General features: G+C 37.3%; 1 protein-coding gene across 1 annotated transcript; it reads right to left on the bottom strand.

Moving 5' to 3' along the window:
• Positions 1-10,001: 10,001 nt before the first annotated feature.
• LOC125240605 (ATP-binding cassette sub-family C member 4-like) lies at positions 10,002-53,136 on the bottom strand. Its single transcript, XM_048148565.1, has 25 exons — positions 52,717-53,136; positions 49,464-49,595; positions 48,726-48,930; positions 47,717-47,942; positions 46,793-46,890; positions 45,426-45,623; positions 40,166-40,292; positions 36,656-36,784; positions 35,724-35,908; positions 32,723-32,887; positions 29,225-29,362; positions 26,585-26,752; positions 26,189-26,296; positions 25,608-25,852; positions 25,413-25,459; positions 25,043-25,252; positions 24,306-24,536; positions 23,150-23,256; positions 16,302-16,425; positions 14,797-14,970; positions 13,644-13,771; positions 12,951-13,073; positions 11,680-11,802; positions 11,436-11,596; positions 10,002-11,085 (listed from the first exon to the last, which is right to left on the bottom strand). Exons 1-25 carry the CDS (start codon positions 52,929-52,931, stop codon positions 10,806-10,808), a joined length of 4,047 nt encoding a protein of 1,348 aa, XP_048004522.1. The 5' UTR covers positions 52,932-53,136; the 3' UTR covers positions 10,002-10,805.
• Between the last annotated feature and the right edge of the window lie 1,907 nt (positions 53,137-55,043).

Genomic DNA, 55,043 nt, shown 5'->3' with positions numbered 1-55,043 from the left:
AATTATAAATTATTTCGTGTGTGATTCCACAGATTCGTGAAATTGTGTGAAACGGAACGCAACTTTACCATAGACATTAGTGACAGTGACATTGACGTTAGACTTGTCCTTGTGTCATATTATCGTAAACAACTTGGTATTTTCGAAGCTTTCAAACCTTTTCATTTTATATTCATCAACAATGAGCTGACAATTCGCGGGTAGCGCGTGACTATGCTGTGTTTAGATTAGAACATATAGAAGCCTCCAATCTTCTTGGTTATGTTGAACAAGACTTGATTGATTTAAGTAATCAGTTTCATAAAGCTCAAATCAAAGTATTAGCAAGTTTAAGCGCTGTACAGAGGCAGTCGGAGTGTGCGTTAACAAGAGAATTTGAGACTAAATTGAAAGCTGTCCAAGCTAGATTGCGCGCTCAGTTACTTAGTGATATCAAACCAGTAGAGGTCGCGACCCCGTTGAACCTGGCTCATTTGCCCAAAATTTCGATAAAAGCCTTCGATGGAGAACTTGAGTCGTGGGTTGCATTTCGTGATTTGTTTGACTCCTTGATTCATCGGCGGAACATACTTAAGGTAGAAAAACTGCATTATTTAGTAACCAGCTGTCAGGGTCATGCTTATGATTTGATAAAAGGATTTCCGTTGTCTGATGACAACTATGATGTTGCTTATCAAACATTAGTAAAGTATTACAATAAAAACCGGCCAAGAGCGTGTCGGGCCACGCTCAGTGTAGGGTTCCGTAGTTTTCCGTATTTTTCTCAAAAACTACTGAACCTATCAAGTTCAAAATAATTTTCCTAGAAAGTTTTTATAAAGATCTACTATTGTGATTTTTTTCATATTTTTTGAACATAGGGTTCAAAAGTTAGAGGGGGCGGGACGCACTTTTTTTTCCTTTAGAAGCGATTATTTCCGAAAATACTAATATTATCAAAAAATGATCTTAGTAAACCCTTCTTCATTTTTAAATACCTATCCAACAATATATCACACGTTGGGGTTGGAATGAAAAAAAATATCCGCCCCCACTTTACATGTAGGGGGGGTACCCTAATAAAACATTTTTTTCAATTTTTTATTTTTGCACTTTGTTGGCGTGATTGATATACATATTGGTACCAAATTTCAGCTTTCTAGTGCTTACGGTTACTGAGATTATCCGCGGACGGACGGACGGACGGACGGACAGACAGACATGGCGAAACTATAAGGGTTCCTAGTTGACTACGGAACCCTAAAAAGCGACAAATTGCTATAGTATATTATGAAAAACTATTAAATTGCGAGTCGATGAAAAATAAGCATGATATTGACAGAGTAAGCCGTCTTTTCTGTGAAAATCTTGACATTTTGTCTAAATTTCAATTGCCTGACAAGAATTTTATGCTGTTTTATCTTTTGTGGTCCAAATTGGATGTTAGTACACGCGAGGCCTTCGAGTTACAGTTGGAATCTAATGTGGATATTCCCAAATTTGAAGACTTACAGTCATTTATAGAAAAAAGAGGTCAAGCCTTGGAAAACTCCAATAGTAAAATAAAAGTACCTGCGGTAAATATTAAATCAAATAAACCCGTTACTCATATAGTTAAAAATAAAACTTCACTGATGGTGCCCTCAGCGCCTATTCTAAACTGCCCAGTGTGTGCTTCCACTGGTCATGAGTTGGAAAAATGTCCCAGTTTTTTAAACTTATCTCCCATTGATAGATTTTCGAAAGTGAAAGAGAAGAGGCTGTGTATTGTATGCCTAAAGCCCTCTCATAGTATGAGACATTGTAGATCAGCTGTTCGCTGCAATAAATGTAGTTTTCGACATAACTCCCTGCTTCATTTCGAAAAGGAAAAGGTGGTTGAGGATGGTCAAGAGTCCAAACCCACTACACAGTTGACTGCATTGTCCGTGCACACTCATGACACACCAGTAGTTTTTGCTACTGCTCTCGCCCGCATTAAAGATGGTATGGGTCGTCTGGTGCCTGTACGGATTCTTTTCGACAACGCTTCGGCTTGTAATTTTATAACTAAGCCGTTTGCAGAGAGACTTGGGCTACCAATAACTAAGTGTCACCGATCTATCAACGGTATCGAGTATATATCAACAGCACCACTGGGGTCCACAGTTTGTGAAATATTTCCCACTAAGGGAAATAACAAATTTTCTTTCGAAGCCTTCGTTCTGTCGACAATTTGTCCGAATATGCCTTATAGTGAATTGGATTCTTCGGCATGGACACATCTGAAGGATCTTGATCTTGCTGATCCTCAGTATTATAACCCAGGGCCTGTTGACATTCTAATGAATGTGGGTCTTTTGGTGTCAGCCCTTCAACCTGGTCTAGTGAAGGGTGAGGAAGGTCAACCCGCAGCGATCAACACTGTCTTTGGTTGGTTAGTCATGGGTGACTGTGGCGTGGATATTGAGTCCTCTCGTTATCGTTCTCGTTCTCGAACAACTCCTGAAAACAAAAAGGATTGTTATCATGTTTCGTCTCTCTCTTTAAGAGAAAATAATAATCAGACTCGGGAAATTAAAAATGTCGTAAGTCCTAGTACTGATTTATTTAAAACCAATTTATCGTGTCGTAGTGGCGATGGCCTCTTGAGTGATCCCAAGATGTGTCTTCTCGTTTCGTCGGTGTCTTTGGACAATAGTATCAAAAGGTTTTGGGAAATAGAAGGTGTCGTTAGCCCAAACTCTGTTACTTTGAGCAAAGATGATTTGTCGTGTGAAAACCTTATGGGTGCGAAATATTGTCGGAATCCTGAAGGAAGAATGGTGGTCCCATTGACTTTCAATAACCTTCAGGATCGCCCCCGGTTTTCCAACTCTCGTGAAATCGCACTTAGGCGACTTCTAAATTTAGAAAAGAAGTTTTATATTAACTCTGAATTTCGGACAGCATATGTCAATTTTATGAATGACTATTTGGAGTGTGGTCACATGGAGGAGGTCAAGGCTCCTTCGTCGGCTGAAGGTCCTTTTTATTACATACCTCATCATGGAATTTTACGCCCCGATTCAGTTTCTACCCCTTTGAGGACGGTTTTTAATGCTAGCGCCAAGGATAGTCAGGGAAAGTCTCTTAATGACATTCTGCTGCCAGGGCCAAAATTACAAAAGAATATTTTCGATTTATTAATTCGGTTTCGTTGGCATGCTGTCGTGTTCACTGGGGACATTAAACAAATGTATCGCCAATTTCTGGTGGATAAGCAAGACTGTGATTATCAACGCATACTTTGGCGTCCGTCTCCCTCTGAACCTGTTAAGGACTTTCGCCTGCTTACGGTAACTTACGGCATCTCCTGTGCACCCTACCAAGCATTGTGGTGTATCTCGAAGCTGGCGCAGGAGTTTAGCGATACTGCTCCCCTGGGTGCCGCCGTTCTCAACAGAGACACGTACGTTGATGACATCGTATCAGGCGCAGATTCGGTAAAAAATGCCATACTTATTCGTGATGAGTTAATAGAAATCTTAACTTCTGCTCGGTTACATTTAAGGAAATGGACTTCCAACGATCAAGGGTTCCTTGCTAATTTGTCAGATTCCGATTTATATTCGGAACATTTTCGTAATTTCGAAGACGTTCACGACGTCTCAAAGATTTTAGGTTTGTTATGGCAACCTAAATCTGACACATTTTCGTTTAAAACCTCCAACGTTGAGTGCCGTTGCACAAAACGGTCGATACTTTCAGAGATCGCTAGGATCTTTGATCCCTTGGGGTTCCTTTCGCCAGTGGTCTTCCTGGCAAAATATTTTATGCAGTTGTTGTGGGCCTCCGGACTCCACTGGGATGCGGATGCTCCAGCACCCATCGCTGAACAGTGGCTCAAGTTAAAATCTCAACTGTCGTGTTTGAGCGCATTGTCAATACCTCGTCGCATGGTTTTGTCCCATGACATTCAGATTCATGGCTTTTGTGATGCTTCGGAGCGAGGGTATTGCGCAATAGTGCTTTTTCGTATGGTTAATGATGACGAAGACATTATCATTCGTCTTTGTTGCGCCAAAAGTAAAATTTCCCCACTCAAACGGTTGTCCATTGCGCGTTTGGAATTGTTGGCTGCTGTGCTTTTAGCTGATCTTGTAACGTCAGTTCGTCATGCATTAAAGGACTTCCATTTTGACGTCAAAACTTATGCTTGGTCTGATTCCACCGTGGCCTTGACATGGATTCGGTCATGTCCGTCGCGATGGAAAACGTTTGTCGCAAATCGAACCGCGGCGATTCAAGAGCAAATTGCTCCTGATTGCTGGCACCATGTATCGAGTGGTGATAATCCAGCGGATCACGGATCTCGGGGGTTGCTTCCCGCTGACTTATTGCAGTGCCAGTCATGGTGGGCGGGGCCTACGTGGTTGTCTTGTCCTGAAAAGGATTGGCCAAAGTCCCTCGTGCAAAGTGACGGAGCGGCATTCGAGGAAGAAAAAGTTTTAACATTGTTTAGCGCAATGAACTCGAGTTTTATCGAGCAAATCCTTTCGAAATATTCGTCATTTCGTCGTATCGTAAATATTTTGGCGTATTGCTTTCGTTTTCTTCATAATTTCATGAACCCTTCGTTGAAAGTCTCGGTTCTGACCCTGTCGACGTGTGAAACCAACTCGGTGATACGATTTCTCGTAAGGCATGTCCAGGAGCATGTCTTTTCGACCGAAATTCGTCTCATCAAAAAGGGTGTAACTAACTCCCTGCACAAACCTCTTCGGAAATTAAATCTGTTTATCGATGAAGAGGATTTGTTGAGGGTGGGCGGAAGGTTGACCCATAATCACACGCTCGACTACGATAAGAAACACCCCATGCTGTTGCCGCGTGAACATCGGCTGACGGCGTTGGTGATAGAAGAATATCATCGTAGGTTTTCCCATCCGGGGTTACAAACCCTGCACAACCTTATTGTTCAGGATTTCTGGATTCTCTCGCCTAAGCGGGCGATCCATTCTGTCGTTTCGTCATGCATCAGATGCTTTCGCGTGCGCCCACAAGTGGCCCCACCTCCGCTCATGGGAGACTTACCGTCATTTCGTATTAGCCAGTTGAAACCATTTTCTTGTGCTGCAGTGGATTATGCAGGGCCTTTCACAATTTCGCTGGGTAGGGCAAGAGGCAGCAAATCCTACAAAGCATATATTTGTGTCTTCGTTTGCACTGCCACCAATGCAGTCCATTTTGAACTCGTTTCTGAGCTCACTTCAGAAGCCTACTTGGCAGCCCTGTGCCGCTTCATCTCGCGTCGCGGCCGCTGCTCAAGAATTATATCGGACCAAGGCCGAAATTTTATTGGCGCCAGCAATATACTCAAAGATTTAATGGCGAATGCTTCCCAGAAGGAGCAAATTGAATTCGTTTTCAACCCGCCGGGTAGTCCACATTTCTCGGGCTTGGCCGAAGCTGGAGTCAAATCAGTTAAAACTCATCTGTCACGGGTAATAGGTTTACAACGTTTGACTTATGAAGAATTTTATTCTGTCCTGACCCAATTAGAGTCTATGCAGAACTCACGGCCTTTATCGCCCGTCAGTTCAGACCCTAACGACCTATCGGTACTAACTCCTGGTCATTTCCTCACACTCGAACCTTTAACGATATTGCCAGAAAGCAATTTCACTGATGTTAAGATTAGTCCACTTCAAAGGTGGAAACTACTTCAAAAAATACACAAATGGCGCAAATGGCACTTGGAATACTTGCATACCTTGCACCAACGCCAAAAATGGTTCAACAAACACCCTGACTTAAAGGTTGGGGCTCTTGTTCTCATTGTTAATGAGCAATGCAGCCCACTTAATTGGCCTTTAGGCCGTATCGTGCAATTGCATCCTGGGAACGACGGGATTGGTCGCGTCGCCACCATTCGCACAGCCTCTGGACAGTATAAACGCCCAGTTGTAAAACTGTGCCCTTTACCTCTTAACGATAACTAACGTCCCCGTGGTGCGTCACTCATGTAGAGTCTGAATAAAACTCAAGTGTGTGACAAAAATTAGCAATAATTTAGATATAATTACTTTCAATATAGCTTATAAACTTAAAAAAAAAAATAACTTACTGTATTTTTGGTGGGCGGTAATGTTCAGAATTTAAAAAAATATATATACATATTTCGTAATGGCAACACTAATAGAACACTGGTTCAAAATTAGCGTCAAGTCACTCTCTCTTGCTCGAAAAAGCTCGTCACTCTTCATACCTTCAACTATTTTTACTTAAAAAATCACGTCAATTCGTCGCTCCGTTTTGCCGTGAAAGACGGACAAACAAACAGACACACACACTTTCTCATTTATAATATTTTTATGGATTATAAAAATCATTGATCCATATCGGGAAATAAATAAAACTAAGTCGTGGACAAAAGCTAATAAAGATCTTCTCTTAAACTTAACCTACATTGAAAATAACATTTTATAACTATCAAAATGCTTTCATGGGCTCATCCTGTTAATACATATTTATTCCGATAAAGAAATAAGCCTTTTTGAAAGGAGACTCCTCAGTTTACAATCATTTGTAAAGGTAGGTAAAATTTGGGCAAAATGTTCGTAGTGATACAATGCTCTTTGGATTTACCTACTGATGTGCCGACGGAAAGTTTCCAAAATTCTGAAAATTTCACATAGGAAAACTTCGGAAACTTTCCATACTTTGTATGGACAATTGTATGGATGGAAACTTTACATTTCATAAATTTAAATTCCCTTTATTTTTCGTGAAAGTTTCGTGAATTTTTCAAGAAATTTAAGATTTTTTTGGAACTTGCACATCACTATATATTTTATTACCTGTTTACTAAAACCTTATTCTAAGTGACCATAAGGAGCAAATTGAATTCGTTTTCAACCCGCCGGGTAGTCCACATTTCTCGGGCTTGGCCGAAGCTGGAGTCAAATCAGTTAAAACTCATCTGTCACGGGTAATAGGTTTACAACGTTTGACTTATGAAGAATTTTATTCTGTCCTGACCCAATTAGAGTCTATGCAGAACTCACGGCCTTTATCGCCCGTCAGTTCAGACCCTAACGACCTATCGGTACTAACTCCTGGTCATTTCCTCACACTCGAACCTTTAACGATATTGCCAGAAAGCAATTTCACTGATGTTAAGATTAGTCCACTTCAAAGGTGGAAACTACTTCAAAAAATACACAAATGGCGCAAATGGCACTTGGAATACTTGCATACCTTGCACCAACGCCAAAAATGGTTCAACAAACACCCTGACTTAAAGGTTGGGGCTCTTGTTCTCATTGTTAATGAGCAATGCAGCCCACTTAATTGGCCTTTAGGCCGTATCGTGCAATTGCATCCTGGGAACGACGGGATTGGTCGCGTCGCCACCATTCGCACAGCCTCTGGACAGTATAAACGCCCAGTTGTAAAACTGTGCCCTTTACCTCTTAACGATAACTAACGTCCCCGTGGTGCGTCACTCATGTAGAGTCTGAATAAAACTCAAGTGTGTGACAAAAATTAGCAATAATTTAGATATAATTACTTTCAATATAGCTTATAAACTTAAAAAAAAAATAACTTACTGTATTTTTGGTGGGCGGTAATGTTCAGAATTTAAAAAAATATATATACATATTTCGTAATGGCAACACTAATAGAACACTGGTTCAAAATTAGCGTCAAGTCACTCTCTCTTGCTCGAAAAAGCTCGTCACTCTTCATCCCTTCAACTATTTTTACTTAAAAAATCACGTCAATTCGTCGCTCCGTTTTGCCGTGAAAGACGGACAAACAAACAGACACACACACTTTCCCATTTATAATATTTTTATGGATTATAAAAATCATTGATCCATATCGGGAAATAAATAAAACTAAGTCGTGGACAAAAGCTAATAAAGATCTTCTCTTAAACTTAACCTACATTGAAAATAACATTTTATAACTATCAAAATGCTTTCATGGGCTCATCCTGTTAATACATATTTATTCCGATAAAGAAATAAGCCTTTTTGAAAGGAGACTCCTCAGTTTACAATCATTTGTAAAGGTAGGTAAAATTTGGGCAAAATGTTCGTAGTGATACAATGCTCTTTGGATTTACCTACTGATGTGCCGACGGAAAGTTTCCAAAATTCTGAAAATTTCACATAGGAAAACTTCGGAAACTTTCCATACTTTGTATGGACAATTGTATGGATGGAAACTTTACATTTCATAAATTTAAATTCCCTTTATTTTTCGTGAAAGTTTCGTGAATTTTTCAAGAAATTTAAGATTTTTTTGGAACTTGCACATCACTATATATTTTATTACCTGTTTACTAAAACCTTATTCTAAGTGACCATACCACTGAAATAGGAAACCTATATAGGTCTATGGACCATACAAGTAAAATGACGTTCATGATTGACGGTGGACGTGTCCTTTGATTAATGTCAACCTAAAATAAACTAAAAAATGACAAGTATTACAATAATAACTTGAACAAAATACACTATTAAATATTTCAATCATGAAAGTGTACAACAATGATAATGACCACTTACAAACGCGCCGTTCAAAATGTTTATTGTTGTGAGAGCTGCACGGATGACCCGTTCCTACTTTGCTTCAACCACTTAAAGCCCTTTATATTCTTGGCGGGGCTGCTGCTGGTGGTTTTCAGCCTCGCTTACAAGTTGCAGTATTGTCGCCGCAGGCGCCAGCAGCAGTGTCGATGCCGTAGACGTTGTTAGTCGATAAATCAGACAGGATCACTGGACCTTATCAACGTTAGGCGCCGCAACATTTTGTCCTACAATTTTGGCGCATGGAGTCAATTCTAGTTATTAGCAGGTTAGAAATTGTTTTCCTCTGTATAATTTACGTGTGATTAATATCTTTTCGTTAAAAAGTTGCGAAAATATTGTGCTTATGTATAAGTTTTATGCATTTTCAATAATAATTTATAATAATTATAATTTATTTATTTAATGAACAAAAACTTGTATAAGTTTTATGCATTTTCAATGAAATGTAAGAAACCATAAAACAATAGCATGGAAACAATAGGTAAATTATAATAGTATTTTATGCAACAGGCGTTTAAAGGGGTCAAAAAAGCGAGTGGCGTGGGTAACAATTTCAGGCGAAGCCGAAAATTGTTATTAAGGCACTGGTCCCACCGCGAGCTAGTAAGCTATGAGCTATCAGCTATAAAAACGAACAAAAGATAGTCGCTCCCGTGCAAATAAAAGAGACACGGCGATGTTTATAGTTACTCGCCCAGCGGTGAGCTATCAAAATCGCCGTGTCTCTTTTATTCGCACTGGAGTGCTTATCTTTTGTTCGTTTTTATAGCCGATAGCTCATAGCTTACTAGCTCGCGGTGGGACCAGTGCCTAAGACGCCACGAGTATATTTTGACTCAGTTAAACACCGTTGCATACAATACTTTTTCTACGACCATGCACTTAGTTTTTAATAGTTTTGTGAAATCGACACTAGTTACGAATTTCCTTTTCGCACGTGTATCGTACGACGTTTTTCAGTACAGATGGCCCTCCGAAGTTTCGACCTGGCATATAATGAACCACTTCTCGCACTAGTGCGTAAAAAAAACACCTGTACTGAAAAATTAGTTTGGGTTATTTTAACATAGGATTGTTTCTTTTAAATTTTGGTTTCGTAAATTGTTCCTTGTCCATCATAGGAGGTACGCAGTTTTTCGGTTCCAGTTATGGAGACTCGCAAAATAACACACTATTTCTTTATATCTTTGGAGTAACAAACATAGTATGTTTTGTACCTTATCTCATGGTTAATGCAGTAAGTAAAACTCAATTAAGTTTACACCGAGTATTATTTTTTTATTAAATATTTTATACATGAACTCATCACTATCCAGTATGCGGCTAACCCAGCTGTTTACTATCCGGCCAAACACCGGCCGGTCGAATAACGGATACCTAGTGTTTTGGTGACTAATACAAGGAGAAAATTTGATAAAGAGAATATAGTAAGAAGGTAGGTAGGTAAATAAAAAATAATTTAGTGTAATGGAAAATTTTATTTATTTGCTGTTAAAGTTATTCGTTATTCGTTAAAGTATTACAAGTAGGTATGTACATTGTAGATTACTTTACATAGATATACTAGGGGTATAAATAACACTTAACTAAGTTTTTTTTTAATGCTACGTCGGTGGCAAACAAGCATACGGCCCGCCTGATGTAATGCGGTCACCGTAACCTATGGACGCCTGCAACTCAAACAGTGTCACATGCGCGTTGCCACCCCATTAGAAACTTGTACACTCCCTTTTGCTGTGTTAAGCACACATAGTTAACTAAGTAATACTAATATGTAAAATGTACTCTTTATTTTATTTTAATTTATTTATCCCTACTTTGTCACAATAAGTAGTGTGGCAGTTTAAACATTGGCTTGTATGCCTATTTCTGGGATATGTACCTACATAGGGTTTCCATATCACACACCGTAGCGGCGTTTGTATGCACAGCAACCTAACTGCAACTGACTTCCCCTTTTGGAATAGGTAAAGGACTATACCTCATAATGGTCTAAAAATCAACAGAATTAAGAATTAGATATTTCAAAGATTTTTATCTACCTACTACTTATATTTCACTCACCAAACCATTTGCAGACCTTAGTTCTGCGGTGGAACTGATTTGTGTCTGTCCACACAGAGCAAAATAAAGTACATAATTACCTATCTACAGTATCTAATGACCTAACTGTCATCTCTCGTGATTTCTGCACCAAGCTCCGTACAAAGTCATGGTCCTTTAATGAGGCGGTTTTTATTTTATTTCTTTGGTTCATTTAATTCATGTGGCGTTTTCTTTCAGATTACTTTGGAAATAGGCGTCCTTGGCTATCTGGAACAGACGAGCCATGTTGGAGTCGCCAGTCTCGCGGACCATGGAGGACAGGCGGCTGTTGGGGTCGGCCAGCAGGTGGTAGGGGTAGTCGAACTCGGCCACCTCGCCGCTGTCCATCACCAGCACGCGGTCCGAGTCCATGATGGTGTTGAGCCGGTGAGCGATCGTCAGCACCGTACATGACGCGAATTTGCTGCGGATCGTTTTCTGTATAAAGTTGTCAGTCCTGAAAATAAATGATAACAAATGTAGATTAATTTCGAATGTGCTTTGTATGTTTACAATTTTATATTTCCTTTAGGTACCCTTGATGTCGTGACCTTCATTCATAACTATTATATACGTAGGCAAATATATTCTGATAAAAATGTATTCCTAAGTTACACAAACAATCATTAAGGACACTAAATACACTTCTATAACATTTGTTCCTTCTTTTTTTTATTACTTCACGCCTTAAACACTAACCTCGGATTGAATGACTTTTAAAGCGGTACTACGCATTATTTATTGATTACAAAATTTTGAGCGACTTTTCAGCTCGTTTAATGCATTTCAAATTAGACATTAACTTACTCGGGGTCTACGTTGGCAGTAGCTTCATCCATAATCAAAATTTTATTAGATCTGAGTACAGCGCGGGCCAGGCACATCAATTGCCTTTGTCCTACAGAAAAATTAGATCCTCCCTCTGTTACTAGGAAATCTAGAGATGGGATTGCAGATTTCATGTCGACCTGGAACCAACAAAAATAGTTTATAGCTAGTAGTAGCAACACACTATCAATAAATTGGTTTAGTTTATACGGCGCTCTCGTACCTGTTCGAGTGCTCTCCAGAGGTCGTCGTCACTGTACACGTTGAACGGGTCTAGATTATAACGAATCGTTGCAGAGAATAGGACCGGCTCTTGAGGTATGATAGAAATTTTGGTTCGTAGGTCCTAAAAGAAGTATTCCATACATTTAAACATTCAATACATTCGTTACTAAACAAAATTTGTAGCAAATATCGTAAATACATGCATTACGATACAAGTGCGTAAAAGCAATTCGAAACGAGTGGCGATAAATTAAAACACGACCGAACGGAGTGTTTTAAATAGATACGAGATACTAATTGCCTCTTCGCACGTGTAGCGTACTAGCGTACGACGTTTTTCGGTACATATGGCCCTTTAAAGTTTCGACCTGACAATAAATGGCCTACTTTGTGAACTAGTGTGGGAAAAAACACCATATGTCCTGAAATTATATTATGTATTTATCATAGGTTGGTATATGTACAGTCAAGTGCAAAAATACGTATCGAAATAATCGTCTCATAAATATGGTACTACGCTCTTATTACACCGGACTAAGATGCTATAGGATATATTTTTGAGTAAGATGTGTACACCCATATTTTTACACTTGACTGTATAACAATAGGCTAGTTTCCTATACTTAAAATAAAATATTCTATGCAGTGCACGAAATAAAGTACCACATAATTAGAAGAAAAATATGGACAGTCGTTATATTTAAACATAATTTGTATTTAATAAGTCAAAGAGAAAGATATAAAGTAAATGAATTGACCGTGACGTCACTCCTCAGCATTTCATAGTAATTCCATATTAGCAAATCGTTTTGACAGTTCTTAAAAAGAAGCTGATTTGACTAGTAGGAAAAACTCATTGAAAATATAACACAAGTTTGAAGTGCTGCATGCAAAAAATATCATAGTTTGGAAAAGGGATACTTGATACTAAAATAATAGTTATTTGTTATACAAGGGGGCAAAGTTGTACTTTAACGTCGAGTGTGGAATTGAAAAACGAGCATGAAAGGATTCTATAGTTGAACCACGAGCGAAGCGAGTTTCGAGCAACTAACATTCATAAGGTGAATTAGGTAGTAATTCATCTTTATTACTAGAAAGTCGTCTAACTTCGAAAATCGCACAAAAACCACCATTATTTCCATCATATCAAGATTCCCCTTTCTGAATTACCAGAGCATTTCTGTCATTCGGAATTACCCTAATGCACCTTATTAGATTTTTTACTATTATATGATTTTAGTCAAAAGGGAAATAAATAGAACTTACTTGTCGAGCTATCAGCGATGTATCTAGTCCGTCAATTGTGACAGTGCCGTCCAAAAATGCAAATTTGAACAATGCAGAAATTAGGGACGATTTTCCGGCACCAGTTCTGCCCACTACACCAACCTGTAGAAATAGATACGTTGATAGTGATACACTATTCTGCTACAAGTAGTAATAAAACACGAATCTAGAGTCGTTACGAGTACATTAACATTAGGAAGGATGCAGCGACTTCCAAAGTTCCTTGTGTGGCTATGTTTCAATATAATATAACGAACAATTCTAAAAGGGTGTTTTTCAAAAAAAAATCCCGGATATCGAATTTCAGCAGATCTGGACGTGTTTGGGCTCACTCTTCTCAGATTTTTTTTCTTTACATCATGATTTTAGTATGAACTTACTGCGAGAGCGTGTCGTATTGGAAACACGAATTTTGTACGGAAAATTTGGGACACATTTTTTTATCGTGGGGATAGAATCAGCCCCGTAGCCGAATGGCATTCTGATACGCCGCTGGCTCTGTCGCGCCAATACGCAAGCGCGATAGAGATAGATATCTACTAGCGCTTCGTTTCGTGAGCGTTTCGTGAGCGATTGTGCCATTCGGCTAGCCACCCTGATCGTGATTCTGATAAGAAGGTTAAATTCGATATTCAGGATTTTTTTTAAACACCCTAAAAGTTTTGTACAAACCTTCCAGCCACTTTCGATCGTAATATTTAAGTTTTTCAGTATCGGGGCTTCTTCGGGAGCGTACCGCATGTTAACATTTTGGAATACGATCCTGCCCTGCGAAGGCCACAGGGTGGGAGTGGATACCTCTGTTAAACAAAACGAGTAAGTTGTTAATTTATTAACATTCAAGATTCCTTAAATTTTAAGTAAATTTAAATCACTGATATATGTATCAGCCATACCAAATCCGTCAAAAAACTCTTTCCTTGCCATAGTCGGGAATTCTGTCCATAATTATATTCAAGATAATAGAATTCTCGCATGTGTCTCGCAAACCCAAACTGGTCTTGGTCTTGAAGATGCACACAAGGTTCGCAGTAGACTTGATCAAATGTGATGATACCTACTGATGATTATTCATGGTAGCGTTGCCGCATTATATGCCCGTTATTTAAACATTGTAAATAAGAACAGAAGTCAATTGCAATGCAAAAATGAACAGTGATCAACTCTGGCCACCGTGAAACTCAAACCCACTTAGATCGCCGGTCCAATGCATTAGCAATTCTCCCAGTGGACCATCTGTCGTATGTTTGTAACAAACATGGATATTGGCTCATAAATTTCTAGGAGGTAGGGCATAGCGAATGATATTCCGCTTTGTGTGGTAGGGCACAGCACAGCGGATATCATCTCGCTCGAATCTAGAGCAGAGCCCAACTGGGGAAGTACCTCCGCCTTACAGAAGACCGCAGCCAAATAGCACTAGACCCTACTCATAGTGTTGTATTCCTGCCGGTGAGTAAGGTAAGGTAAGGTAAGGCTGCCAGAGTTCAACGAGGGTGCGGTGTGCTGGTGACGGAAGGATCTACGAAACTAATTTGTTCCGTCTATTGTCTTTTGAGTCGTCGGAACCCGAACCCTTCTTGGAACTTGGACCTACATTCCTTTTTGCTGTGTACCTACTTAACACAGCGAAAAGCAGCGTACAAGTTTCTAATGGGTTGGCAACGCGCATGTGACCATCCTTGAGTTGCAGGCGTCCATAGGTTACGGTGACCGCTTTCCATCAGGCGGACCGTATGCTTGTTTGCCACCGACGTAGTATAAAAATAATCTCATCATCAAAAAATCAAATCAATCATAATTTAGTAGCAGAATGGTAACTTACGGCCCTCAAACAGGTTGGTCTCGGTGTCGATGCGGCTGTACTCGAGCACGCGCTCCACGCTGGTGAGCTGCGCCAGGAACTCGACCAGCATGCGCGCGCCGTGCTGCAGCATCATCGTCAGCGTCAGGCTCTGCGTCACCGCCAGGCCCACGCTGCCGATCTCTATCGCACCGCCTACAACGTTCGCCATTTTACTTTTACATGAATCTCTCGACTATACGATTCGAAACAGTACCTTTGCTTTGGTATTAAGAGCACAATCTTTCAACCTACAGGTAACATCTTACTCCTACACTTTGTGGTCAAGTGGCCCTTAAGTTGGCCATTTTGGTTACCGATAAGTTTGCGAAAAATATGGTGCGTAAGTGGATATGGAATCTTACTAGCATTTTTTAGAGGTTTAAGACAAGCGTTTTGTACTAGCATACTCTAAAACTTGCCTACGCGGTATGCGTGAACAGTTCATAATAAATGTATAAGTATAAAAGCCTGACTTCACGCTCATAATGGGCGAGCACACTAAGTGGACGCTCGGAGCGGAGCGTTCGGCAGGGCCTGCAGCGGGGCGGGCCAACGTGCGTACACCCTATGCAGCGCCGACGCAGGACAGGACACTTGTATTGTTTGACACGCTCGCCGCACACCCCCTGCACTCAGGCCTTACACTAATGAAAACAACACACGTAACCTAAAAAATAACTTAAATGAAATGAAATATTTATTTTCATGAACGTCAAATAAAGCTACGCCGGCTCTAACCCTACGCCTCAGCCTCGTGAAGATTTCAGTCCCCCCTCAGTTGGAGGGGGGTATCCACTATGAGACCGGCAAGAAACTCGGCGGGCCACTTTTTTCAAAACATTACATCTTATTATATAATTAACATGCATTAAAAAACAAGATACAATTTAATAAGCAAAAGTATTAATCAAAAAAATATTAACAGTCTAGGTACTGTATGGAAATTAATTTCAATAAATTATACAAAGTACAAAGCTACTATGATTAATAAGAGATGTTAGAGATGTATAGAGTCTCTAAGTGTCAAAAACATCTAAAAAAAAAGAAAAATTAAGATGATAAAGAAAAAAACAAACTGATACAAATAAAAGATAACTAAAATATTTTTAGAGTTGTAAAAGACTCTTGACAAGACATTACAAAAGAAAATATATATATATATATATGTATAGCCCCAATATTAGCTGAAACAGACCGGTCTTCACACGCAGCACCCGTTCACGAGTATGGCGCATATCTCAGCCATCGCCTCCCTCAACCTTCATTCGGGAAGGTGGCGACCCGATCAACGACGCCACTGTAAGCAAAGACTTTTAAGCGAGCATGACATGTTCAAGCTGTCCGGGCTGTATTAAATATTCAAATATGAAGTCAATACCGTCAATAAGGCTCTTAAAAGTAAAATACGCTAGTCTAGAACCGCCGATAGGGTCTCATCTCCGATAGTTAAATGAAACAGGGCATTGTAAGTAATCAATACTTACCAAAGTCGATGTATAAGAAGACGAATATTACGGTAGCCAGGTAGATACAACATAGGGTATCCAAATAAAAGCCGAAAGTTGAACCTCCTCCTAAGAATCCATTCCAAGCAGCCGTATGTAAGTTCTGAAATTGTTAATTGATATTGTCACACCTATTAGAGAATCAATGTTGAAACCAAGGACGATACGATTTTGGCCACTTCCAGGCTGCAAAACCGCGCCATCTAGTTATAAGCCTAAAAGGCCCATATACATTTCAGGGGTATGCTTTTTTGTATGGGATTTGTCTGTCCCGTATTATATCGTCCTTGGTTGGAACAAAACATTTTTCACCACACCAACTGGTAAAGGCTTTCTTTGCTATTCGAAAACAGATAGCAAAATTGCATTTTATCCACAAGGGGGCAAATAATTGTAATTTCATACAAATTTTAACTCGATGTCTTAATCTGACTGGTAGATTTTACCTATAAATGATGATTTTGAATCATAAATATTGAATAAATTGATGGATTTGATTTATTTTGATGTTTTGTAGGCAGTATTTTGTTCATGTTGGTGTAGTGAAAAATTTTGTGTTTCACTCGATGGCAAAGTTTGTTTAACCTTTGTGCCTTACTAACTCGCTACGCTCGCGGTTCAATATTGGAATCTTTCGCTTGCTCGGGTATCAACATTGGCACGTGCGGTTAAACAACAATTTTGCCCCCTTGTAAAACAAATAACTATTGATACATCATATTTATAAAAGTTTGTCACAAAGATTTTATTGCCCATAACAAAACTGACCAGGGTCCACAGACACGTGGCCAATCGCTAATGCTCGTTGCAGTTTCATTTATTTAGCGCGGAGCGTGAGTTTAAGTATTAGCCTCCTTTAAGCTCTGAGCTCTATCTAGAGGTAGAATAAGTAGTTATTGATAAAGATATGTTTTGATTGTTATTTTGTCATTGTTTGTATTTGTCTCATTTGTTTCTTTTTTCTGTTATTTGTTTTTCTTGTAATTCAAGTTTGTTGAACTGTATAAATTTGTTTTAACTGTGCGTATACAGCGTGTGGATTCCATACGGGCGAAAAATGTATCCAGTTATAGTATCTAATCATACGAATCATATAGGATAATCATTTTATTAAAAAGTGTTATTAATTAAGAGTAATTATTTTTTTAAATCTGACCAAGCAGCAATGTACGCCGTCCATATTAACTTGACATGACATAAACGTCATGTCGTAACGACGTTCAGGTAGGTACGCTAATTGATGTGGACGTAATACATTGCGTGCTGAATTATTATGTATGAAAAAAAAATATCTCATCTATTCAATAAAAAAACCATGTAGTTAGGCTCCTTAGGTCCAATACTAATCGTTATTCAAATATTCGCCCGTATGGAATACACACGCTGTATACATATACATGTATACAGTATGTAAACCAACGAAAACCATTTACTGAAGCCTGTTAATATTTAAGTTACACAGAGCAACTTTTACTATGGGACCAACACCAACACCCAAAACGCGAAATAAAAATTTACTCTCCCATAGGAAATAGGTTACTATAAAATAAAACTACCTATGAAACTGTCAGAAGATATTTTCGTGATTTCGGGGTTGATCCCATAGTAAAAGTTTCTCAGTATCACCTGGACATTTACGGGTTACAGTAATGGTTTTCGTTAGTTTACATACTGTATATTTACCGTGTAAGTGTCTTGGTGTTTACTGTTAACTTATATGAGTGAAATAAACGAAAATTGAATTGAATTTAAGTGCCTTGGTCCGTATTTATTTCTTCGATAATAAAAATTGATAACAAGTTTTAGAAAATTAATCTTTCGTTTGAGCGATACAATCAGTGTTTCAGCGATCGATCATGTTACAGGAAACATCCGGCCATAGACCTGTTTGTGCCTGTGACATAGGCACACACGGTCAGCGTAAACAGCATAATTGAACAACGAACGGAGGAAATGCCTCAAAGCAAAATTTACATGCAATGTAGAGAGCTTTGTCTTCAAAGGATCGAAACAATTCACATGGGTAATTGCGTTTGTCATTTATACTTGGGATGTTGGATAGATTTTAATTTATACCATCTTAATTTACTAAGCGGCACTCTGAAGAGGTTTGAAGCAGACAGTGTGAAAATACCCAAGGGTCGGTCGGTACCTATTTATTTACCTGCCCGCAGGTATAGACGTTAAACTTTCGTGAGACATATTCAAATATTAAATGAATCTGCGTTCGTACTCACGTTATTATATCGCTACTGCTGCGACATGTTTCGGGCCTATTTTGGAGGCCTCTCTTCAGGCATGTAGGAGTTCACGCGACGGCTAAACTCCGAGCAGTAGCGATGTGATAACGTGAGTACAACCGTAGATTCATTAAATAGGTATATAAATAGGTACGCAAGATTTTTTTTTAAAGTTATTGTTTTAAATGGTGTCTGGGCTTAAGATAGGATAATTTAACTTTGTAATTTTACATGTAGCTAGGTTACAGATTGCTATGGTCTTACATTTAAATCGTACTTAGATAAATTAGAAGCATTACAACTCAGATTTTTAAAATTACTCGTAAATAAAAAAACAAGACAGAATTGTAAAGGTGACTATTCTAAACTCTTTAAAATTTGCAAAATACTACCTGTTAGCTTAAAACATAAATTCCTCCTAGCACTTAACAACCATGGCAATGGAGAACATATCTCAATACTATTAGATCATAAGCATAATACAAGGACAGTAACAGCGAGGAAATTTGAAGTCCCTCGGGTTAGTAACTATTTTGGTGACAGAACTTTAAAGAAAAGAATTCCGTACTTTTTAAATAGTCTGCCCGAGAATATTAGGCATGAGCCAAATAAGAAAAAATTTAAAAACGCATTAAAACTGTACCTCTTGCAAACACTTAAATGACAGTTACAAACGTGTAAATGTCATTTAAGTGTTTAAATATGTAATTAATATTGTTTAAATTATAAGTACATACATAAGTAGTTTAATCTACATATCTGCTAAATAGAGACTCATACCTGCAGACAAACTGTAGATGCAGTTTTGCAGGGATATGTTTTAATTATAAGTCCTATACCGTAAAACGGTCCTACTTTGCTCCTTGGGTGGTAACTTTGCTCCAAGAAAAAAAAAAGTTAAGTTCCGTTCCAGACGAAAGTGGTTGTTAGCTGGGTAAATTTTTATGTTTTTGTCGGGTAATACAAGATTTCACCTGGCAACACCGGTATGATTGACTGTCAAAAGTTTAAACGTCATGTCAGTAGCTGTCAAAACTTCAACACGCGTGTATGCAACCGATTTTGTTTATTCAAAAAATCTGTTCTAATCTCCAACATCTCTGGATGAAATTTGGTGAGTGTTTTATTGTTTCATCTAACATTTCATTACCTATCTGGAAACATCATATTTAAGTGATTGCTTTGATAGTTTCCAAATTAGTAATTTTTTTCACGAACGGGTTTACTATGCACATGGTTTTGGGGATATTTTGCTCTAGGAGCAATGTATCCCTTTTAAAGAATGTTTTCAGTTAATAATTTTTCTGGTATTGTTTTTTTTAGATAATCATACCCAGAAAGTACGTTAGAAGGATTGACGCACGGCGTTAAGCCTACACTGAAGATGCGTTGGAAGAATGTCTGCGGGCTATAGAGTCGAATGTTTTTTTTTTTGAGAAGTTCAACAGCGTTTACAATAAAAAAGTACAATTAGATATATACTTATAAGTATAGCCAATAACAGAACTCCCTAGAATTTATACAAAAATATCATCAGAGGGTAGACGTGTGACTTGAGCTGTCCATATTTACATTGTACATTATGATATAACTTTACCCAAAGAAAAGCAGCTGCAGAATTTAATATTCCAAGAAGAACACTCATCAACAGAATTAAGGCTAGAAAAGACCGCAAAAAGGTTGGTGGACCCGGATTTCCACCCATATTTAATGATGAAGAAGAATTACATTTCTGCGACTGCGTTGAAAGAATGGGCCAGTACGGATTTCCACTGTCGGAGTTGGATTTACGCATGATTGTTAAAGCGTACCTTGACAAAATTGGCCGAAATATCAAAAGATTTAAAAGTAATATGCCAGGGACAGAATGGGTTTCCTCATTCCTGCGTCGTCATACAAGCTTGTCCAAGAGATTTGCAGCCAATATTAAACGAGCAAGAGCTGCTGTCGATGTCGATGCTTTAACCCAATTTGTTGACAGATCTCTTTACATTTAATGGTTGCAATTAAAAGCAATAAGATGAGAAACTTTATGTGTAACAATAAGAATTATTCAAGTTTAAGACTGATTCTAATGGAGCTACAAGGTATATTTTGATTGATCTCAATAAAAAAAACTGTGATTCTGAGCGAAATTTGTGCTTTTCTGCTACCCCAACTATCATCCAATGGAGCATTGATGAATAAAGCACGTTATTTAATGCTCCACGCCAGAAATAGCTCCGAATCCAAAGTAATCTTGCCTTGGAGCAAAGTATCCTGCTTCATACAGATTACTTTGCTCCAAAAACAAAGTTTTAAAATATCGAATGTATCAACTAAACTGGAACAAATTTCAACCTAAAGGGTATATAAAGAGTACATATTTCCCAGAAAACCATTGAAAGTACAATAACTCCATATTTATAAAAGATGCGATGCGATTCGTAAAAGTGGAGCCAATTTTGGAGCAAAGTAGGACCATTTTACGGTACTGTAACTAATAATAACAATAAATAAAATAAATAAAATAAATATTTATACAAGTTGATAATGAATAGGTAATTGAATATGTTGCGTTGATTGTAATTTTAGTGTATCAGTCCTACTAGTTTCCATTAGTGCCGTGCATTTCGCTTCGCGCCAAAATAACGAACTGACCAATACTCGTGGTATTATTTAAAAAATATACTCAACCCCGACTGACCATAAAATGTTACGATGTGCAGTTAAGGGGAGGGATGTTAATAAAAGATGCCCGGAAACAACTGTAATACTTGGAAAGGAGCCTGTACTTAATGAATTTATGAAAGGCTGAAACGTAAATACGACATGAATGCAATTGTAACACGCTGGCTGAACGTGCAGAGAATATTTAATCTTTGAATTTGACCCTCTAAATTGGACACAATCCCGAAACAATTTTATATAGAGTAGAATAGGAACCCCTTCTTAAACTAATTCAAACTCTGTTTGTATTGATATTTAAATGTGAAAATTCTAATATCTATATCGAATAAATCGATGTTGTACCTATTCTATGGTTTAATCTTGTTTCTATATTAGCACGATCGAATAAACAATATAACTTTACTGCACTGTAAATAAAGAACTATTCTTATATGGCAAATACACAATTACACATACGCTACTCAAGCTTTATGTGATTATAAAGACAATTAATTATATTCCACAATAACCGATAACATCCGGTCAAGCGTGAGTTGGTTTAGAGAAAAAACAATCCGATTTGTGTGATGATTCTGATTTCTTAGGGCACGACTGCATCTTGCACTTCGGCAATTTATTAATTATTCTGAGTAAAGCAGACAAAACAAAAGACTGGCGCCTATGACGCTTGTGCTAGCCCTGCTAAAAGCGATACATAGCTGGCTCTGTGTATAGGTAAACGATGTGAGTGTATGAGTGGCACTAAATGACGTAGTTATAATTATTGAAAAAAAAACGAAGGCTCTCAGCCGAAACCGTTCGCATGGCAGCATATCGTCGAATCACAAAAAGGAATAGGAAGGATTCATACATACCGTTGAATACAGAAATTATTCCTTGCAACTCGATACTTGTTACGATTGTAAACTGTCAACAGTGAGTATGGTTGCTTAGCTTGATTGTGATTGGACCAAAAAATCAAAGATATATTTTACTACCTCCGGGAGGAATCCTGAAACATGGTCGAAATATCTAACTGGTAGGTAGTTACAAAATGAAGAAATAGGTCCCAGTCGTTAGTCATTACAAATATAATTGGACATTGCATTGTGATCATAAGAGGAGTAAAAACCTCTCAAAATTGTTTATTTCGTATTGTTATTAAGTAACAATATTTTAAACTAAGATGTTTCTACATGTCATAAAAATATGTATTTGAACTTTGGTATATTTTAAAGGTATGTGTCAAAAAATAGATCGTTAAAATAAAATTCATACAAAATTTTCGAATTGTTGATATTCCTAGGACTTGACTTTTCAGTGAACAAAATAAGTATTGAACGATTACAGCTATTTTCTATCCAATTTTGTAATTTTCTTTAACTCCGTGCAATGATGGCGGACTGCACAAGAATATTCGATTTCAAACGACTAGCATTGAGGCATAGTCGGCAACATGATATCCCGGACACAGATGCATGAGATGCAGCTCTGCAGGGCTAGCACAAGAAAATTCCGTTTTTGCCATTTCATCTACTGAACGCCAAAATGATTATGTATCATCTATTTTGTTACATATTGCAACTTTAAGTGCCTAGTTTTGATAAGTAGGCGGTGTTTGAAATACACATATAAGTTTTAACATATACTAAGTATTAAGTACAGTCAGCATCTAAACGCATCCCATCGATTAAGATACCAAGTCAATAAATATCAAGATCACCGAACTCAATAAATACAAAAATGTAAATAATGTACTACTAGTATAATAGCATTATACTAGTAGTACATTATTTACATTAACCACTTTTGTGGCGTCGAATACACTTTGCTTATTTAACACTTAGGTACTTACTTGTCCTAAATTAATTTTTATGTTGATTTTACTTCAATACAAACAAAAGTAGGTTGATCACATTTAAATAACTGAACCGTTACCTGATGCCGATCAAAGTCTTCAATTAGCTTCTTTTGGGCTCCACAAGATCGTATAGTTGCAATGCCATTAAGAGAAGAGGTCACCAAGCCGAAAACGGGACTCTTGGCTGCAAATAAATGAGAATAATCAATATCTAATATGTATCATATACCTACTATTTAGTTCATAGGGATGGAAATTTTATTGGCAGTATTTATTCGAGAGCTTGATAAATTCGAACATCAATAAACCTAAACCTGTCATAATTAAATAGGTAGACACATGTTTTAGATTAAATATGATGCTGTAAAAAGTGTCATACTTACTAAATAATTATTCTTTAACGCGACGTTAAATTGAATCCTTGATAATGATAATTATATAGGAGCATATTTGTCAATTTCCTTTGTTCTGTTTTAAAATGTGTGCAGTCTAAACCCTATTACAATTATATTTTATGAACTGTCGACCCATGCCCCGGTTTCGCACAGGAACGCGAACGAAACATATAGATTACATTACATGTGACTTTATAACAATGTCCTCATGTCCTCGCCATGGAGCAATATCAAAGTATTGATTTATATATTTCACAATGGAAACAACTACAACCAATGACTGCGGCATTTCGAGAATAACACAGTAACAGTACATTTAACGCTGACTGCAGTGACATTATTGCAATATTTGGATACATTGTGAATATGTATTATTATAAAGGTTGAGTAGCTGTTGCGTGGGACGGTGAACCATTAATTTTCAGATTGAACTGGTTGACAATATAAAAATAGTGAACATGTACTTTTTAGTATTTTCTGAATTGGAAACTATTAATGAATGCAGATAGATTATTAATTAGTCCATCGCTCGTATTTCAAAGATGGCTATTCGTTGTTTTCCACAGACTTTCGACCGTCGAAATCGAGCATTCGGAATTCAAAAATCGCCCCCAAACTACACCGAATTAATGACAATTTTATTTTAATATTTTGACAAATCGGCACGTCATCGTGAATGACACGAGATAAAAATTAAATAATCGTTAAAAAATGGTTAATTTTTATGTTTGGATTTGGATTACTTGAGCTCAATACGACATAAGGATAAGCGTATCGTTAACATTTCTAAGGCTCACGATATCATCAGTGATACCAATGGCTTAAAATCATAACTTACTTGTGCCTTCAAGACGTTTAATGCTCTGAGCAGCGTTTAAGTAGATTTTAACAAGGATCGCGAATATGGCAATGAGCACCGCAGACGGTATGAGAGTCCAGTACAGGGCGATGGCGTTGAGAGTCAAGATGGCGGCCAGAGTGCTGTAGATTTGGAACACGTCCAGGAGCGTACGTGGCAGGATCTCATCCACAGCGCCGATATCTTTGGTGAAGCGATTTAATATCCGTCCTGCAAAAATATAAAATATAACTCTTGGTAGCCTTCCTCCCCCGTTACAAAGCTGCATTAAAAAATAAGGCTATTTGTTTCTTAACTAACGATGATACATTACTGTCACATATTAGGTACTATAGATATTATGTAAGGTAGGCGGTAATGGCATGCAAGCGCAAATAATAATCAGCTGAGGTGGTTTCATTGTGTGATCCCTAGTATTTTACATGGCGCAGTCGATAGGATAGACATAAGGGCGGGTTTTTAAGTTAAGCCAAATTAAGGCTTTTTCATGAATTCTGACATTCATGATTGGTTGTAATGTAACATTATTAATACTACCAGTTTGGACTCATTCTATATGCTAATATTCGATCAATTATAGATCGACCGCTTGACTAAGTCCACCCCTGACCCGTCCTTCAGTTCCCGTGGTCGTTTTTCCTTGCCGCTCTCACACCCAGCAGGCGAGGACTTGATTTATAACAATGTTGAAATTACATATGTATAAAACGAATTACCTGAAGAGCTAGTGTCAAAGAAGCGCATGATGCCCCGCAACATGACTGAAAACATTTTGTTGTGCAGTTTCCGGGAAGAGGCGATGCAGAGCTGCACAAAAGGCAGCACGCGCACGTTCACGAACACGATGAGCACGGCCACGATGCTGCCGTGCACGATCAGGTACTGCCGCGTCGTGAACCGACCCACCTGCTCGTCGAGCCCGCCATCTGTCAAACATTTCCTAAACTTAATGCTCCAAATACTTTTTAATGCGGTAAATTTCTGATATAAAAAAAATATATAGTACCTTATATGTTTTTTTACTAATTTAGATATATCTTTACATTTTGAAAGGTGTTAAAAATGAATGTAACAGATTTAATTTACCGGTATCACTTCCTCCTGCCGCTTCATGTCTTGCCATTTCATTTGTCCTGTAAAAATGAAATTATTTAGATTGTATTAGAGTCTCATTTGCACCTAGCATTCGGCACGGATGGTGCCGCTTCGCGAAATTCAGACTTCAGAGTAAAATAATTTGAATCAAAAACCATCGTCAGTCAGTGCCGTAGGTACACTCACCAATTGCTGACCCAGTAGTCAGCGGCGCCGGCGGCAGCGGTGGCGGCCAGGATGACGCCCACGGCGAACAGCACGTAGCAGACGCTGTTGCCGGACAGGAAGTAGGCCGCGATCACCTCGAGCCGCAGCGCGCCCGACTGCCGCTCCTCCGCCGCTATCACTTGCGCCTTAAACTCCGGCTGCTCCTCCGCTTCGCTCACCCGAGACACACGTCTCTTTACCGCGTTAGCTTTATCGTCACTCTTCTAAAAAAATATGTACGATACAACAAATACAACTCGTACAGTCAGCATCAAAAGCAGCGGATCAAATGACGATTCAGAGAGATAACTACCATTTTGTAACCGCTAAATAAAAAGGGATTTGACTATAAATACAAAAAATTATTAAATTTGGACATTTCTAACCACAAGCTTTACAGATTTATCTTTATTTAGAAAAGTTATTCAGGATGTCATATCTGACTTGGTGACTTATTTCATCCGCTACTATTGATACTCAGTGTACAGTGCGACATAAAATAACTTCTGTTAAATTCAAAAAGCGTAAGAAAATGTATAAATTGTAAAAAATAATCTTACTGCGCTGAGACTGGCTGAGTCTTTATCTTTGTCTTCTGATATAAATCTTGATAACTCTCTGCCACTCTTCATTAATTCTTGGTATGTCCCCATATTTTCGATTTTCCCCTGAAATAATATTTTACTTATACTGACACAATTTAACATTCAATTTGAACTGTGCTTACATATTACTTTCACCTCGATTTTACTAGATATTTGTCTTATCAGCCGCTCATTGTCACAAATACACGTCATCTTATAGCTGAAAGTAATTTGACTTCATGGGATTAAACTGAAAAAAACTAATAACATGAGGCTAGCACTAGGGAGTACTGAAGAAGAAAGCCTGATGAAACGATTAGTAGTAAGTAGTCATAGTACCTACAGTCATATTAGTATTGTATTGTGTCCCACCTCATTCAGTATGATGATGTAGTCGGCCGCCTTGAGGAAGTGTATCTGGTGCGTGACGAGCACGCGCGTCTTGCCGCGCAGGTAGCCGTTGATGCAGCCCTCGAACAGCTGCCGGCCCACGTTCGCGTCCACCGCTGACAGCGGGTCATCCAGCAGGTAGATGTCCGCCTGTCATACAAACAGAACTAGATGTAATTTAACAGAACACTATTATAACAGTGGAACTTTTTTGATCATTTAGTAGTTCTAAGTTTTCTTAAGTTCAGAATGCCGGTCGGGCATTATGACAAATTTCTTTAAATTATAATTTTGCGAGCTGTAGAGGAGAATATACGGACATACGATAGCATTTGTCCCAAGTTAAACCAACTCACTGACGCTTTGGTCGACAAGTAAATTTAAATATGGCCTCCGCTTTGCATCGCTTTGGCGGACAATTATAATTATATGGGACATTTCTTACTTTACTACCCTGCTAATATGCTTATTTATCTACGATTGTACTCGTAAGTACCTAAACCAAAGATGCGGGTGTGAAGTACCTACTTACACCCGCATCTGTTTGTATACAGCTAAAAAAAACAATGAAGACCATTAGTAAATAAGGTATAAATAGTTCGTACGTTTTACATAAATTCCAATCTCTTATACCTCATCGGACTTTCGTAAGAAGTTTTGACTAGTTTGGTCGAAGGCGTACATTACAATTCCTATTATAAACTGTAACACATTAATCTGGGACGATGTAGCCACTTGACTCCTTATAGCATAATTTAGCTGAACGTTAGTGCAACACTAAATCCACTTTGAAGTGCGCGATAAAAAACCTAAGGCGATTTGTGTAATTCAATTTCAGGTGAAGCTAGCCTAAGGTTTACTTATAGCACGCGTTCGTAAACATTTTAGGACACATAGTTTTCAATAGTACGATAGCATCATCGAAGTATGTGTAAGTACCTATACCCCATCTCGATAGAAAATGCAAATAAGGTAAATAAACCATTTTTGTGTAACATAGGTATTTCGATTTGATATATATAAAGAATAATTTCTTTGTTTATACTTAAATTAAAAAAAAAAACACAAATTACACGAAGGAAAATTAAATTGAAAGCTTCTTTTGACTCTTTTAATAAGTATCAAATATGACTTCAAGCCATCTTGTGGTAGTAAATTGATACCACTCTTCGTATTATTGGTTTCACCCCTAATAATCACTTTCAATATCAATGTTACTAAGAGTTAACTTCGTAAAAGGTATTATGATTTATTTTTGAGAAAAATAAGAATTTATATCAGCTAATATTAGTAACTTTTCGATAATCTGGAATGATGGTTGACTGTCTTTTTTTTGCGTTACCATCCTTTTTCTTACATTATTTATACATACTTATAAAACTAAGTCTTAACTTGTCTGCGTTGTTGGTTTGATTGGAGTTTCCAACAAAAATCCAGCGATTATGATAATTATCCCGGTGGAATGACAAACAGGCTCAGGACGGAGATGTAATATAATATGTATAAGGGAATTATCTACATACTTCATTTGTAAATATTAGTATGATTTGAAATGTTTCTAGAGATTGGTCCATAATGTTACTACTTATACGGAAAAATAAAAGTTTTAAGTATTTACCTAAACAAGTCTATCAAGATTGTCAAGGAGAAATTATATGTTTAATTGACAACTATGAATTCATAATGTGATATAACAAAAATAAAAAAATCTACCTCGAGATTAAGAAAGTCGACCCCGTAACGGCCAAGATCCGCAAGATGCAAGCAGAAAAAATAAAGTCTCTAACTTGGAAAGTTCTTCAAATGTATATGTATAATTAAATTAAGTATAATTATAGGTCATTGTTAGTTTCATAAGAAGTCAAAACGGTTAAAATTGTCAACCACGTTGTGATGTCACAATCAAATGAGTTACTTATCTTTTTGTAAAGATTATTTTAGCGGATAAGTATCCAAGAATTTCACTTTCATGTCCTGAACTTTCAGTGCGTTTTATTGAAAATGTCAGTAACTACAAATAGCGAGAGAGGAGTTTAGTGCGGGTCAGTAGTTGCCAGGTTCTTGTTTTGTTTGACGCTTCGCGGAATTTTCTTTAGTAAGTCACAATCCGACTAAAGTAAAATTCGACGAAACAAGATCTGGCAAATCGGGAACTAATTCAATACCTCCAATTACCTCCTGGTAGACAGCGCGGGCCAGATTGATGCGCTTGCGCGTACTCTGTCTGCCAGCGCAGCGTCTGATTGGTTCCTAAACAGGGGCTACTTGAAGTATGACAATGATTTTAGTGTGGGTCAGTAGTCTTACTTAACTAGACCGCGCGGGCCAGGTTGATGCGAGCCCACTGCCTACTAGCGTCTGGTCGTTGAACGGGAACTGCTTGAAGTATGACGATGACTGTCAGAAGTAGAGTTCAGTGTGGATCAGTAGTCCGCGCGGATGCAAACCTCGCGGATCAACCGCGCGGATCTTATTTTAATAACATAGTACTACAATGTTCACACTAGACCGCGCCGATGTGGTGTGAACGTTCTGATATCTATGCTATTAAAATAAGGACCGCGCAGTTGATCCGCGCGATTTGCATTCGTCGATTTCCGCTGTGTCTGAACTAGCCCGTACCTCCCGGTAGACCGCGCGGGCCAGGTTGATGCGCGCGCGCTGCCCGCCCGACAGCGACACACCCCGCTCGCCCACCAGCGTCTGGTCGCTGAACGGGAACTGCTTAAAATCCTTCTCGAGGGCGCATACTTTGCATACCTGCAATAAGCTATATTATTAATGGAGGTATTCCTCAACCTTTGAAGATTAAGTACGAGGGTCATGCTAAAAGAAGTTAGATACTCCATGGTCATTTGATTGATACTGGCCAGTTATACACCAATGTAAAGGTAGGTTATCTGCTTATAAATTTAAAAATGGAACACTTGGAAATTCTTAGGATACCTTTTTTAATTATTTTTTTCTAAATAATTTTGGCGGGAATTTTCCGCAACAATGGAGCTTGCTCGACGTGATTTTCGTGTTATGATATATTATGACTTTAAAAAAGGTTTAACACCTCAAGAGTGTTTTGAACTTTTAGTCTCGACTTTTGGAGAGTCTGCGTGTTCACGTGCAACTGTTTTCAATTGGTTTGCTGAATTTAAAAGAGGACGGGAGAGCTTTGAAGATGAGGCGAAGACCGGACGGCCGCCAACCGCAGTCACTGAAGAAAATGTAAAGACTGTGGAAAAAAATATTCGTGCGAACCGACGAATTACATATGTAGAGCTCGAGTGTGAACTGGGCATTGGATCAGCAGCATTGCAAACTATAATTCATAGTAAACTGTCTCTTCATAAGCGTTGTTCAAGATGAGTGCCGCACAAGCTCACCGATTTACAGAAAGACCGTCGCGTGGATTGGTGCAAATTTATGATAGATAAATTCGACGCAGGCGAGAACAAAAACGTATATGATATACTTACAGGTGACGAAACATGGCTATATAATTACGATCCCGAAACAAAGCGACAGTCCACAGTATGGTGTTTTGAAGATGAGCCGACGCCAACAAAATGTCGCCGAATCCGAAGCACACAAAAACAAATGGTTGCCTCATTTTTCTGCAAGACGGGACATATTGCTACAATAGTGCTAGAAGATCAAAAGACAGTTAATTCAGAATGGTATGTGACAGTTTGTGCCCCAAGAGTACTGTCAGCTTGGTGTGACAAGCGGCCGAAGTCAGGAACCCGGCACCTGCTCTGGCACCACGACAACGCTGCCCCGCACACTTCCGCTAGAACACTTGACTATTTCAGCTCAAAAAACGTGACTATTCTGCCCCACCCCCCATATTCCCCTGACCTAGCCCCCTGTGATTTTTATCTTTTTCCTAAAATTAAAGAAAAATTAAAAGGAAGGCGATTTGAGAACAAAGAAGATGCGTTGGCTGCGTATAATTACGAAATTTCTGAGGTGTCTAAAGAAGAGTGGTCATCGGTATTTTCTAAGTGGTTTAGACGGATGAAAACGTGTATACGTGTTCACGGTGAATACTTCGAAAAAATAGATAGCTGTAATAAAGAATAAAGTACTTATGTAAATTTTGAGTATCTAGTTTCTTTTGGCATGACCCTCGTAAATATGCTCATAAGCTCATCTATAAACTTTATAAGCAACTGTCGCGGTCGTAGCGTTACATTGTAGGCGATAACAGAAAGGCCATGCCAGGATAAGCTAAGTGAATATGCCCCCAGCGAGTTTTGGCTTGTATTTTTTTTTATTTATTTGTCTTTGTATTAGTATCGAGTATGGCAAATTTCAGTCCCAAAACTTTATAGTTTAGTAATAAAAAAAAAAATTAAACTTTCTTTGATTTTTTTTTGGGCAGGCGAATTTGACGTGTGTCACGTATACAGAACGTCCCAAGACTATGGGACATAAACTGAAAGTACCATAAATATCGTAGATAGGGTATTTTGCTAAAAGAAGACTTTTTATTTTATTTTTAAAACTAAGTAAAACTGCATTCCTAGATTTTTAAATAATTACACGGTGAAATCGGGGATTAAACCCGCTACACGAGAAAAAAAAACATCCTGTACCTAATCTTGTCATACCGATCGATAGGCTTCATCAAAAGGATTATTTTTCTCTAAATAACATGATGTCGGACATTAAAGGAAGACCGTGAATCTTAACTTTTTACATGGCATACCTACTCCTTGCCTTAAATTTTGTCCATACAATTTTTCAAAAAAAATTAAAAATCTTTGAATGCAGTTTTGCCAAGTTTTAAAAATAAAATAAAGTCTTCTTTTAACAATATATCCTATCTGTGATATTTTAGGTACTTTCCCTTCATGTCCCATGGTCTTGGGACACCCTGTATTGTGCATGTAGTAAGGACAATTATATGATATTAATTTTGTGTTATATTGCCATCTCATCTCATCTCTTTTTTAAAGATTTATAACGCAAGCCACCAAATAAATATAAATACTTAATTTTATCTGTGGTATAACAAGGTGTTTTTTTTTAATTGAATACGACGCACGTCAAAATCGGCTGCCCAGAAAAAAATATCGAAGAAAGTTCAAGTTTCGTATTTTTTTAAATTACTAAACTATAAAGTTTTGGGAGCTGAAATTTGGCATACTCGGTACTAATACAAAGACAAATCAATAAAAAAAATACAAGCCAAAACTCGTGGGGGGCAGATTCACTTAGCTTATCCTGGCATGGCCTTTAACACCATGACTGAACCTAGACCAAGACTACAATCGCTGTCGCTCCGTGGCATATTATACGCAATTGGCTCCGTCGGCGTCGCACTGATACGGAAGAGTGATAGAGGACACCACGGACCGTCAACGATTGTACTCTTGGCTAGAGGCCCTAACATGCTTCGTAACGTTAAAAAGACGTCGTGTCGTCAACAAGGACTAACTTAACCGACTGCAATAAATTAACCGATCTTATCACCATTGTTACAGATGTGATGTTTTCAAATATTTACAGTCTTAATTATATCGTTGATAATATAACTCGTTTCACTCTCGCGGTAGGTATACTGAATGATTACATTGGCAGGGTCTGAGCTAATAACCTTAATATAACAAGATTAAGATAATCATCACTATCATGTAGTTGTGTGTAGATAAATTCCATGTAGGTATAATTTTATTAAATATTTTATTATGTGTCTTAAAGAACTGGAACACCGGAGTAAAAGTAAAGTAATTATTGACAGTATTAAGCAAGCGCTCTTTATTAACCCTTTAAACGCTTAGTCCGAACTATAAGACAAAATCCAGCTCATTTCGTTCGCCAAAGTCTGATAAATAAGACAAATCTTCGTATAAATTCGTACTAGCGTCAGCGCCACGACCACAGTCGATGAAAAATAGTCGGGACCTATGTAGTTTGTAGAAAGATACAAACAAGTGTAAAAATATGTCTCATAGCTTATGTGTTTGGTCTTTGTCTTAATTGTATGTGTTATTACCAGAGTTCGTCAAGTATGAGCAATTTGCCATATTATAATTATGTCGTCAAATGATACATGCATTTGTTGTTATTAGCATTATTAGGTAATGTTTTTTTATCTATTATGTAGGATTATGTACTTACGGTCCTATATTTGCTTGCAATATACGGCAATCCGAACAATATGTTGTCCCGCACGGTGGCGGGGAAGAGCCACGCCTCTTGGCACGCGTAGGACAGCGAGCCGTATGTTGACACGCTGCCAGACGACGCGCTCAGCTCCTTCAGGAGTAGTTGCAGGAACGACGACTGGAACATAACAACATATTACAACCTGACTAATAATAATACAAATTAAACATTGGAAACATCGTGACGTCGTCCCGTTTTCTTACACATGTTGATTTGAAAGGGACAAGTTCTCAAGTCTCATGAATCATCCTGTATAATATAACGTACGACCATATCGACGTAGGACCACATTCGTACATCAGTGGTAAATACCTACGAGTAAACGTTTGAATTTTGATTTGACTATCTACCTAAAAAACATATTACCAAACGAAACAAATGTTAATACAAATAAATAAGTCACTTTTTTTCACCAAGGATTAGATTACTACTAAAAATGTATGTCAAAGATATCGTTATCAACCATAAAGCGGAATACATAACTAAGATAGAACTTGTCGTAACAATAAACCAAGAACGTTAATTATATAATGTTATGTTTATTACATTGCACTTGATTAGAGAGAGACTTTGACTCGTCGTTTCACGCTCGAGGCCATAACCAGAAAGGATAGTCATTAACACGGCCATCCGGATGAACACATTAATGTCCAAAAAACCTCTCGCGCCGGCCATTCCGTTAAATGACCGGGCGCTACGCCGCCGGTGAAACTAAAAATGACTAAATGAAACATGGACTAATAATCTTGAATTTTCATGTTCATATTGAAATATGTATTATTTAGAAAAACAAAACTTGATCGCGTATAATTAAGTTTTCACCACACCAACTGGTAAAGGCTTACTTTGCTATTCGAAAACAGATAGCAAAATTGCATTTTATCCACAAGAGTGCAAAGTAATTTCATACAAATTTTAACTTGATTTCTTAAGCTGGCTGGTAGAATTTACTTATAAATGATGATTTTGAATCATAAATATTGAAAAGATTGATGGATTTGATTTAGTTTGATATTTTATAGTCAGTATTTTGTTCGTGTTGGTGTGGTGAAAATTTTGTGTTTCACTCGGTGGCAAAGTTTGTTTAACCTTCGTGCCTTGAAACCCTCGCAACGCTCAAGATTCCACTTTTTGAACCTCTCGCTACGCTCGCGGTTCTTTCGCTTGCTCGGGTATCAATATTGGCACGTGCGGTTAAACAACAACTTTGCCCCCTTGTAAAACAAATAACTATTTGAGACCATGTGTGTCCAAGAAGATGTCGATGTCATGCTTGCTACACCTCTTATCCGAGACCACGGGATCACGCCGCCCGGCGTTAGTTTCAGAACGTTTTATAATTAATATACATATACGTAATTACGTACCTAAACGTAGTAAACACTTATTTACTTTAGAACATATGTTTTAAAATGCTATTTGCATAACCTAATAAAACTTATTCAAAAAGCAGGTATCTCTAATAGAGGCGGAGTCACTTAATCAATATGGAGGCTGCGGCCGGGAGTCCGCATGATAAGACCACGCGCCACCTGAGCGGCCCCGTGCCGAGAGCGAGCCAAACAAACACTCGCCTTAATTGAATACTAACTCTGCTATTCAAAATTATTATCTAAACATATCTAACAAGACCTTTCAAAAACAGCTTGATCATCGAAATGGATTAATAATTATTTTACAGAGAATGGTGGTTAGGCAACGACTTTGCAGAAACTGTTATGACGCTCAAAGACACTAGGTATTCATTTAGTATAAGATACTTAATTTAATTAAGTACCTACTCCTGTTGGTAAGTGAAAACAAAATTTTCACTTTACACTTAAATTAATACTAAATAGTTTCACACTTAAATTACTACGCTTGACTTACTATTGAAGGAAATATAATACAAAATCTCTTTATTTACTCACATATAATGTATTTATATACCGTAATTTCTCTTCAATATCATCATCATTATCTTGTCCTCTTCCCATTATTTGGGGACGGCGCAGCAGATTTTCCTCCTCCATTCCTCTTCAATATATTATGTATTCAGAAATGATAAGATTGATAAGCCAAAGACTGAAATTAACAGAGCTGTATCTGTGATGGGTGATAGCATTATACTTTGTCATTACAATGTAATTTATCATAGGTAGGTATTGAATTTATAACATCTGTGAGAAACAATGGAATATGATAATTATGATAGAAATAAATATAAACAAAGAAATTAAATGTCACTTGCAAATATTATGAAAAACCTTGATCGAACGATATGGCAGTCGGCCCATGACTCGAGATTGTTCACGATCCATAGTGTTTTTCTTTTAATTCAGGGATTAAAAAGACTGTTGTGTAACATGAACTTGAAAAACATTCCGTTTGATGCGATTTGACGTTTAGTCAATCTTTTTAATTAGGTACTTTGTAAGTTAAAAAAAAAACATTATTTTGAAACTTATGATATGGATTTAGATAGATATAGTAGAGATCAACGCTATAAAAAAATTTGCCGCCTAATTCCCCATAAGTTGATACCAGAGACGATTTTTAAATTTTTGTTTTTTTTTTTCATAGTAATTTTTCATACAAATTTTGGCGGTCGAAAAAACGCATTTTGCATAAATATATTTTACTATATTTTTAGTATGTCAAAAAGACACACACAAAGAACTAAAAAAACCAAACTTCGGTTCTGTGGGAATTATTATGACCCCCCCCCCCCCCCATACAAATTCTCATTCCACTCCTCTACTAATAAAGCAGAGATCACTTAAACTACTGTACTGCACTGCACTTGACAGCCAAGTTCAAAACTATGTATCGAATAAATCGTCTCATACATATGGTACTACGCTCTTATTACACCGGACTAAGATACTATGGGACCTATTTTTGGGTAAGATGTGTAAACCCATATTTTTAAACTTGACCGTACATAATATACATACTATTTAAATTACATTACCTTTCCGCACCCAACGGACCCGATGACGGCGCACAGCTTGCCCTTCCGAATGCGTAACGTTATGTTCTTGAGGGCCTGGAAGTTGGGATCGTCGGTCCAGCTGGCGCTGACGTCGCGCACGTCCACGGCGACGTCGTCCAGAAGGGACACGCTTCGGTTGAACTTCTTGTCGTAAGGAATGAAGCCTAAAAACAAATCATTTGAAGGGGCAACCCAAATGGGTCAATCTGTGGCAAGAGTAACAGTAAACATGAGTCACAATTTTATGACATGTTCTATTTATTCACGATGCAAGTTCAAGTGATAATCTATGACTAAAAAAGTTTCACTTTTCCGATTTACATGTGCATAGATCTTTTCATTTTCAGCTGTAGTTCAAACAAACAAGTTTGTTGCTAATCGATTTCTATGGGGTATTTGTACTTTATGTTGAAGCTCCCACTGGCGATCAGTTCACCGGCAACGGACTTCGACGCTATCTTTTTCCTTCTGACTGACCGTTGGCGTCCGGTCGATTGGTCGTTAGACTCGTTAGTGGGCCCCTTTAGTGATGGTGATGAGTGGAATCGACGACATGGATCCTCAAAACAGATCTTGGTATGTCTTACAGTTCAGACTTTCCCATACAGCCGTCGTATCATGCTTCCAATTTTATCACTTATCTGCGTGGATAAAGCATCCGTCACGTTCTGGCAAGTATGTCAGTGTGAGAGTGACGGGTGTCTTATCCACGCAGATAAGTGATAAAATTGAAAGCATGATACGCCGGCTAACCTATCTATGTAAATGGACCAACCTGTATAAAGTAGGTATTCTAATAGCATTTCTTTGAATACATTTTATGTTATTTTTTGAGAACTCCTAGAAAGTTACACTAACTAAAAAAAACCTGAAATCCAAACAAACCTACTGTAAGAATAGTGATAGTTTACCATTGGAGGGAGTAAGGAAGTCCTCGGCGGTGAATTTGTAGGACAGCGCGCTGACAGGGCGCTCGCTCTTGCGGCGCGGGAAGTGGAGCTGCGCGCCCGGCTGGCTCGCCACCAAGTCGGCCCGGTCCTCTGCAAATATATGTTGCTACTGCATTTGGCAACTGAACCGTCTTGTATCTTAACTGAACGAAACTTTGTAATAAAGCTAGCTTTTAGTGCGACGCATAACTTTTTATACGGCAATTCTAATTAAGGAACTATTATTTTCAGCATTAAAACTTAGTGCGTTTTCACATTATCCGATCCGATATCGGATGTCGGACCGATATCCCATACATTACAGGCGCCATCTTGGATTTTTTCTATTGAAATTCTTCCGACATCCGATATCGGATCGGATAATGTGAAAACGGCCTTAGGGACCAACGTTTTATGCAAAAGTCGTGTTGTTCCTTGGCATTAAAGAAGTAAGGAAGGGTGGTAGTATGCATTTAATAGTACAAGTACAGACAATGTTGAATTTTTTAAATGCCTATTCATTTATAGGGTTGCCTAGTTACATAATACTCAGATGTTATACTTCTCTTGGTATTTATATATTTTTGTTTAAGTTCCAACATCTTTAGTAGATCTGTGTAAAAATGTCCTATGGTATTTATTGTATCCAAGATATTTATTTAAGTAAACATTATTAGTCATTCTCGAACGAGACCCTTGATTAGGCCGCGAACTCGCGGCCGAAGATAGAATCGCGGAGTGAGCCGCCCCTGCATTTTAAGCGACAATCTTGAATTTTAAACTATTCATTTATCAGTTACATAGTGCGTTCTGGTTCTTTCTCGAACGAGAGAAGTGAACATTCTTATTTAACTTGGCAATAAAGCTTCTCTGCTTTGTACCAATGTCTTCGTATCTGGAAGCTTTCGAAAAGCTCAAAAAATTACTTTTTATTTATTTTGTTGTCTGGTAGCTCTAGAGTGTCACGAAGGGTAAACATCAACTTTTAGTTAAACAAGTATTACCTACTTAGTTATAGTTAAAAAGCATCGATCTGTATTCTGTTGGCTTGTATTACTTTCTACTAAATAGACAGTGCTTGTAGCAGATGTCAACCTCAAGAATTCTGCAATACGTGTCTAATTCCCCGCGGGAATTCATGCGAATCACAAATGTAACCCAATTCGATTGCGTTGCCGCTGCATGTACCCATACATGAACTACATAGTGAACTATTTTTAACCGACTTCAAAAAAAGGAGGAGGTTCTCAATTCGACTGAATGTTTTTTTTTTTTTTGTATGTATGTTACTCGATATCTCCGAGAATCGTGGACCGATTTTCAACTTTTTTTTTTTGATCGAACGGGTATAACCCCGAGATGGTCCCATTGGCACCAAGTCGGGGTCTGATGATGGGATCTTGGAGAAATCGAGGGAACTCTTCAAATGTTATAGGCACATGTAATGTTTTTAATGTATTTTTCAAAGGTACACCAGTATTTACGCCTGATGGTAATAATTTTATGTGGCTGAGCTGATGATGGAAGGTCAACTCCTCAATGGTTAGGAGTTAAAGGATAATTCTTTCACTACTGTACATATATTCGGATTGATACATATAATATCAATAGGAACCACTAAAAACCGGCCAAGAGCGTGTCGGGCCACGCTCAGTGTAGGGTTCCGTAGTTTTTCGTATTTTTCTCAAAAACTACTGAACCTATCAAGTTCAAAACAATTTTCCTAGAAAGTCTTTATAAAGTTCTACTTTTGTGATTTTTTCCATATTTTTTAAACATAATATATGGTTCAAAAGTTAGAGGGGGGGGACGCACTTTTTTTCCTTTAGGAGCGATTATTTCCGAAGATATTAATATTATCAAAAAACGATCTTAGTAAACCCTTATTTATTTTTAAATATCTATCCAACAATATATCACACGTTGGGGTTGAAATGAAAAAAAAAAACAGCCCCCACTTTACATGTAGGGGGGGTACCCTAATAAAACATTTTTTTCCATTTTTTATTTTTGCACTTTGTTGGCGTGATTGATATACATATTGGTACCAAATTTCAGCTTTCTAGTGCTTACGGTTACTGAGATTATCCGCGGACGGACGGACGGACGGACAGACAGACATGGCGAAACTATAAGGGTTCCTAGTTGGCTACGGAACCCTAAAAATCAACAAATAAATAAACTTTTTAACAAAAAATAAAACCGCCTTCAAAAATAAGCGCGTTACAAAACACGGAGAAACTAAAAAGCAAAAAATAATAAACCTTTGAATTCAGATTTCTTATCGTATTGCAATAATCTAAACATCCAAATTATAAACAAATCAATTATTTTTGGAGTCGGTACCAGACCTGTTCGTCGCCTTGCTATTGCCTGTTTGCCCCACCCAACCATACACAGGCTGGTACCGACTCCAAAAATAATTGATTTGTTTATAATTTGGATGTTTAGATTATTGCAATACGATAAGAAATCTGAATTCAAAGGTTTATTATTTTTTGCTTTTTAGTTTCTCCGTGTTTTGTAACGCGCTTATTTTTGAAGGCGGTTTTATTTTTTGTTAATTTAATCTATTTTCAATTTTAGGGTACTGAAAGACACAATTTATATTGTTAGTTATATTGCATCTATTGTGTGTAACAAAGTAAAGTTAAGATACATTACATTGAAACTAGTTAGTTAAGTTAACCTATTAAGGTAGGTACCATTTCACAGCCCGCCTGAGATCTATTATGTCAAATATTTAGGTAAATCAAATAAGTACAGCGCCCAGAGAGTTCTGAAAATTAGTTAACGCAATGCGTGCAGCTGTGCGTGCCAAAGGTGCCAACCTTATTGATTTTAAATGGCTATCGCTGACCCACATATGAGTATTATCACAAGTCAAAAAGCGTTTGCTTCAGGTTTTAAGTACCTAGGTATCTGAGAAACCCATATATCATTATCATTAAGCATAGTGTGAAAACCCTTAATCAGTAAAAATTATTTTTCAATTTAATTGTTCTTATTCGTATGGACTCACTGGAATCCTATTCTTTCCCACTAGAAACTAATTTTCTTAGGATTCGTTTTTAAATTTGGTCGACAGTGTTAGTAACTTCGTAAATAACTTATATTCAAATTAATATATTCTTATAATTATAATTCTGTCGTGTTTTGCTACTTTACAATGAATACTAACCTATTTTTATTTAATTAAATAGGAAATATTTCCTTTATTGTCATTTTATTCTTAGAATGTATAATTTTCTCAGTAGATAAATAATAAAACAGAAACGCTACCGGGAAGAATTGAATTAGAAAAGACCATGATATATACGAGTATTATAAAGCAAACTGTACGTTCTCATAATTCATAATGCACTAGTTTCTATCAGTCAAACCAAGTTTACTTGGTGTGTGGATGTCTAGATCATAGCAGAATATTCATGAACTTACTAAAGTTTTGGATTTTACTCGTTTGTATTTTGAAGATTTCGAAAGGAAACATACCAAAAGCGAGGAACTCCTCGACCCGTCGGAGCGTCACGCGCATCTCGGCCGTGAAGGACAGCACCAGCGGCAAGATCAGAGTCACTTTCACGCTCGCAGTGCTTATAAATTGCTGCAGCGGATATATCTGACAACAGCCAAAATTTAGGTTATGATTTATTCATTTACTTAAAAAATACCTATTATGTACATATTGAAACTAAGACTAAGCATACAAATTAATAGCTAAGCTAGCTTAAGTTGGCCCTTTAAATAAGCATTGTACAAAGGTAGCACGGGCGGCATTTCCTCGCTGAATTTATTTTTAACAAGCAGAAACGTCTACTAACGATTCTAAACATTTTTATATTAAAGGAAAAAATGGAAAAATTTACGCTTCCAGCGGGACTTGAACCCGCATCATTTGCAATCCGTGCAAGGCTCTTAACCAATTGAGCTACGGAAGCCACGCCGGACATCGCAAATATTTGAGATGCGGCGCCACGCCGGACATCGCAAATATTTGCGATGTCCGGCGTGGCTTCCGTAGCTCAATTGGTTAAGAGCCTTGCACGGATTGCAAATGATGCGGGTTCAAGTCCCGCCGGAAGCGTAAAAATTTTTCCATTTTTTCCTTTAATATAAAAATGTTTAGAATCGTTAGCAGACGTTTCTGCTTGTTAAAAATAAATTTAGTATGGGTTAGCACATTGTTACTGGTGAATGCTCAATATAACTTGAGACTCGAGTGCCGTTACAAGATGTAATAGTCTGTCGGTAGATGGCGCTAGACGTCACCCCAAGACGTGTGTACATAAGGAAAGGCATGGAAATATTTGCGATGTCCGGCGTGGCTTCCGTAGCTCAATTGGTTAAGAGCCTTGCACGGATTGCAAATGATGCGGGTTCAAGTCCCGCCGGAAGCGTAAATTTTTCCATTTTTTCCTTTAATATAAAAAAAAAATTCCTCGCTGTATCGCAATTCTGATATGTTGTGCGAGGAAGTCACCAGCTCTTCTGCCACCAGTTACCTACGTCAACTAAATAGACAGATGTGGTTCCCGTCTTAGCATTATACTTGATTTACCTACGCTGTGTTTAATAATTATAAGTATGTAAACTATTAACTGCATAGCAATCGTAATAACTGGATCCAGTCCACAATCCACATCGCGCAAATAAACAGTAAAAACCGGCCAAGTGCGAGTCGGACTCGCCCACCGAGGGTTCCGTACCTACAAAACTTTTACGTTACTCACATAATTTCTAAAGACTGGGCTAGGCTAGAAGTATAGGTTCTCTAATGAGCATAATTGTGTTTAGCGCCACCTCTCGACGAATTCGCGAACTAATTAGCACAGCTTGCGTGAGGTCTTTTATAATGTTAACCAAGTTGTTTCTTGCCTGTAATTTTAAATATGTCTCAGGCTCTTGATTGTTTATAATTTTTGTGTTGTTGCAATTGAATATCACGTAACGAGGCATTTTTTATGTTTTGATTGACTTCAACTTACAAAAATTGACGCCCGAAAGCTGCAAGCTGCGATTAAAGACGGACAACTCAGTGGATTTCACTGAGTTCATTTGACACGCTAAGTAGATACGTTTGCTTGATCTATGGTATATATGACATCTGTGATGTTAACCAAATTCAACATTTTTATTTTATTTTAAAGTAGGTGTTTTATGTAAAATTTCGTAGCTATAAATTTCAAAACCCTTATTCATAAACGTACACTAAAGTATCCAGCCGATAAAGTTCGTTTGTCCCTTTCTATCACACCAATACGTCGGAAAGGGACAAACGAAATTTATCGGCTTGATAACTTTAGTGTACGTTTATGAATAACGGGGTAAGTAGGTATGGTAAACATCAGAAAGGGTGAGTAAAACAATCTGAAGGGTTCTAAGTTTTACTTAAAGGTTTTTTTAATCTAATCCAAATTTGGTTATGGTAGCTGAAAAAGTATACAGAATAGTATAACGCAAGTTTCTAGCGGGAAATTACTAAATAAATATTATTTAGTAAATACATTATCTATTGTTGTATTTAGGATTTACCGAACCAACGTCGGTGTAAGTCCAAAGAGAACAATATTTATTAACATTTCGCTATTACCAATTGGCAGCTGGGATTTTTCAAGAGATTTTGGCGAACTTCGGTCTTTTACAGTAACATAATAAACTTACCCAAAAAATTAATAGTTGATAACTGATGCAACTAGCTACAGTAAAATTATTTTTTATCATGATTAACGGATTATCGATTAACTTTAACTTCCGTTAAATTTGTTGAAATGTATCGCTTTAACGATTAACGAAGTTAACTTTCATAGTAACGGATTAGCGATTATCGAAGTTAACTATTTGATTAACGGTGCCCAGCTATGAGTATAATTAATATACTTAATTGTAAAAATGTAATGTATACGGATTAATGAATTTAATATAGATAAGTAATTATTGATATATGGCAAAACGAAGGAAATTGTTTACACCTCCGCAAATAAGTATCTAATGATAATTTTTAATTTACCATGTTACTTCACGTACTAAATAAGTACCTAGTTATTTTAAAAACCCTAAAAATGTCTATTGAGTTTCTGCCACAGACCACCATGTCACAGTATAATAAAGAGTACTATCGTACAGTATGGCCACTCCCGCTCCCCGCTGAAACCGCCGCCCACCCCCTCTCGGTTACCTCACAGTTACCGCCTGTCAAAAACGCGAACAGTCAACCTGTCATATCTCACTCATACAAGGATAGTACGCGTTCACCTACACGAGATTAGAATGTGTGCTAGTAACGAGCCTCTTTCATATATTTGATCGCCAGTGTCCGAGATGTGACCATGTGGTTTCTGCATATATTGCAGAGACATTGCAGAGAGCGCACGCGGACACCGGCGCGGCGCCAGTGGACGCGTCTGTGTGCGTGAGCTAGGTATGCATACAACTACAACTGCTGTAGGCACCGCCCCCCTCAGTAGATCGATGCGATAACATCGATTTAAACTTCCCTAGCCTCGTGGCGCCCACCATACAAAATTTTTGCTAGGGAATTTTGATTCTTATTGTACTTGAGATTGAATTCAATTTCAGTTATTCGAAAAATTTTAGAAACAAAAGAAATTATATTTTATTTGTTTACATGAGAGTTAAAATTCCATTGAAACCATTATGTACTTTAGAAAGTACATTCGGCGCCACGAGGCTAGAGTAGATACACTGTCACCTACAGTCCGATCGCTTAGTTGCAAATGTGTGCGTCTAGTTGACAAACGAAAACTTCGCAATGTAGTAAAAACTACTTTCATTTTTTTACAAAAACAACGTTATTTCTTAGTAATTAAAGTTCAATTTCAAATGCAAGCAATTGGCGTGCACACTTACGCCGTGTCTTGCGTGGGCGACGGTCGCGCGACCGTCGCCGTCACGTCTCATCGCATCGTCTACTTCCATATCGATAAGGTTTGATTTCGTATGCGTCGCATCGCCGTCGCGCGACCGTCGCCCACGCAAGCCATCGGCTTATCAGTCGCGGTCGTCAGACGCGTCCCATAATTTGTTTCAAGCTTTATACACAAGTTTTCCTTTCAATAGCAATAGCTAACGTAACGCTTGGCTTGAGTAATAAAAACTGTATAGTTAAATTAATAAAATATGTATAAGTAGGATATTGAAATCTTCTTTCTTCGTTGAGCCATCACAGCTAACTTTAACTTACAAACGGTCTTAAGCACCTGCACTTCTGAAGGCGCTTAAGTCATTTATGCTAATAAAAAAAACCACAACGTTCTATGAACATTGGTCAAGTGCGAGTCGGTTTTCGACTTTTCCATACAAAGAACTCATGAGCGCCTGAACGACTATAATGGCAAAGTTAACGTTTCGCACTTTCAAGACTTTACGTATATATCTCGGAAACGATAAGAGATAGAGCAAAATGGACTTCAGATTTGGGCTTTCGGTGGCACAAATTCTATGTTTTCGTCAACAGACACCTTTTTTTGGACCGATTTGAATAAAATTTTGCTCAGTCAATTTATAAACGGTCTTAAGCGCCTCCTTTTTAGTAGGAACTTAAGTCATTTTGTACAAATGAAAAAAAAATTGAACAAGTTCTAAAAAGAAAAAGACAGAAATGAATTTCTTTATACCTGTCCAACTCGCTTACACAATTTTAAGACGTTTAGTAACTACTTGCAGCGGCAGTGAGTGAAATTCGTAATCTGAGTTTTTTTCTTAAGTCCGACTTACGCTTGACTGTAGATTTCTAATAGGTTTTCCTGTAATCTACAGGGAGAGGGCTATCTCGTGTATTTTTTTGAAAATTTTACGCTAAGTAGTTTCGGAGATAAGGGGGGGGGAATGGTAATTTTTTGCTTATTTTCTTAAATTACTTCTAAATTACCAAAACAAAAAATATAAAAAAAATATATTTTAGATGCTGATAAAATGCTCTTTCATTTGATATGTAACACAATATAGTTTTAATAACTTTGATTTTTAATTTTCAATTTTACCCCCAAAAGTGACCCCTGTGATTAAATTTCATTTAATTAAATTACATGTCCGTCTTTGGGCCACAGGTTTACATACGTGTGCCAAATTTCAAGTAAATCGGTGCAGTAGTTTCGGAGAAATCGGCTGTGACAGAGGGACAGACAGACACGCGAGTGATCCTATAAGGGTTCCGTTTTTCCTCTTTGAGGTACGGAACCCTAAAAATGTCATTAAGAATCGATCATGGTTATGATAAACAGTTATTTTATCTGCACAGCGGGGTTAAATACTAGACCCATTAACAAAAGGCGTTATATAGAGTAGAAATATTGCAAAGTCATAATGAATATCAAATAAATAAAGCAAATATCTGATAGGTAATACCTTCAATATAAAACCCTATATTAAACGTGGCGTGATAGATGATAGTACGTATTAGTATGATTCAAATATTATTCGACATACACCTTGGGAATGGGACGTGACAGTCCCATGTTTCAATTTCTGTGGAAGCAGACCCATAATAGCTTGCATATAGACATTGAAATCGGTCCGCTCCTTCCGTCGTCGGCGTCGCAAATTTAATACTATGTAGCAATGCACCGAATAAATACACACATAATAATAGTAATATGCACATAATGTTCTGCAACTGTACATTACTATTCGCCATCCTTAAATTAGGTACTTATACTTAAAAATATAATTTATTAATATAAGTATGTGCCTCGGACCCTATAGTAGGTACATAATATATGTAGTTATAACTTACAACAGATGCTGACATCGTGTTCCCTAGCAGAATGTAGACCAGGATAGCGATGAACAGCGCCGTCCTCTCCGTGAACATCATGAAGCCGAGGAAGACTGTCTTCAAAATGGTTGCGATTCTCACTTGTTTCAACTCTAGGCTTCGCTTATGACTAATTACTTTTTGGAATGGTATCTCCCAAGCGTACATTTTAATAACCTGAAATTTAATACAGTTTTTGAACACGCGTTGCAATATTTGTTTAATTTCATTTATTTATGACCTTATTCGACTACTAGGTATATCAGATATCTATTTGGCTCTTTGCAAGTTGAAGCAAACAGTGACAGTTCGGGAAGATTATTGCGATCATCGAGGATAAAAAATTTACAAAATACACATAGAACCTATTACCATTCAAACAGGGGAAATGTTATAATTCCTTGAGGTTTGATATTCCAAGGGGTCGGATAGTATGAGAAAATAAAATTCCTTGTCACCCGATATGTCGGATGATGGTCATTATGTAGGTAACCGTTAGAAAAAGTTCCCTAGGAAACTTAAGTCCTATTTACTTTGAGCCAATTGCGCTTTCACACTTAATAAACTTTCACGGATAATGCAATGCAAATTTGTATCAACAGATCACTTGTTGAGATAGTATGAATAAGAGTATACAGAAATATAATTATTTTTCTTACGATTAAACAAGCTATAGTCATTACAACACAAGATACCTAGTTTCGAGTGAAGTGGCTTTTAAGAGTATAACATTGTAAGTAAGGTCAATACGGGTAAGTGTGTCATAAGGAGAAGTGTGTCTAGCCTTCACATTTGGCCTGTTTAAACCAATGACCAGTAGTCATTGGGTTTATACGTTTACCACTAATCATGAGTAGAAAGTAGCAAAAGTATGAACTCGCTAAAACACCTGTGACAACGAGTAAAATGGTCAAATGTGAAGTCCAGTCACACTTATCCTTATGACACACCCGTATTGACCTTAGTAAATATGTTGTCCAGTACCTTTTTCATCACAAACTTGTTCATGAGGAATATCTTTCATAAATATAAGTTTAGGGTTCCTTAGTAAACTTCGTCATAATTTACAATTCGTCAATGTACTATGTAGAATTTTACTATATTCACGTTTAATCATAAGCTACAAGAAAATTACACATAAGAAATTAAGAAATAAAACCAACCTCAATATGACTAGTGTTGGAAGTACTATCAGCTGCAAAAGTAAAAATTATAAGAGAAATTATGAATGAATTCAATTCGCCATGCACTTTTGCAGCTGATAATACATACAAACGATTGGCACAAGTGTAAACATTTGGTTGGTAACGTTAACAAGGGATAAGTACCTATCCTGTATATTTTACCTGTATTCCATTAATAACTTCGCTCATTGTCTTGACCCGGTCGTCTGTTTTCTCAGCTGTGCGGAACCTAACCTTGGCTATTAGTCGACTCAGGCCACCTGAAATAATGAAATTGTATTTTAATTAGTAAAAGGTCAAATAGAAACTTGTGTATCACGAATGTATAGGTACCAGCAGCGGCTGGTCCATACAAGCCGATTCTCACCGGCTTGCCTAAAATTGATTACTAGTAAAGTAACTAATGTTAAGGTAGGTTTCTTTTTGCTCAGTGTTGCCTAGCAGAAATTTTCACCAGCCGCCACTGACAGCCACCTTTAAAACCCGTTCCTTAAAGTTAATATTCGACACAAGTAGACTTAGTATATGCAACATTCAATCGTAAATTGTCCATAGATGTGACAGAATGGTGTATCGGGCACTAACGTGTCGAACACTTGTACTTTTACCCTAATTAAGTAATATAACGACTTGTGAAAGAGAGTTGCAACAGGAGGTAAAATGACTAGTGAACTCACAATGACACGCTCTTTAAGACTATGACAAGGTTAATATTAAATAATATTATATTTCAGTAACAACTAAGACATAATAAAACACTTAAATAATAACTTTTACCAAACCAGAATCTAATTTCTCAAGCTACGGCCGGCAGAAATGAAAAGAAGAATATCAATTCCTAACAGTATTTTCTAACACATAATATATAAAAATCAGCGATTATAATTTAAGGAAAGTTAGAGTTTAAAAAAAAACTTATAGAAAAAAAATGGCCGATGGGCCGAACTAGCTAACATATAGATTAAACGTCGTCGATATGAACTCTACATTATCCCAACGTTTCATCCTAGTTAAAATTAGGAAGGTCTGGCGGCTCTGGGCTCTTGCTCTATTTAACTTTATAGGTAAATATTTTCGAGATCTTACTTTGGATGGGGATGGCTATGATCAGCAACGCGGCCAACCCAACAAATGCGGAGTACCCAGCCTGCAAGTAACCCAGGTACAAGATAGCAGCATACTGCAGCGGTATGATCCAAACATAGTGCAGGAAGAGGAGCGCCATGTCGAAACGCAACAAATCGTTCGATAAAATATTGACGATTTTGCCCACAGTCGTCCCACCGAGAGCGCCGTTATCCATGACCATGACCTGTAAGGATACATTATGAGTATTATGTTTGATATACTTAGGCAGGTGGACAGGGGATTGACCCGCAAATCATACGTGACATTTTTTAACAACAGGTAGGTAACCAACACGGGAAAAATACGAATTCGTACCTAATAGGTAGATGAACACTTTAAAGTGTGACCAGAATCAAAACAAAATAAGTAGGGTGCATTCGGGTAATTCCGAATGACAAAAATGCTCTGGTAATTCTGAAAGGGGAATCTTGATATGATGAAAATAATGGTGATTTTTGTGCGACTTTCAAAATTAGACGGCTTTCAGAATTACCCTAATGCACCTTACTTACAAGTCAATTTAAAAATTTGTGGACGAACATCGTTGGTCAATGGATTTGAGAAGTACAGCGTACAGTTAAAGATTCGCTAATACTGACATATCTATATTAATTAAATTATATTAATTATATTTTAATTAATTATATTCGGTGCCAGTAGTACTTTGAATAAAATCATAGGAACTGACTCATCGTGCTAAAAGGGTAGTTTACACACAGCACTATACATACACTTGTCAGTTAGTCAAAGATATGAATTCCATACCTATTGGTTATTGTAAAAGTATATTAGGTGACTTAACGACTTTCAGACATCGAACTATCGATTTAGGACATATAAGTACTTAACTTATATTTAAAAATTTTCAATAAATGTTTCTCGTGATTGCTAAATCCATGCAAAAACGAACTGTCATATGGAGTAAATATTAATCACCACCCACCCTGGTATACGAGTATGTACAAACCTTTCTAAACATCAACGAACTCGTCGCGATTCTAAGTTTCATTCCAAACTGATGGCAGAACAAGTTCCCGTGATGATTGCAGAAGGCTGCAATCCAGTTGCCCAGGATCACTCCAGCTGCGTAGTACGCCGCGGTTTGGACGCTCATGGTCGAGTCCACCTGCCAGTAGGTCAGCAGCTGTGCGAAGAGTAGTGGCGTTCCCGTCCTGGTTGGAGCAATAAACAAATTAAAAATACAAATAATAACCAGGATTCAGTCGTGATGCTAACGCGATACCTTCGCCATGCGAACGCAATACCGTCGCGGTCCTCTCGCAATGCAAGTGCCATTCAGTAACTTCGCCATTAAATGGTTTGTTTATAATTCGCCTCAAGCAATCAATTACGAACTTATACCTCCCTACACTTGAAACTTATCGATAATGAACGTCACCACATATCACAAACCTTTTCAGAATATATTTAACATTTTGGCAATAATGTGACGGGGACCGGGGAGAGACCTGTCACGGGGTACGATAACAGTACCTACACATTGTCTCATCTTTAATAAATTGCTATAGAATTGCGACAGTGAGAGTTATATTTTATTCCGTTACTTAGCGTAAACAATACGCAAGTTGGCGATGCGAAACTCGTCGTTTCCTTTAAACTCTGAAAGACATTGCTGGGAAGTGTATCCTTTACAATTACAAGCATAAACTAAAGTATGAGTCTCATCAAAACAAGTTGTACGAACCTTATAGCTTCTGCGGCGAACTGCATCAACCCTCCGGGCAAAAATGACCATCCGAAAGCTTTGATCAGTGCTCTTGTAAACGATGGCTTTTTGCCAGCTGCTTTTGCTCTGAATTCCTCTTCATACCACACACTGTGGACAATACATAACCATACAGAATCATCCTTGATAGCTCTTTGAATATTCATTGATTTGAACAACATAATTAAATTAATTTACATGAAACGAGAAACTTCTTGAGAAGTGACAATGATTTAACTATCAGACACGTTTATAAATATTTGAGTAAAACCAATGTATAAGGTTAACTCTAACAGGTAAACTCCTGTAACAGGATTAATAAATGATACTTATTTAATTTTTGTTAGAATTTTAGCAATTACGACCCCAGCGTAGCCATTTGCGCCCAATGGAATAAGGTACACCGGGGCAAATCTCGACTGGGGGGCAATTGTAACTAATCCATTATTACACTATGATGTTGAGTTCTACATGTATCCACTGAACACGCCTACCATATATAACCGGTGGACACTCTATTTAATAATGCAAACATGGAAAAAATGAAGTAGTTACATTTGCCACCCCTCCAGTCGAGATTTGCCCCGCTGTACCTTAGCAGACTATGTAGTTCATTTCTATCTATCTATCATAAAAGTATAATTTTAAAATAGGCGCTCATACATTATTTTGTGGAAAAATAATAATAAGTAGCGCGGGGCGGTGACGATATTCATATATAGATCTACTGGTTAAATAATAAAAAATGTTTAGGAAGGATATAAATTTGTCATCTCCAAAGTAGTAATAATTTGAACTGTAGGTATATTCCCTAAAATAACCATCATTAGTTCAGCGGAAATTTATTGCAAATATTGCCACATTCAATAACCTGTCATCACTTACCCCTTATCCATTATAACCGTTCACTAAAGTTATTTCTATCACACCAATACGTCGGAAAGGGACAAACGAACTTTATCGGCTTGATAACTGTAGAACGTTTATAAGGGGGTAGAAGTCTGAAGACTTTAATAATTAATTATCATTTTTTAAAGTTGCTGAACAAAAGTATCTTCGTTTGAGTACAATATTTTTAATTATTTCCTTGTGTTACAGGAAACACTCGGTAATAAAATAAAGATTTGTATGAATGTGCCTAATTACCTAACGAATACAAATCCATATTGATAACGGCAAAGTTACAGGACATAAGAAATATGTAATATTATTCTAACATTATACAAACATTTTCTTACTATTTAAATGCGTCATATATTCTCAGCCCAAATTATTTCAAAAATCAAACGATAACTTAACAAATTGTAAATTTTTAGCCTTTTAATTATTTACAGTTCCACTTTTATTTCATTCCTAATAGCAAACTGTAAAATAATAAAATACATTCGTAACAGGCATGGCGATACTATCCTGATAGTGATATCTAGATAATGACAATATAATCTAATGGTAAATAACATCGATATCAAAGTCACATCGCCCTCACGCCCAACATTGCTTTAATCAAACAAATTACCATTTTCCTCAAAACCATTCGACCAACGGCTTAAAATTAGAAAGAAAAGACTAGTGATAGTGGTAGTCAAAAGATTCTTGCCGGATATCTTATCTTGTTACCTAACATTTCTTAGTAGTAGAAACTTTTTAAAGATAGTTTTGAGTGTCTTTAGCGTTACTCAAAATGTGTCTGGAGTTATCAATTAAACGAACTTCTAAGGGATAAAGTTTCAGTTTGAACAGTTAGGGCCTTGAATGTATAACATAGGAGTACACCATTACATAAGTGAAGGTAAATTTTTTTTTTAATGTATGTTAATCTAATATTTTAATATTAATTAAAAAATAAAATCTGCGGACAGATTTGAGTTTGTCAAAAAGTTGATTCGCCCAGGTAAGTACTACCGTGAGTTTTGAAAATTGCTTTCGGATGCTAATGCTTTGGAAATGCGCGATGATCATTTGTTCTACTCAAAGTTGAAAGTTGTTTATCAAATTAATATATAAGTAGGTATACGAGGAATTTACAATTTCATAGTCATAGTCCGGCCGCTTAACTTGAGCTTTAGCACCATTAGTACCCCATGGGAAAAAGCACGAAACGGAATAAGTATAAGAAAAAAATTAAATAGAAACACGCCGAGGTGTGTGTATAAGTACAATGCCAGTGTAGCAATTTTCACGAAAATTTTCAAAGTATTATTTTAAAGTAGGCGCTTATACATTTTTCTTGTAGAAAAATAATAATTAGTAACGTGTGGCAGTGACGATGCTAGCCAAATTTACCTAAATATTTAAAAATAATATAACTTTTGTATTTCCAAAGTATACTTAAATACAAAGTTTCAATGCTTTTTCCATGTGTGTATTTGCCATTTTTCGGGTCAAATTTGTAGATTTGAGCTTTCAGCCGCTCTGGGCCGTAACCATATAATTAAAGCCATCCGCCTACGGCATCGCGCTTGTAACACTCTCGTTTGCAATATTTTCAATCACTAATGTTGCTTCAAGTGCATTCATAGCTTGTTATTCCTTCAAATCAAAAGGTTTCTAAGTAAATAATATTATTTATAGGTTTAATTTTATTCATAGGTTTAGTTTAGTTTTCATGTTATTGTTTTAGGTAGGTATTACTAGTTTATATGGTTTTGTGTTTAATTAAATGAGAGCTTGAAATAATATTATCACTGATACCTAATGTAACTGAACTCGTTCAACAAGTTCATGTAGATTCAGCGGGAAACCGAGACGATATATGATGATCGAGGAGACTGACAATAAAGATATCTCGAAATATAATATTGGTAGAGAATGCCTTCTGGCATTAAGTTCGCCTTTTGTACATTTTTTTACTGTGCAATAAAGTTTAAATAAATAAATAAATCTCGAAAATCAGAGGCAATTCGTAATTATTATCAATTTAAAATACTATTTCGATCGTGTTTCAATTTATCGCCACTCGTTTCTATGTATTATTTTGGGATTTAATTTTATAACACTACCGATGGGCACATTTCATAAATAAATTAATTATATTTTAAAAATACCTACTATTTTCCTTATCTTGGTGGGTTTAAAAATTTGGTGTTTCAATAGGGGGAAATTTGATTAACCGCTCTACGTGTCAATATTGGTATACCCGAGCAAGAGTTCTAAAATTGTACGCTCTCGCGTTTGATTATTCGCGCGAGGGGTTCGATTAATAGGATAACTAATAACAATGACAGCTACTTACCGCTCTAGTTTGTCTCCTACTATTTTCGAATCATAAATACTTTTCGCTGCTATTAAATCATATTCTTCTAAATCCCTGCGATTACCGTTATAAAACGCTGGAATCATCCAGAAAAACCCAAGCCTTGCAATCAATCCGGGAGGATCCTGTATTGAAGTCTTTCCGTCCATCTTTTTTTCTGCTGGGCCATCCACTTTCTTCTGTTTCTTGGTCATTTTGGACAAAACGTATCACTTCACAAATAATACTATGAGTTTAATTAATAATTAGGTAAGTAGTAGGCGTCACGATAAAGACCGAAAAAATATTCTGAAAATATTTTATTCAAATTTTACATAGTACTATTTTCTTCAGACAATAGCCGAACATTGGAGTAGGAACGCGTCTGTACGGCTTTGATGTGTATTCACGTCTGCTACAACCTTGCGTTATAATATTGTACAGATTGTCGTAAAGCACATGTAATTCATCACTATCATAATTAATGAATACACGTCAGTATCACCGGAATTATTATTTGTCAATGATACAAGGTGCTGTGATAACAGTTTTAATTTGGGTCAGTTTCGCTGCGTCGCTGAACCAAATAATACTTACATAAGTAGGTAAAGAAACCAGAAGAACTCATTATAATTTTTATAATTTTAGTGTGTGTAAAATTAAGCATTTTTATACATCATAAAACAATAGAAATATAATAACCGTAAATTTGATTAAACCTTGGTATAATACAGAGTGGGGCCTGTAACAAAGTCGAAGAATTGAACTGTAGGCTATTTTCCTTATACTGATCAACATTTGTTCAGTGACTTTTAAAAACTATGAAGTCTTTAAATTTTTAATTTTTCATACAAAATAAATATTAGCTTCAATGTATGCCATTATTGTTGTCATTGACGTTGTCTGTCACACTTTAGACTTAACAGAATTCGCAATACATTACCTCTTAGAAAAAACTTTCAAGGGTGATAAAAATCAAAATACAAGTTATTTTTAAAAGTCGCTGAACAAATGTTGATCAGTATAAGGAGAATAGCCTAGAGTTCAATTCTTCGCCTTTGTTACAGGCCCCACTCTGTATAATAAACTATTTGACACACCAAGAACGAACCGATTATTTTTTCTTAAACCGCTCTAAGCCTTTGCGGAATCAGTGCCAGATTAAGCCAGCACGGAGCCTATATCAAATCCACCCAAAAAGTGCTTAAAATCCTACCATATCTAATTATATGTATATGTACATAATAAGGTGCAGACAGTACAATCCAAGTCTTGAATTGCCTTAATATAAATAACCTTGTAATTGTCTTAATACGGATTCCATGATTTTATAGGAATTTGGCTTTTAAAATGCTACTTTAATGCCAGTGCTAATTTGCCACGATTACCACTTAGTTACGATTGTTACGAACACAATGGTAGGCCTTTATGAAAAGGGCATTTCTCCGGAGACGCGTTTTACGTGTTTGGGGAAAAACATTAGAATTAGAACTGACCAATAAATCTAAATTTTTCAGGTATGATCTTGAGCCTCTGTTCTATTTGGTACACAATTTGAGGCGAAGCCGAAAATTGTTATTAAGACGCCACGAGTTTTTTTTTGACTCAGTTAAACACCGTTGCATACAATACTTTTTCTACGACCATGCAACTTTTGAATAGTTTTCTAGAATAACTTTCTTGAAATTCGCACTGTTTCCTATAAATATTTTGACTTGTCCTCTGCAATGTTTCTGCAATCACCCTGTCGCTCGCACTCCCCCGCGCCGCCGCCCGCCCCCTGCCGGCGCCCCGCGGCCCGCTATATCCCTTAAAGGCATCCTAACAATGCTTTAAGAGCTATATCATATGCGTGGGTGCGCGGGGCGCCGGGCGGAGGCGGGCATCTTTTATGTAGGGTTTTAACGATCTATGCACGACACGGTAAATGACGAATAACAACACGAGAGTAGAAAAGGCGACGTTGCTAAGAGAATTTTTAACACACCCCACTGCGGTCCATGGACCGCAACGTTGTCAGTCGTCTCCAGGCCCTTGCAGTGCAGTGACGTGCCGTGATTCATTTACAATCCACGTGAATAATGCGTTCTTGTGTGCTTAAAAATTGTTCTAATCACTCGAAAAAATCAAATAAAAGTCAAGGTGTGACATTTCATCGGTAAATTAAACAAAATCTCGTCTATAATATTTTAAGATTGAATATTCTACAAACACGCGAGCGGGAGCGGACTGCCGCCATTTTGGTGACGCAATCATAGACTAGAAAAAGTTAACCGCGCAGATGTGCCATTTACATTGTTCCTACTAATGTGTTTCACCTCTAATAT

This window comes from Leguminivora glycinivorella, chromosome Z, assembly GCF_023078275.1.
Source record: "Leguminivora glycinivorella isolate SPB_JAAS2020 chromosome Z, LegGlyc_1.1, whole genome shotgun sequence".
Classification (NCBI taxonomy): domain Eukaryota; kingdom Metazoa; phylum Arthropoda; class Insecta; order Lepidoptera; family Tortricidae; genus Leguminivora; species Leguminivora glycinivorella.
Note: the sequence above shows the minus strand (reverse complement) of the source record. Positions and strands in the feature narration are given on the sequence as shown.

Bases quoted from the DNA above. Each gene is read 5' to 3' on its own strand.
- LOC125240605 (XM_048148565.1), bottom strand. From the start codon at position 52,931: ATGACCAAGAAACAGAAGAAAGTGGATGGCCCAGCAGAAAAAAAGATG. The intron at 46,891-47,716 runs GTAAGATCTCGA...TCATTATTTCAG, and splicing joins CATAGCCATCCCCATCCAAA to GTGGCCTGAGTCGACTAATA. The intron at 25,853-26,188 runs GTAAGATTATTT...ATATTTTTTTAG, and splicing joins ACTCAGCCAGTCTCAGCGCA to AAGAGTGACGATAAAGCTAA.